Source organism: Oncorhynchus mykiss, chromosome 19 (assembly GCF_057628025.1).
Source record: "Oncorhynchus mykiss isolate SJ-2025 chromosome 19, ASM5762802v1, whole genome shotgun sequence".
Taxonomy (NCBI): Eukaryota; Metazoa; Chordata; class Actinopteri; order Salmoniformes; family Salmonidae; genus Oncorhynchus; species Oncorhynchus mykiss.
The window spans coordinates 19,266,550-19,334,002 of record NC_143040.1 but is presented as its reverse complement, the minus strand read 5'-3'; the positions used below and the strand labels follow the sequence as shown (position 1 = coordinate 19,334,002).

Here is a 67,453-nt window from a genome sequence, read left to right as displayed (position 1 = left end):
TCTTATGATCCTGGTACACCTGTTTTCATCTTAAACCTGTCCGTCCACACCTTAGTGACCACTGATATAAAATTACTGAAATTAGACGCGATAGGTGGGAACCAATAAGGGGTGGAACCAATGGTTAGTGACTGTGGGCATTTAATATCATACACATAATGTTGTGGGCGCGTGGCCAGCCACTTTGATTTCACTTAGTTGTTTGAGATCAGAGGTCATGAGGACAGCGTGCCATTGGCCCATTTAAAAGCATTGGAACTCAGCCTGTCTCTAGGCTAGACGGCATGAGGAAGAGCATAACTGGAAGGTTGGATTGCAGCACAGCGTTCCATAGACGTCCATGAATTGGCACGGGCATCGGAATGCTCTACGACGAACGATGACAGACATGTGTTTAGATGAGAGTGAGAGAGACCGGGCGGGCGGTGCGAGTGGGGACGTTGCTCCCCCCCCCCCCCCCCCCCACCTGAGGACTTTGGCAGGCCTGGTAGGTTTTTCAGTAACGACAGGCATTCTGGCAGGCAGTGTATCAACCAGCTCGCATTTCAAACGGGCGCCTCTCTTGACGCAGCTTTCCACTAGTCCTTCTAGAAATAATGTTGGGAGTGGTAATATTAAAACGGTCTCTCTACGGGCTGAGGGATTACTATCTCCATCCAGTCACTGCACAGCACAATGCCCTAAAGCCTTCCTCAGTAGCATACTGTAACATTCAGGTGTCACTCACTCATGTCAGTGACCACAACAAGCATATTGCTGTGTATATATCATTGGCTATTGTCATCATGACTCTCTAAATTGCAAAATAACAAGGCAGACTCATGCACACACAGCTATGCACTGACACGTGCACACACATGGTATGCAACAACAGAATGCATCAGTAGTACCCTACTATGTCACTTCTCCAGTATGACTCACACCCCAGCCTGTAAGGACACACACACACACACACACACACACACACACACACACACACACACACACGCCACTCCTCACCCCTCTGATCTGATCACAGGTCCGCTAGTGATTGCCGTTTGTCTCTGAGGACAATGTGCTATTTGTGAACCCGCCGTATGTAAACTGAGATGGCAGACTGTCGGCTGTGTCTAAAAATCACGGTTGGGGCTGGTCGCCTGCCCCCCACCCCCACCCAACTACCCCCCAGAAGAGGCCCCCAAGGCAGGGCACCATGGAGGGTGGTCTGGGCTGCCCCTGTCCCCAGGGTTTGGCGGGTTGGGGGGGGGTAACTTTTGGGGAGAAGCGTCAGCTGCCACGGTCACTTGGTGGATGAATGGAATAGTCAGCATCAGACAGCAGCTCATGGCTGTCAGTCAAGGATCCACCCTGAAGCGATGGGTTTGTGGGCTACAACAGAGAAGGGAAGGTGACACACTGGGCCTCTCCTAACTGTGAGATGTGTATTTTATTAGACATGCCGGTGAATTCTCAGATAGACCTTCACTTTCAGGCATCCATCTCATGACCCATCCACGTTTGGTGTTACGGATGTGATTAGAAGACCACAGAACATTCTTCAAGGCCTTTGGAGAGGACACAACGCGATAGCACACAACGCTCATTCAGAAGCTCCATTAAGGGGAATGGATAATGGATTTAATTTACGGAGGGTTATACACAATATTCTTGTGAGGTGATGTCAGGGGTGACAAGATGTACCGTGCAAGGTTCTCCTCAACCAGTTAATGGATCTTTAATAGAGGAAGTGGAGGAAATGGATGATGTAACTATAGCCTTGTGATGACAGAACACCCTAAAACTAATCATCTCATACTGTACATCCAGCACTATTCTATCTCTGATATAAACACAGAACACAACACTGATATAGTACAGTACTGTTTGCCATACTAAATATGGATCTGCTTTCATAGTAGGGGTCACAATGGGGCAAATATTCACGCTAAATCTGCTAGATTACATAGATGTTGTTTTAATGGAGTGCAGTGATGAGGTCATCTCTCACGAGACACGCACGCACGCACGCACGCACGCACACACACACACACACACACACACACACACACACACACACACACACACGTGTGTACATCTGGGAGTTGAGAGAGAGCATTGTAAGCGATAGCATCATGACGTCACCTCTTTTCCTGGATTGGCCTCCAAACACCAGAACGTACTGTAACAGCAGCAGGCAAAAATAGATCACAGTTCCCAAACAAAGCGGTGATGACTGAATTAAAAAAATGTAAGAATCACACAGTGGTTGGAATTAGATCATTAGGGTAAGTTTGGGGTCGACCGTCAATGAGTACAGAGTAACACAAGGAGAGGGGCAGCTGGGGAAGTCATTAGATATAAGTTACTCATTCAAATGGATCGTGATACAGATTTAGCTCAATGAATGAAAAATGTATTATTGTTACAACACAATGATGGTCTTGGAGTAAGGACACCCTGTCCAGTCGAAAAGAACATCAGGTGATAACTGCACCATCTCAAAGCAGGTCTGGTAAGACAAACAAATAAAAAGGGCTGCTGATTTCCAGAACTTTGAGGCGCAGCACGCAATTAAGAGGCATACAACCGAACGGTTCAATTAACATTATTACGTTTCACCCATCATGAAATGCCTGTTAAAATGTCACTATGTGTGGATATAGCAGGGCTGTTAAAATGTCACTATGTGTGGGTATAGCAGGGCTGTTAAAATGTCACTATGTGTGGGTATAGCAGGGCTGTTAAATGTCACTATGTGTGGGTATAGCAGGGCTGTTAAATGTCACTATGTGTGGGTATAGCAGGGCTGTTAAATGTCACTATGTGTGGGTATAGCAGGGCTGTTAAATGTCACTATGTGTGGGTATAGCAGGGCTGTTAAATGTCACCATGTGTGGGTATAGCAGGGCTGTTAAATGTCACTATGTGTGGGTATAGCAGGGCTGTTAAAATGTCACTATGTGTGGGTATAGCAGGGCTGTTAAATGTCACTATGTGTGGGTATAGCAGGGCTGTTAAATGTCACTATGTGTGGGTATAGCAGGGCTGTTGAATTGAACACTTGTTAAAGAAGCAGAAGCTTGGGGACATCCCTCTCTTGCTTTGTTGACCTTTAGGGGAGAGAGAGAGAGGCGAGCTGCACCCACCTACCCAGACTGAATGATGTCATGCCACCCACCTCCAGACCAGTGGTGGATTGATCTCTGTAGCACCACACCTTAGCCCCCCTGGGCTGCATGTAGCTGTGTCCTCACTGCCCTGCACCCGAGGGAGGCAGGTGGAGGGACTAAGAGGGAGGTGGTCGTGGGGTTAGGGTCAGGGTTAATGTGGTTACAAGCTCAGTTAACTGCTCCAATCCAATCGTTATTGATTAGGGGTTGTTGCATCATTTTACTCCCTCCAGGGCAGACAGACCACCACTCTTTCCTCCCTCGCTACCCCCTCCAATAGTCTAGGTATTCACCCCCTCTCTCATCCTGCAGTATCTCCTCCTCTCTAGTATCTTCCCCCCTTTCTCTCTCTAATATCTTCCCCTCTCTCACTCTTCCTCTATCTTCCCCCTCCCCCTTTCTCTCCTCTAGTATCTTCCCCCTTTTCTCTGTAATATCACCCCCTTCTCTCTCCTCTAGAATCTTTTCCCAATTTCTCTCTCTATCTATCTTCCCTCCTCTATCCCCCCATTTCTCTCCCCCTCTAATATCTTCCCTCCTCTATCCCCCCCTCTCTTCCTCTAATATCTTCCCTCCTCTATCTTCCCCCTCTCTCCCTCTAATATCTTCCCTCCTCTATCTTCCCCCTCTCTCGCTCCCTCTAATATCTTCCCTCCTCTATCTTCCCCCTCTCTCGCTCCCTCTAATATCTTCTCTCCTCTATCTTCCCCCTCTCTCGCTCCCTCTAATATCTTCCCTCCCTCCTCTATCCCCCCCCTCGCTCCCTCTATTTTCCCCTCTCTCTCCTCTAGTATCTTTCCCCTCTCTCCCACCCTCTCTCTCCTCTAGTATCTCCCCCCTCATATCTTCTCCCCATCTCTCTCCTCTAGTATGTCCACCCCCCCCCCCCCCCCCCCTCTCTCTCCTAGCATCCACTCCTCTCTCCCACCTCCTTCAGTGTGCAGCCTAGGCCTAAGGGGGAGACCCGTCCCATCGATCATGGCCAATTACCACAGCAACCCTCTCAGGACAGCACAGTGACAGGCAGACCTGGGTTCAAATACTATTTGAAATCACTTCAAATTCTTTATTTGAGCGTTATTGAGTTTGCCTGGAGTAATGGAACCAGTAGAATAGTCGCACAGCTGTAAACCCATTCCATCTAGAACCACAGGCAGGCCAAATCAACAATTAAGTATTTGAAAGATTTCAAATAATATTTGAACCCAGGTCTGCTGTCTACAGATCTCCAATAACCTCTTGTCTACTGTGTACTTCACTTTGTGAGTCCTCTGAGGAAAATGGAGAGGATGGCTGAGAGATCGGTTGGTTAGTCCCCATAGGACAGTGATATGGGGGGGGTCACCTTCTGGAAAATGACAGTGGCTGCATCTGCTGACTGATGAGCCCTTCCCAACCATGCTGAGAACAAAAGAAATAGAAAATAAATGGATAGAAAAAAAGCCAAACAATTCAGACAGTGTCACCTTGTCATGTACCAAGCTCAGAGTTTCCATTTTCAAAGGGAGGAATCCCCTAACCCTCACTCTGCTGTGACAGTCATCTTCATTAACGTTGAACATAATGAACATCAACGCAAAACTCTATTTCTTAGTGTTAGTGGCTATTTAGCCCCATCTAGTGGTTGGTTGCATGGTTGACTTTTAAACAGTACAATATAGAATTCTAGATTGGATATTCTGTCATTTGCACCTTTAAAAGGAAAGATTCACCCATTTTGATTGTTATATAGTTTTTGTGCATCTGAGTTTGAGTTTATTTTATTTTTACAGGGACAGTGCACATTAATCAACGTTTCAGTAAATGTGCCGGTTTTAGCCAGCCGGCTAATTTTCAACCGCAGTCCCTGGGCAGGTTATTAAAAACAATTACAATATAGACAATCATTGAGCAGTGAGCACACAGAGCAGCATAGGACAAACAAGACATAGCATACAGACAGAGCAACATGGAACAAGCAAGACATAGCATACAGACAGAGCAACATGGAACAAGCAAGACATAGCATACAGACAGAGCAACATGGAACAAGCAAGACGTAGCATACAGACAGAGCAACATGGAACAAGCAAGACGTAGCATACAGACAGAGCAACATAGAACAAAAAGCAGCAAGACAAAATTCATGAAAACAACAAAGTGTTTCCACACCTCACAAGCTACAGACAACAGACAACATGGAAAGAGGTAATGCACAGCTAGGGATTATGTTCATAAATCTGATTGGCCTTTAGCCATGTCTTCATGCATTTTGTGAAAGTGTGATATGTGGTGCAGTTATGTGTGTCTGATGGCAGTGTATTCCAGACATGGGAAGCTCTCACAGAGAAAACAGATTTACTAAAGGTGCTTTTCCTTAAGGGAACTATACAGTCACCTCTCATGGCAGACCTTGTGGATCTGCTGCCATATGTTTGGGTTTTCTGTTTAACAAAAATACTGAGTGGAGGGGGAGCCAGGTGGATTGCACAAGATTTTCCCAACTCAGGAGCTCATGCTTTCTGAAGATGTAACAGTGATGATGGCTATTGGGCTTCCTATCAAGCACTTTGAGAGCCTGTTTGTTGACAGACTGAATGTGTTTTAATGGTGTACAGCAAGCTTGGGCCCAACTAGTCAAGCAGTATGTTAAGTGGGGGAGTATCATAGATTTGAAGTACAGTTTTGCTACCTCTGTAGTCAATTTCGTATAAATCGGAAATTAGCTAGGTTGAATTTGGTTATTTGAATTACCTTTTTCACATGCTTTTTAAAAGAGAGGTTGGAATCAAGTATGATGCCAAGGTACTTAAAATCAGATACCACCTGGAGCTTCTCCCCTGACACATAGACATCTGGCTCAGTAGCATCTGTTGCCCTCTTTGTGAAGAACATGCAAAAAAAAAATTTCACATTGAGATGCAAAACGAGTCACTGAGCCACTTTGTAACTTGGACCATTACCATAGTGAGTTCTTATGCAGCTTGTTGTTTGCTCTTTGCATGCACGTACAGTGGGGCAAAAAAGTATTTAGTCAGCCACCAATTGTGCAAGGCCCCCCACTTACAAAGGTGAGAGAGGCCTGTAATTTTCATCATAGGTACACTTCAACTATGACAGACAAAATGAGGGAAAAAAATCCAGAAAATCACATTGTAGGACTTTTAATGAATTTATTTACAAATTATGGTGGAAAATAAGTATTTGGTCACCTACAAACAAGCAAGATTTCTGGCTCTCACAAACCTGTAACTTCTTCTTTAAGAGGCTCCTCTGTCCTCCACTCATTACCTGTATTAATGGCACCTGTTTGAACTTGTTATCAGTATAAAATACACCTGTCCACAATCTCAAACAGTCACACTCCAAACTCCACTATGGCCAAGACCAAAGAGCTGTCAAAGGACACCAGAAACAAAATTGTAGACCTGCACCAGGCTGGGAAGACTGTATCTGCAATAGGTAAGCAGCGTGGTTTGAAGAAATCAACTGTGGGAGCAATTATTAGGAAATGGAAGACATACAAGACCACTGATAATCTCCCTCGATCTGGGGCTCCACGCAAGATCTCACCCCGTGGGGTCAAAATGATCACAAGAACGGTGAGCAAAAATCCCAGAACCACACGGGGGGACCTAGTGAATGACCTGCAGAGAGCTGGGACCAAAGTAACAAAGCCTACCATCAGTAACACACTACGCCGCCAGGGACTCAAATCCTGCAGTGCCAGACGTGTCCCCCTGCTTAAGCCAGTACATGTCCAGGCTCATCTGAAGTTTGCTAGGAGAGCATTTGGATGATCCAGAAGAAGATTGGGAGAATGTCATATGGTCAGATGAAACCAAAATATAACTTTTTGGTAAAAACTCAACTCATCGTGTTTGGAGGACAAAGAATGCTGAGTTGCATCCAAAGAACACCATACCTACTGTGAAGCATGGGGGTGGAAATATCATGCTTTGGGGCTATTTTTCTGCAAAGGGACCAGGACGACTGATCCGTGTAAAGGAAAGAATGAATGGGGCCATGTATCGTGAGATTTTTAGTGAAAACCTCCTTCCATCAGCAAGGGCATTGAAGATGAAACGTGGCTGGGTCTTTCAGCATGACAATGATCCCAAACACACTGCCCGGGCAACGAAGGAGTGGCTTCGTAAGAAGCATTTCAAGGTCCTGGAGTGGCCTAGCCAGTCTCCAGATTTCAACCCCATAGAAAATCTTTGGAGGGAGTTGAAAGTCCGTGTTGCCCAGCAACAGCCCCAAAACATCACTGCTCTAGAGGTGATCTGCATGGAGGAATGGGCCAAAATACCAGCAACAGTGTATGAAAACCTTGTGAAGACTTACAGAAAACGTTTGACCTCTGTCATTGCCAACAAAGGGTATAGAACAAAGTATTGAGATAAACTTTTGTTATTGATCAAATACTTATTTTCCACCATAATTTGCAAATAAATTCATAAAAAATCCTACAATGTGATTTTCTGGATTTTTTTTCTCATTTTATCTGTCATAGTTGAAGTGTACCTATGATGAAAATTACAGGCCTCTCTCGTCTTTTTAAGTGGGAGAACTTGCACAATTGGTGGCTGACTAAATACTTTTTTGCCCCACTGTATATCACTGTATCATCTGCATACATTTGAACTTCAGACCCAGAACAGACAGAAGGCAGATCATTATTGTACAGGCTGAACAGGAGGGGCCCCAGTATTAAGCCTTGGGGCACGCCCACATCATAGCTAAGAGTGGGTGACAGCTCATTGCTCACTCTGACACACTGAGTTCTGCCTCCAAGATATGATTTCATCCATCTCAAGGCATCTTTAGAAAAGTTGAACTTGGACAATTTTGTGATGAGAATCTCATGGTTAACAGTATCAAAAGCTTTCCTTAGGGCCAGAAACACAGCCCTATCAACGCCCCCTCTGTCCATCTTGGACTTCACATTTTCCAGAAGAAAGCAGTTGGCCGTTTCTGTGGAGTGTTTCGCTCTGAAGCCAAACTGCATGGAGTGTAATGTGAAGGGGATGTTGTTGGGGTGGGCAATCAGTTGTTCTGCTACACACTTTTCAACAACCTTTGACACCACAGGTATACTGATGGGCCTGTAGTTACTCACGTCAGCAGGGTCGCCTGATTTAACGATGGCCGTTATTATGGCCGACTTCCATACCCTTGGAAACACCCCGAGACCAATAGATGTGTTGGTGACCTTAGTAATGGGGCCAATGAGTGACTCTGTAGTTTTTAAGAAAGGTAGAGTCCAGCCCAAACACATCTTTGGCTTTAGAGTTCTTTATTGAGCTAATCACCTTGTTCACCTTTGACTCAGAAACCTCCCTTATGATGAAGACTAGTACTGAGCCCAAGAAACCAGTGGAGGGGTTCTGTATCAGTACCCTGACAGAGTCAATAAAGTAGGAATGGAAGGCTATTGCTATTTCGACTGCATCCTGTGTTATATTGTTATTCACCATGATTTCTAGTCTTTTTGCAGTGTTACTATGGTCTTTCCCTGTTAACTTTTTTAGATTCTCCCAGATCAGTTTAGAATTTCCCTTTGCTTCATCAATTATGTTAATAAAAAAGTTTGCCTTGGCCTGTCTGATTTCTTTCATCACCTTATTTCTCAACATGGTAAACCTACGTCTGTCATGCTCTAATTTGGATCTTAGGGCTATTTTTAGAGCATAATCTCGTTCTTTCATCAGTTTCCAGATTTCTCCATTTAGCCAAGGAATAGTGCTCTTTTGGCCAGGTTTGGATTTGATTTTCTTTAGGAAGCCATTTATTGTAGTCTGGATTGTGGATAGAAAAACCTGACTATCAGCTTCCACGTCTGTATAGGACAAGGGATCATTCCAGTTAATTCCCTTATTTGCGTTTTCAAAATAGTTTAATTCACTCTTAGGTATCCGATTATGATCAGATAGCCAAGTAACCATATTGAATGATTTAGTCACTCTCTCTGGTTTATTACTGAACACCAAATCAATCTGTGTTTTAGAGCAACAAGTCACCCTGGTTGGCCTTTTAACTAGCTGTGTGAGGTCAAAGGTATTAGTGATCCGTTTGAGGGTTTTCCTACATGACTTGTCTTCATAATTAATGTTAAAATCTCCCATTAAGATGACCTCTTTCCCAAAATCCCGTTCCCTAAGCATGTTATTAAGCTGATCAAAAAACACACTTTTGGTGGAAGGTGGCCTATACATTCCAATCAGGGTAAAAGACATTTGGGGAGACAGTGTAACGTTCAGGCCAATACATTCTAGTTCATTATCACATGACCACTCAATTTGTTTACATCGGATATGTTCTTTAATGTAAATCATCAGACCCCCTCCTCTTCCTTCAATCCTGTCTCTCCTGAAAACATTGTAGCCAGGCACAATCAAAGCAGCATATGGAGAGTTTTTATGGAGCCATGTCTCTGAGAGGCAGAGGAAGTCAAGGTTGGAGTCTGTGAGTAGATGTTGAATTTGATCACTTTTTGGAATGACACTTCGAATGTTCAAGTGCCCCCCTAGTTGTCCCTTGGGCTTAGCTCGTGGTTCCCAGATGACTCGAGAGTGATTGACACATTGAAAAAAGTTAAATGTTCGGGGTGTTTTCTGACGGCTGGGTTTAGGCCGTTATGTTTCGTTTAGATTAGATTAGGGGCAGTTCTGTAGCGCAATTAACAATCCCTCCCGCCTGCACTGGATGCAGGGAACAGAATAAAACAGTTTGCGTACCGGAAGCAGAGTCAGGAATCGCATATAGCGACTTGGGTATGTTTGAAGAGTCAAAATCTATCCTGGAGCCGGGTGAGTCGAGAGAAACCATGGGACCATAGCACTCGCCCACTTCCACAGCCGCGACGATCAGTGGGCGAGCCCATCCACTGCTTTCCACTCCGGTAAGTATCGCTGGCTCGGTGATGTCAGGCCCAGGATTGAGTTGCACTTTCCCGGAGAGCAGGAGGGTATTATTACTTGGCCATTATTCAGAAGATTAATTAAAAACCATCTCTGAGCGATGTTCTATTCTATGCTGGAAGTTAATAGGAATACAACGTTTTGATCATGAAAACCTATATCATACATGTCCAGGGTTGGGTAGGTTACTTTCTAAATGTAATCTGTTAGTTACTAGTTATCTGTAAAAGAAAATTGTAATCAGTAACGTAATGTTGGATTACCCAAATTTAGTAACAATCTGATTACATTCTGTTACTTTTAGTTTACTTTCCCCTTAAGAGGCATTAGAAGAAGACAAAACTGTATGCTACTAATTGATTTATCCTTCAATAGATGTCGTTCAACGTTAAAGTTTACATAGCTGGCCATATATGGATGTATAAAATGTTACTTTAAGGGGTTGGTTGTGTAGGCTTCTTCTAACCCATCACTTGCTACTACATATAATATGATTAAATTATATCTTTACATTAAAAACCAAAGTCTATCAGAATTTCAGTCGGAAATATGGAAGTATAGATTAGGTAAATTGTTTTAACTGAACTACGGACTTATTAGCCAACCCTAGTCTGTTTATGATTTTGTTGTCAAGGAGGACTGATTTGGCTCATTGATTAGAGTTGAGCTCATGGAATGGCATGCTTTGAGCACTACTGAAAAGTTCCATTTACATGTGAAAAATGAATGCCATATGCTGCATTTGCTATAGGCCTATTGTTGACCTTTTTTGTTGGTGACACTTTGATAATATGCAGCTGTTTTAAAGGGCAAATACACAGAAGAAACAAAATTGACACCCTGCCTCTGTTTTGGTAAAAGGCTGAGGGATGGGCCTGGAGAAATGTAACCACTCTCAGATTAATAGACAGAGCTTTGGATGCAAGTGTAACAGATGTCAATGGTACTCTCCTTGAGTTGTGTTTTCTCCAAATAAATCACATCAGCCAGTGGTCCCATTTGAACATCATTTATTTCTGTTGCTGTTGTTAAATGGGAAACAGCACGTTAGTTGTGCAGGGCTTAACAATATTGATGGCTGTCGATGGCAAAATCTGTAGCATGAAGACAACTGTGTTAGCAGTGGGCTTATGTGACCATGACATCGGTGTATTTATGGCAATCATATGCCAAAGCACATCCCAGAAAGCCCCTCAATCCCTAACAGGTACCATATACCCACACATGTATAAATCAGTAACGTACAGCAAACTTGGACACATTGTAAAATAGAAAACAGTATTCAGAACGTGACCTACCCCTTGCATCACATTTTCATACTGGGAAGACCTGATGTTCGCGATCTCCCCCTATCTGCAACCGGGGCCAATCACAACACACCTTATTGTCATCAGAGTTGAACCAACCAATAAGAAGGCTTGAACATTAAATATACATTTCTTTAGAGGCAAGTGGAAACATAACCAACCCTGTTACATTCTCCCCTGCTGAATTACACTTGCATACTATAAAGAAACAAAATGAGGTGTGCAATATCTTGCAATACATATGTCACCAAACATTCCAGTGCAAAGACTATTCTCTAAAGATAATTAGGTGAATTCAAAGACCACGTAGGAAAACATGTATTTATTTTATTTCACCTTTATTTAACCAGGTAGGCAAGTTGAGAACAAGTTCTCATTTACAATTGCGACCTGGCCAAGATAAAGCAAAGCAGTTTGACACGTACAACAACACAGAGTTGCACATGGAGTAAAACAAACATACAGTCAATAATACAGTAGTAAATAAGTCTATATACAATGTGAGCAAATGAGGTGAGATAAGGGAGGTTAAGGCAAAAAAAAGGCCATGGTGGCGAAGCAAATACAATATAGCAAGTAAAACACTGGAATGGTAGATTTGCAGTGGAAGAATGTGCAAAGTAGAGATAGAAATAATGGGGTGCAAAGGAGCTAAATAAATAAATAAATACATAAATAAATAGATGGGCTATGTACAGGTGCAGTAATCTGTGAGCTGCTCTGACAGCTGGTGCTTAAAGCTAGTGAGGGAGATAAGTGTTTCCAGTTTCAGAGATTTTTGTAGTTCGTTCCAGTCATTGGCAGCAGAGAACTGGAAGGAGAGGCGGCCAAAGGAGGAATTGGCTTTGGGGGATTTACCTAGCAGGTTTTTGTAGATTACCTGGAGCCAGTAGGTTTGGCGACGAGTATGAAGCGAGGGCCAGCCAACGAGAGCGTACAGGTCGCAGTGGTGGGTAGTATATGGGGCTTTGGTGACAAAACGGATGGCACTGTGATAGACTGCATCCAATTTATTGAGTAGGGTATTGGAGGCTATTTTGTAAATGACATCACATATGTCAAGGATCAGTAGGATGGTCAGTTTTACGAGGGTATGTTTGGCACATGAGTGAAGGATACTTTGTTTGCGAAATAGGAAGCCAATTCTGGATTTAACTGTGAGTCTGGAAGGAGAGTTTACAGTCTAACCAGACACCTAGGTATTTGTAGTTGTCCACATATTCTAAGTCAGAACCATCTAGAGTAGTGATGCTGGATGGGTGGGCAGGTAGCGATCGGTTGAAGAGCATGCATTTAGATTTACTTGTATTTAAGAGCAGTTGGAGGCCACGGAAGGAGAGTTGTATGGAATTGAAGCTCATCTGGAGGGTTGCTAACACAGTGTCCAAAGAAGGGCCAGTAGTATACAGAATGGTGTCGTCTGCGTAGAGGTGGATCAAAGACTCACCAGCAGCAAGAGCGACATCATTGATGTATACAGAGAAGAGAGTCTGCCCAAGAATTGAACCCTGTGGCACCCCCATCGAGACTGCCAGAGGCCCGGACAACAGGCCCTCCGATTTGACACACTGAACTCTTTCAGAGAAGTAGTTGGTGAACCAGGCGAGGCAATCATTTGAGAAACCAAGGCTATTGAGTCTGCCGATGAGGATGTGATGATTGACAGAATCGAAAGCCTTGGTCAATGAACACGGCTGCACAGTATTGTTTCTTATTGATGCTGGTTAAGATATCATTTAGGACCTTGAGCGTGGCTGAGGTGCACCCATAACCAGCTCTGAAACCAGTTTGCAATGGTGGAGAAGGTGCGGTGGGATTGGAAATGGTCGGTAATCTGTTTGTTGACTTGTCTTTCGAAGACCTTAGAAAGGCAGGGTAGGATAGATAGGTCTGTAGCAGTTTGGGTCAAGAGTATCCCCCCATTTGAAGAGGGGGATGACCGCAGCTGCTTTCCAATCTTTGCGAATCTCAGACGACACGAAAGAGAGGTTGAACAAGCTAGTAATAGGGGTTGCAACAATTTCTGCAGATCATTTTAGAAAGAAAGGGTCCAGATTGTCTAGCCCGGATGATTTGTAGGGGTCCAGATTTTGCATCTCTTTCAGAACATCAGCTGACTGGATTTGGGAGGAGAAATGGGGAAGGCTTGGGTGAGTTACTGTGGGGGGTGCAGTGCTGTTGACCGGGTTTAGAGGTAGCCAGGTGGAGAGCATGGCCAGCCGTAGAAAAATGCTTATTGAAATTCTCAGTTATAGTAGCTTTATCGGTGGTGACAGAGTTTCCTATCCTCAGTGCAGTGGGCAGCTGGGAGGAGGGGTTCTTATTCTCCATGGACTTTACAGTGTCCCAGAACTTTTTTGAGTTTGTGTTGCAGGAAGCAAATTTCTGCTTTGGCTTTTTTAGCCTTGGCTTTTCTAACTGCCTGTGTATATTGGTTTCTAACTTCCCTGAAAAGTTGCATATCACGGGGGCTGTTCGATGCTAATGCAGAACACCACAGGATATTTTTGTGTTGGTTAAGGGCAGTCAGGTCAGGAGAGAACCAAGGGCTATACCTGTTCCTGGTTCTAAATTTCTTGAATGGGGCATGCTTATTTAAGATGGTGAGGAAGGCATTTAAAAAATAAATAACCAGGCATCCTAGACTGACGGGATGAGGTCAATATCCTTCCAGGATACCCGGGCCAGGTCGATTAGAAAGGCCTGCTCGCTGAAGTGTTTCAGGGAGCGTTTGACAGTGATGAGTGGAGGTCGTTTGACCGCAGACCCATTGTGGATGCAGGCAATGAGGCAGTGATCGCTGAGATCTTAGTTGAAAACAGCAGAGGTGTATTTAGAGGGCAAGTTGGTTAGGATCTATGAGGGTGCCCGTGTTTACAGCTTTGGGGTGGTATCTGGTAGGTTCATTGATAATTTGTGTGAGATTGAGGGCATCAAGCGTTGATTGTAGGATGGCTGGGGTGTTAAACATGTTCCAGTTTAGGTCACCTAGCAGCAAGAGCTCTGAAGATAGATGGGGGGCAATCAGTTCACATATGGTGTCCAGAGCACAGCTGGGGTCAGAGGGTGGTCTATAGCAGGCGGCAACGGTGAGAGACTTGTTTTTAGAGAGGTGGATTTTTAAAAGTAGAAGTTCAAATTGTTTGGGTACAGACCTGGATAGTAGGACAGAACTCTGCAGTAGATTGGGATTAGGATGGAGATTTCAGAGTTTTTGGTGGTCTTCCTAAGCAAGGATTCAAACACGGCAGACTATCCGGGTTGGCAGAGTGTGCTAAAGCATTGAATAAAACAAACTTAGGGAGGCGGCTTCTAATGTTAACATGCATGAAACCAAGGCTATTACGGTTACAGAAGTCATCAAAAGAGAGAGAGAAAACATCCCTGTTACACGTTCAGTACACTCAGTGACAATAAGAACCTCAGACAGAAAAACCTTAGCCTACTTGACCTCTGACTCATTACCTCCTTGAAATTAAAAAAATAAACAAGGGACAAGAGACTTGGATTCTAATCCTACACCCACACAGGTATTCTAATGAATTCTGTATGAAAAACCCTCTGTGTCTGCATAGTCTCTGAGTCTCACTGGGCGTTTCCTAACCCGACCAGCAACTGACCTGGCAGAGTTATCACTACTTTTAACCTGTTCAACTACAACCACCATTGGTGGGTCACTGTCCACAGTCGGTGGGTAGTCAAGGTCAAGGGTTCTGTGACTGTTGCTGGAACTTGTGCCACCAGCGGCATCTTCAGAATGCCTTTGTTCCTCAGAGGGTTCGGACATTTCTTCTCCAAAGGTTAGCTCTGACATGCTTGTGCCACCAGTGAGTTCTGAGGGTCCCTCGCCAGTGGCCCAACTTCCAGCACGTGGGGTCTCTTTTTCAGAGGGCTCCGAGGTCTGTTCTGGTACCCACACACTAGTCCTCTCACCGATGTCCATTTCTGGTATATCGTTCATGGATGAGTCCTCCCGTATTAGATGTCTCCAAGGCTGTGTCAGGGAGAGGCAAGAAGTTTACAGGCATTATCAGAGTACGGTGGACCGTTTTCTCCTGGCCAGTCGACATGTTCTGTATCTTGAAGATGTGGATGTCACTATTCTTCTCCGTAACAATTTAGAGGTTGTTCTCCCAACGATCCGCCAGCTTCCTCTTTCCACGTTCACCCTTATTCGCCAGCAGCACCCAATCACCGACCTCCACTGGAGCTCCTCTGATCTTCCTGTTGTAGAGGCCCGCATGTCTCTTCAGCTGTTTGGTTGCTGACACCTGTACCGTCTCCATGGCCTCCCTCAGGTCTCTCGTCAGGGACTTGATGTACTCGTCATAGTCTACAACCCCTGAGTCTTGCAGCACAGTACCAAACATCATGTCGACAGGCAGACGTGGGGTTCTCCCAAACATCAACTGGAAAGGGGCGTGGCCCGTGGTTTCATGGACTGTACAGTTGTAGGCAAAGATCAATGACTTCCGCTTCTGGGGCCACCTGTGCTTCGCTCTTGTAGGTAAAGCACTGATCATGTTTCTCAGCGTTCTATTGAACCTTTCGACTCCCCCGTTCCCCATCGGATGGTAGGGAGTTGTGTGCGACTTTTGGACTCCTGAAGCACTCAACAACTCAGCAATCAATTTACTTTCAAAGTTGGCCCCTTGGTCAGAGTGGATACGACGAGGAAAACCATAGACACAGAAGATGTTGTTCCACAGCTGAAGGCTCAGTCGTGATGATTTTCTCCAATGGAGCTCTGGCCCTTGGCTCGGGGGCCTTACTGAACACACACCTTTTGCAGGTCTTGACATACTCTCTCACATCCGACTCCAGACCATGCCAGAAGAACCTCTGTCTCGTCAAGTACAACGTCCACTGTTGCCCCTGATGACCGGCTTCATCTTGGACACCCTTCAAAACTGTCGCCCTCATTGAGGTGGGTACTACATACTGGTACGTCTTCTTTGACAGCGAACATTTGGTAACGCGATATAGTACACCCATTTTCAGAGTGAGCTTCTCCCAGGTCTTCAGAATCCACAGAGCCTCGAGTGGTTCATGGCCACATTCCCTCCTAGAAGGTCTACGGCCCCTGTCCACATAGAAGACAACTCTGGCGAGTGCATCAACAATGTCCGCCAGGAAATCCACAGACACATCCTCCTTCCTAAGACTAGGTGCAACTGGCTCGAATGCACTGAGTTGAGGTAGCTCTAAATCATGTGGAAAGCGCAACACTTGCCTGTGTAATTGGCCTGGCCAGAGGTGTGGAAGTAACTGGAGAAATAGCTGCCCCCCCTACCCACTGGCAGTGAAGGGTTAAACATGAGAACTCCCCTACCTCTGCCAAAACGTTCCATTAAAAAAAAATATATATATACATGTTATTTATTTAAATATTAAGTCAAAAAAAATATCACAATGAATATGAACACTTCTATAAAATCAGCTTCAACATAATGCATTGAAAATAACAGTTCAGTAATAGTCTAATAAGACCAAGTATCAACATTGAAAAGTAACAAGAAACGCTTTCATAAAGTTGTCGCCACCGTGTGGTAGAAAATGGCATCGCCCTCACGACTGACCATCCATGATATGAATGGTTTTAACCATGTTATGAGGCTATATAATGTTTGTTTACATTTACAACGTTCATAAACATTGGAATAAAACAAGCTAATATGTTGGGTTCTAAGCTCATGAGGCCTTTACAAATTATATTCTTCAAAAATCAATGGATATATAATTCTAATTTATAAATCCCAAAATGGATGTAGCCACTACAGATTGCCCCTTTAAGTCTATCAACGGTGTACAAGTTCAAGCATGTGTCCATTAGGACAATGGATATTTTAAATTATCAGCATGAATTACGTTGAGCAATAAAAGCCCCTTTTATTCCATAGGCTTGGATCAGCACTATGCAGTTGTTGCAAGAGCACATGTTTCATTGGCTGTCCACTGGTTTTAAAAGCAATGATTGATAGGCAGCTTAAATTTATTGAAATCAACCATTATTGGGTTAAAATATTTAGATTATTCAACCGTCATCCACAACCCCTAAGGCGCAAATCACTAAATGAGAGCAGCAGTGTGATTCACATTAATGTGCTATGTAGCTATCAATAATAAGTGATCTACGGCGATACGGATACTACACCACTGCTGTCATCCTTGCCTCCAAGCGTTTATTCAAATTGGTTGCCGACAGCAGTCGCACAATTGGAAGACAGGCTTTTCTAGGCTACAGTCCAAGCTATTCCTACTCTTTTCCCACGATCCATCAAACACATTTGGTGTGTCAAGAAACCGAGAAATGTGTAATTTAACAGAGGGTCTCTATTTGTCTGCCTCTTTAGTCCAGGGTGTCGTTGCGAATGTCACACTGCGAGCCCCTGGTGAGATTAAGACTCCTACATTGATAGTTGGTTTAGGCGATTTTACAGCTAGCTAGCTACTTCACATGCTAATATTAACTTTGGTATTATTGTATGTAGCTACGTTTACTAGTTTGCTACCTAACTCGCCAGTCAGCCCATAGAGCGTTGCATGTTTTGTAGTTGACTTGAGCTGCAACAGATTTCCACATGTTGCTACCAACCTTGTAATGACAAAATAAATACTTGTTCACAAAAAAAAAACATTCCAACAGTGCTATTTAACACTGCAAATAAAAGGAATTGTGGTCTTGGGTGGATTTTTCCTTTAAAGCTGTATGGCAACGTAAGAATTGCTCTGTAAATGCTATAAACTTGATTCTTAGTCTGGAGGACAAATTGAATTGTGGAATAACAATTGTCATTAACTATAACACATTGACAAGAACTGTATAGAGACACTTTTAATTGTTGAACCGCAGAATATGAAGGTACATTGCCTTTAATTCCAGTAAATAGATTATGTATTACTTCAGATGTCCATTTTTTGATGGAGAACCAACGAACTGCAGTAGTCTGCTGCTCTCTTGTGGACAACCCACAATTTCACTTTTAAAAAACTCCACCATACTCAGGAAATGGTGTTTATTCATAAGATACTATTTTAAAATTACATGAATTGAATGACTCTTTGATAAAACACTCCTTTGGCTCCCAAAGGTAGGTGTGTGTGGGCGAGTTTGTTTTGCATAGCCCTGTGCACACGGGTGGTTGAAGATTTCACTATAGGACCAATGGTCTAATATGTAAACCCCAGTGCACCAGGCAATGCAAAACAAACTCACCCTGTGTGTGCACGCGTACGAATGACTCTGGTGGTCCACCCAGGTTGGGTCTCTAAGCCATCAGCCCAAGGGGGGGCAGTAGGGTAGGGCTACGTTCCAAATACCTACACTAACATCACTTAGAACGGAGCAATGTAGCATGGAATGCTAGTGTGGGTATTGGAGCAGCTATACAGGTGTCAGGGCTTGAGGAGGATGGGCATGGAGGTCTCTCTGATGGCGGGAGGGTTTGGTCCTTTAGTCGTCCAGGAAGAAGTAGTTCCCACTCTTCTTCTGTTCACAATCCTAGATAAACAACAGATTAGAGAGCAAATGAAATAAAATGGAGTGATGCTGAATGAAATTACTGAAAGTCAATACGTTTACTAAAGGCACAAAAGGGATGTAAATAAAAATTTAGGTTTTAAACACAGAATTTCCCTGTACCTTTATGGAATTCATCTTGTTGATCCTTGGTCGGAAGTTGTTGGGGTCTCTCCTGAACGTTATCTCCAGCTGTGATAGGAACTTGTTCATCCCTGCGAGTAAGGTCTGTGGCCTGAGAGGTCAAAAGATGACGGGCCCGTGTTAGTTGTTTAAGAGCTAAACATGGGTTCCTAACAACCCATATCTTAGCATGATTTCAGTCTGTCTTGTCATGAAAATACCACTTCGTCAGACTGGAACATCAATTTCAGTCAGGATTTGACAGTTTGCTTAAAAATCACCCAATAAGCAGTTTGAAGGAGCTAAGAGTTCCATCAAGTTAGAGGAAGAAAACAATAGCCACCACAGATAAGAACATCAGATATTAATAGCCACCACAGATAAGAACATCAGATATTAATAGCCACCACAGATAAGAACAGCCGACGTCATGCTGCTGGGTAAATCAGTGGATGAGACTCATGCCAAATGGATGGGGAGGGTTAACGTACGTGTTGGCAGCGGTGCTTCGCGAGGGAATACCGTCAAACACAATGACGCGGTCAGCCAGGTAGGTGGCCATGATGAAGTCGTGCTCCACCACAAACGCAGTCTTCTTGGCGTGGAGGATGAATCTACAAACAATGAATGTTTCAAAATCAATGGCGTCCATTAAGGTTTGGGAGGTTGTAGGGTTTCTGTATTTCCTGTCAAACAACATATTCAGGGTTTGTGAATGGTACTGCTGTGAGCAATGTACAGCACAAGGTGGATCGCTTTGCTGGAGGTAGAAGTTCACCCCACCCTAACCACAGATCTAGGATCAGAGTGTGTGTGGTTACCTTTTGATGACCTTGGCACACACGAGACGCTGCTCAGAGTCCAGGTAGGCGGAGGGCTCGTCTATCAGGTAGACATCAGCTGGTTTCCCCAGACACAGGGCCATGGCCACCCTCTGCAACTCTCCTCCAGACAGGTTCTGGACCTACAGATACAAGCAGGGGGGGTGCTCATTAGACACCAAATGGAGGAAAACAGACTGAAACAGGGAGTACCTGGACATGTCCAATAAGAAATGCTTGCTTTCATTCTCTGGTCCAGTCTGTATGGTCCATTGGGGCACCGTGTAGCAAAGTGATTTGCATCAGACATGTTTTATTCTGTTCTTAAATGGACAAGTTCAAGTAGTAGTAACGCCCCATTTCGCAACGTTGCAAAAACATTCAATGAGAACTGAACACAACCCAGAAAGCACAACTTACGTCCTGGTCGATGATGCTCTCAATCTGCATAGGCTTCATGACGTCAGTCACAAACTGGGGGTGAGTGTAGGCGTCTCGGATCTTCTCATGAAGCAGAGCCCGCACACTACCCTACAGACAGAGGACATGAGGAAGTTAGTCAGGGGCTGAGAGGCACACTACCCTACAGAGGACACGAGGAAGTTAGTCAGGGGCTGAGGGGCACACTACCCTACAGACAGAGGACATGAGGAAGTTAGTCAAGGGCTGAGAGGCACACTACCCTACAAACAGAGGACATGAGGAAGTTATTCAGGGGCTGAGAGGCACACTACCCTACAGACAGAGGACATGAGGATGTCCTCATGAGATGAGGGGCAGGTGCCTGTTAGAGGTGTGTAGTTGTCAAGGCAGTGACTGGTTGGTACCTACTTTGAATTTGGGGCTGATCTTTTGGGGTTTGTAGCTGACGTTCAGGATAGGCACTTCCCCTTTGGAAGTAATAGAAAATGTTTAGAAAAAAATGGACAGAGTGTACAAAACAATACCTAAAATTGTGTTGCACCACCCCCTTTAGCCTTCAAAACAGTCCCACTTAAATATTTTGTCTTGCCCATTCACCCTCTGCAAGGCACACATACACAATCCATGTCTCAAGGCTTAAAAATCCTTAATTAACCTGTCTCCTCCCCTTCATTTACACTGATTGAAGTGGATTTAACAAGTGACATCAATAAGGGATCATAGCTTTCACCTGGTCAGTCTATGTCATGGAAAGAGCAGGTGTTCCTAATGTTTTGTACACTCAGTGTATATTAGAGTACATGGTTCTAGCAATTAGACGATGTGAAGAGGAACTAAAATTTGTCAAATGTTATTTACCCCCTTCATCTGGTTTCAGACGGCCAGCCAGCATTCTGATGAACGTGGTTTTGCCCGTCCCTGAAAGAGAGGATTTAGAAATAACACATTATATGGAACTTGGTTGAGAAAGACACGCACACACTCCTCCCCCACCTACTCACCATTCTCTCCCAGCATGACCATGATCTCAGAGTCAGTGAACTCTCCTTCCAGGATCTCCAGGGCAAAGTCCCCCATGTTCTTCTTCATGTGGGGGTACTGGTAGTGGCACATCCTCTTGATCTCCTCCTCGTTGGCCGTCTCCGCCACCTAGTGTTGTATTACTACATTATTATGAACTGGACGGATCGAGCCCTGAATGCTGATTGGCTGAAAGACCACATTCCACAAGTAAGACAACAAATATATACTTTCTACTACTCTAACTACGTTGGTAACCAGTTTATAATACCAATAAGGCACCTCTGGGGTTCGTGGCACTGCGTTGCGTCGTGCATAAGAACAGCCCTTTGCCGTGGTATATTGGCCATATGCCACATATCCTCAGGCTTAATTGTATCACATTACCTTGAACACCAGCGATATCTCCCTGAAGCGCAGATTCTCCGTGGGCACATAGCCGTCCAGGAAGATGTTGATGCCTGGAGAAAGGAGCGGAGGCGGCCTGGGGTTAGAGGTGAAGTAGTCAAGTGAACAGGACAGGTGTGCATTGGGAAGATATCCATTGGTTGTGGTGATATGCTCCACTGACAGATTGTGAAAAGCTGTGTTACCATTTGGAGGGTAAGTGACAGAGGGGTGGTCTATGGGGTGCTGCGCTAGGCTACGGCCTTAAGGCTTTGAAATGTCTGTACCAGTTGGCTCTGCAGCAGACCCATTAGAGTTAGTCCCTAGTGGGGTCAGAGTGGGGGTTTACTGTAGCAGAGATCAAGTTGAGACAGATCTTCATTTGTCTTCACAGACTAGACTGTAGCCTGCCATGTACCGAGGATATACTTTATCCATTGATATGAATGCAAATAATAATAATAATAATAATAATAATAATAATAATAATAAAGTACACATACCAATAGCCAGGGTGTCATTGTGAATGAAGTAAGAGGGTGGTAGAGGTAGTCTTGCCTTCCCTGACTCCAAAGGCCACAGTGACCGCTCCATAAGCACTGGACACTCCTTACAGACCGCGTGGTGTTTATGGTGTAGTATGAAGTGTTTAGGGTCCTACCTTCTCTAACTCCAAAGGGCATAGTGACCACTCCATAGGCGCTGGGCACTCCGTACAGACAGCAGATGAAGTCAGACAGGTAGTCCAGCACACTCAGGTCGTGTTCCACCACTATGATGTATCTGGGAGAGTGGACAAAATAAGAGTCAAGAGTCTACAAGACAAGAAAAAGCTGATGGAAGAACAGTGGATAATGTTCAAGTAGGCATAAAACCAAAAGTAAACCAAGTGAAATAGGGCGGAACAACCAGGTTGGTGTTTACTAGGAATATAGCAGTACTGCCTGAATTTGTCCAATGAGAAACTATGTTTTTTCTTTTTCCGTTGCAAAACGCTTTGCTACTGTATGCCCTTTTGAACAGGACCCAGGTCTCTAGTGAGAGCATCATGTAATGTAACAGACCTGTCTGGGGAGATGAGGGAGCGGATGGTGACGGCAGCTCTTAGACGTTGCTTAACATCCAGGTAACTGGACGGCTCGTCAAACATGAAGCTGGAAGGAACCACATAAAGAGAGCCGTGTTAAGAACCACAACATATTCAGTCTTGGACGGCTTCCACTGAAGCTGGTGCTGTTGACTTACATGTCTGCTCTCTGGATGCAGACCACAGCGATGGCAAAGCGCTGCAGCTCTCCTCCTGATAGGTCCTCCACATTCCTCTCCCTGAGATGAGTCAGATCTGGGACAGGAGACATTAAATAAACAGCTGGCCAAATTGTATATTTTACTGACAACTTGACTGTAGAAGTGGGTCAAGTAGAGGTCGACCGATTAATCGGAATGGGTGATTAATTAGGGCCGATTTCAAGTTTTCATAACAATCGGTAATCGGCATTTTTGGACACCGATTATGGCCAATTACATTGCACTCCACGAGGAGACTGCGTGGCAGGCCGACTACCTGTTACGCGAGTGCAGCAAGGAGCCACGGTAAGTTGCTAGCTAGCATTAAAGTTATCTTATTAAAAAGAACAATCAATCTTAATATAGTCACTAGTTAACTACACATGGTTGATGACATTACTAGTGTATCTAGCTTGTCCTGCGTTGCATATAATCGATATGGTGCCTGTTGATTAAATGATAAATTACAGCCTATTTCCCCAATGGGTGATTTAACAAGCGCATTCGCGAAAAAAGCACTGTCGTTGCACCAATGTGTACCTAAACATAAACGCCTTTCTTAAAATCTGTATATTTTTTTTAACCTGCATATTTAGTTAACATTTCCTGCTAACATGAATTTATTTTTAACTAGGGAAATTGTGTCACTTCTCTTGCGTTCTGTGCAAGCAGAGTCAGGGTATATGCAGCAGTTTGGGCTGCCTGGCTCGTTGCGAACTGTGTGAAGACAATTTCTTCCTAACAAATACCGTAATTAATTTGCCAGAATTGTACATGAATATGACATAACATTGAAGGTTGTGTAATGTAACAGCAATATTTAGACTTAGGGATGCCACCCGTTAGATAAAATGCTTAACGGTTCCGTATTTCACTGAAAGAATAAACATTTTGTTTTTGAAATTATAGTTTACGGATTTGACCACATTAATGACCTAAAGCTCGTATTTCTGTGTGTTATTACATTATAATGAAGTCAATGATTTGATAGAGCAGTCTGACTGAGCGGTGGTAGGCAGCAGAAGGCTCGTAAGCATTCATTCAAACAGCACATTCCTGCATTTGCCAGCAGCTCTTCGCTGTGCTTCAAGCATTGCGCTGTTTATGACTTCAAGCCTATCAACTCCCGAGATTAGGCTGGCAATACTAAACATCCAATAGTCAAAGGTATATGAAATACAAATGGTATAGAGCGAAAGAGTCCTATAATAAGTACTTCTTACCTGGGAATACTAAAGACTTGTGTTAAAAGAAACTTAAACGTTAGCTTTTTTACATGGCACATATTGCACTTTTACTTCTCCAACACATTTTTGCATTATTTAAACCAAATTGAACAGGGTTCATTATTTATTTGAGACTAAATTGATTTTATTGATGTATTTATATTATGTTAAAATAGTGTTCATTCAGTAATGCTGTAATGTAATAATAAAATAATAAAAATATATATATATATATATATATAATTTTTAAAAACGGACGATTAATCGGGATCGGCTTTTTTTGGTCCTCCAATAATCGGTATTGGCGTTGAAAAATCATAATCGGTCGACCTCTAGTCAAAAGGATTTTTAAAAAAAACATAAATGGAAAGAGTTGGGATTACATATACACAAATTATAGACAAGAAGAGAAAAGACAAGGTGAGAAACCAATCTAAACTTACCAAGCTGCTCACAGACGATGGTCTCAGTCTTGGAGTCGTCTTTCCTGCTCAGAATGGAGCCCACAGTCCCCTAGTGGCAGAACACAGCACTACTGTTAGCCCGTCAGACAACAGATCTGTGTATCTGGAACGCACCAATTCTATCCCCGCATTAATTTCTACAGGTCTGAACCCACACCCACAGGCTTGACTGACCTTGACAGTCTTGGGGATCTGGTCAACGTACTGGGGCTTGACGATGGCTTTCAGGTCATCCTCTAGGATCTTGGTAAAGTAGTTCTGGAGCTCAGAGCCACGGAAGTAGGTCAGGATCTCCTGCCAGTCTGGTGGAGCCTGGTGGAGGAACGGGAGAGAATTGAGCTTTTGAAACTAGGGGTAAGAGCGATGGTAACACAGCACAGTCTTTTAGTAACTAGTTGCATTTCAGTCATTTAGCTGACATTGTAAGGTCATTCTGCTGACATAATTATGCAGAGGGACTTAAGTGACCCTTTAAACATTGTAAAGCTAGATAATAATGTATTAGACATCTGGCTACATTCTCTACAAGGCTGTGTCATAAAACTAATAGTTACACACTTACATCGAACTTCCCCAAGTTAGGCTTCTGTTTTCCAGCCAGAATTTTCAGCGCCGTAGATTTCCCGATTCCGTTGGTGCCCACAAGTCCCAGAACCTCTCCAGGTCTGGGAATGGGTAATCTGGAATGGAATATGGCACAAGTACAGTCCATGGATTCAAGAGAAACAAACACTCATTGAGATTAGGCCTACAGGTCTATGAGACAAACACAGCTCTCTTTACCTTGAAAAGTAACCCACCTATGCAACTTGAAGGAGTTGGCACAGTATCTGTGAGTTGTCTCTTTCTCGAGGTTGCTTGGCAAGTTGACAATAGACAAGGCCCCAAATGGACATTTCTGGAATAAAAATAAATAAGTCAGTGCTAAGTAATCAGGACTGAAGGAAAATGCATAAAGAAAAAACTACTCGTCCACATCTCCTATCAATAGCGTGTCAGTCATTTTGTTACGATTTTACCTTGACACAGATGCCACAACCGATACAGAGCGATTCGGAAATCCACACAATTTTGCTCTGAGCTGTGACTTCTATGCACAGTTTGCCTGCAAGACAAAACGATTACAAAGACGAATGACAATTGAGTCTTGAAAAAAGTCAACATGGACCATTTCAACTGTACATAACTTGAGGTATTATCATTTAGGCTACTGCCTCAAGACCGGAGGAATTAGTTATAGTGTATGTGTCAGTGATATTATAATAGGCCTAGATTCTCAAGTACAAGGTTCAGCACAGTAGGAAAGGATGCAACACAAGTCTTACCCATCCGAACCACAGGGCAGCTCTTCTTGCACTCTTGCCTGCATTTCTTTGGCTTGCATTTGTCATGATTCACAATGGCGATTCTGGTGTTTTTCTCCGACATTCTGCCTGCCTCTTGTCAATTCTTGGCGGCGCAGAATCCCTCCCCAGAGTACTGCGATACAGAGATATGAGAGTTTAGATCAGACAAGGGTTAGGCCTGTAGCGTCTGCAGAGACAGTGAGTCAGATTAATAACAGTTTGGATGAATGAATACAGAAATGGCCTGTAAATTACTATTTGTATTTATTATGGATTTCCATTAGCTGCTGCCAAGGCAGTAACTACTCATCCTGGGGTCCAGCAAAATTAAGGCAGTTATACAATTTTAAAAACATTACAATACATTCACAACAGATTTCACAACACATTAAGTGTGTGCCCCAAATCTGGGTGAGGCAAGAGAGAAGAATGTATCTAGTTATTTCTCTCTCGTATCCATCTCCCACTTCGAGACAAGCAAGCAAGATGGATAACGTTATAACTTAGTAGGTACAATTAGATAACGAGTAACAATGAAACAATGATAGCGATTAGCAAAGAGACAGAGACTAGCTGAGCAGTGCGTATGCCACTGACAGTTTAGCTAGCTACATTAGCAAGTTTGTCAACTAACACTTAGTTTACCCTAGCTAGCTACGTTACCCTAACGGTCACTTCATCCAAATCAGCTGGCAGGCGACACTGTTGGCTATACAAACTAGCTAGCCAGCGTACTAGTATCAGTGATCTATAATTAAACACGTGGTAATTTAAGTGTCAGTTATAAACTATCAAATGAACGAACAGCTGTCATGTGAAAACAGATGCGGCTATGATACACTAGCTAGCAAGCTAACGTTAGCTAGCTAATTGGCTAACGAACAGTGCTGACGTTTAAGCTAGCTCTGTTAGCTAGCCAGCTGGAAAAGCAGCCCATTAAAATATTATTTGACAAGTTTGTCATTAATATAATTTATATATCAATCCAACTCACCCAGAAACACCCGAAGAGTGTTCTCGGCCTCCAGGTATGATATTTTTGGTTTTAAAGTGTCGTTTTACTACGGTGTTTTATTAAACAACGTGTTCTCAACAGGGACAGAACGCCGGGAGAAAAATGGCGCTCCCATGCGTAAAGTTTAGCGACGTCCAGCAATGCGTCGCTGTGACGTAGGTATCTACGAGAATAAAAAGTGGGAATAGGTTATTTGAGGTGATGGCAACGCAGAACTATTAGACATTCATAAAAATAAATTGAAGTGTATGATCAGAAATGTTTAATTGAATTTGTGAGGCCTTCAATGTAAACTCAAATTGATGTATAATTTTACCTCTGTAAAATACAATGGCTTAATTTAATAAATGAAAGTGTGCCAATGGGTTCACCATGCCATCAAATGAATAAAAGGGAAATATGTTACTTATCGAAAACAAGTTATTTTAACTACATAGGCCCATTGATGCTAAGATGTTTAGAAATATGAATCATAATTTAAGGCATCTCTGGCTGCAGTGCAACTGGTGTCTTCAATGTCGTGGCACATACTGTATCAGAATGCAGAATGAGACAAAGTGAGTATCCTTAAACCACCATAGGCCTACTCAAATCAGACCAAATTTAATTTAATTGGTCACATACATATATTTAGCAGATGTTATTGCGAGTCTAGCGAAACGTTTGTGTTCTTAGCTCCAACAGTGCAGAATATCTAAAAACATACACAACAATACACACATCTAAAACTAAATGAATGGAATTAAGAAATATTGAAATATTAGGATGAGCAATGTCAGAATCCTGAGTATATGACCAAAAGTATGTGGACACCTGCTAGTCAAACATCTCATTCCAAAATCATGGAATGAGATGGTCCCCTCTTTGCTGCTATAACAGCCTTCACTCTTCTGGGAAGGAAAGTGGATACCAAGTCAGTTGTACAACTGAATTCTTTCAACTGAAATGTGTCTTCCGCATTTAACCAGACCTCTCTGAATCAGAGAGGTGCGGGGGGCTGCCTTAATAGACATCCATGTCTTCAGCACCCGGGGAACAGGGGCAGAACAACATACAGTGCCTTGCGAAAGTATTCGGCCCCCTTGAACTTTGCGACCTTTTGCCACATTTCAGGCTTCAAACATAAAGATATAAAACTGTATTTTTTTGTGAAGAATCAACAACAAGTGGGACACAATCATGAAGTGGAACGACATTTATTGGATATTTCAAACTTCTTTAACAAAAATTGGGCGTGCAAAATTATTCAGCCCCCTTAAGTTAATACTTTGTAGCGCCACCTTTTGCTGCGATTACAGCTGTAAGTGTCGCTTGGGGTATGTCTCTATCAGTTTTGCACATCGAGAGACTGACATTTTTTCCCATTACTCCTTGCAAAACAGCTCGAGCTCAGTGAGGTTGGATGGAGAGCATTTGTGAACAGCAGTTTTCAGTTCTTTCCACAGATTCTCGATTGGATTCAGGTCTGGACTTTGACTTGGCCATTCTAACACCTGGATATGTTTATTTTTGAACCATTCCATTGTAGATTTTGCTTTATGTTTTGGATCATTGTCTTGTTGGAAGACAAATCTCAGTCCCAGTCTCAGGTCTTTTGCAGACTCCATCAGGTTTTCTTCCAGAATGGTCCTGTATTTGGCTCCATCCATCTTCCCATCAATTTTAACTATCTTCCCTGTCCCTGCTGAAGAAAAGCAGGCCCAAACCATGATGCTGCCACCACCATGTTTGACAGTGGGGATGGTGTGTTCAGCTGTGTTGCTTTTACGCCAAACATAACGTTTTGCATTGTTGCCAAAAAGTTCAATTTTGGTTTCATCTGACCAGAGCACCTTCTTCCACATGTTTGGTGTGTCTCCCAGGTGGCTTGTGGCAAACTTTAAACGACACTTTTTATGGATATCTTTAAGAAATGGCTTTCTTCTTGCCACTCTTCCATAAAGGCCAGATTTGTGCAATATACGACTGATTGTTGTCCTATGGACAGAGTCTCCCACCTCAGCTGTAGATCTCTGCAGTTCATCCAGAGTGATCATGGGCCTCTTGGCTGCATCTCTGATCAGTCTTCTCCTTGTATGAGCTGAAAGTATAGAGGGACGGCCAGGTCTTGGTAGATTTGCAGTGGTCTGATACTCCTTCCATTTCAATATTATCGCTTGCACAGTGCTCCTTGGGATGTTTAAAGCTTGGGAAATCTTTTTGTATCCAAATCCGGCTTTAAACTTCTTCACAACAGTATCTCGGACCTGCCTAGTGTGTTCCTTGTTCTTCATGATGCTCTCTGCGCTTTTAACGGACCTCTGAGACTATCACAGTGCAGGTGCATTTATACGGAGACTTGATTACACACAGGTGGATTGTATTTATCATCATTAGTTATTTAGGTCAACATTGGATCATTCAGAGATCCTCACTGAACTTCTGGAGAGAGTTTGCTGCACTGAAAGTAAAGGGGCTGAATAATTTTGCACGCCCAATTTTTCAGTTTTTGATTTGTTAAAAAAGTTTGAAATATCCAATAAATGTCGTTCCACTTCATGATTGTGTCCCACTTGTTGTTGATTCTTCACAAATTCTTCACAGTTCGGGGATTCAATTCAGCAATCTTTCGGTTACTGGCCCAATGCTCTAACCACTAGGCTACCTGCTGCTAGATGTTGGAACATTTCTGCGGGGGACTTGCCTCCATTCAACCACAAGAGCATTAGTGAGGTCGGCACTGATGTTGAGCAATTAGGCCTAGCTCGCAATAGGCATTCCAATTCATCCCAAAGTTGTTCGATGGGGTTTAGGTCAGGGCTCTGTGCAGGCCAGTCAAGTTATTCCATGCAAATCTTGACAAACGATTTCTGTATGAACCTTGCTTCGTGCACAGGGGCATTGTCATGCTGAAACAGGAAAGGGCCTTATCCAAACTGTTACCACAAAGTTGGAAGCACAGCATGGTCTATAATGCCATTGTATGATGTAGCATTAAGATTTCCATTCACTGGATCTAAGGGGCCTAGCCCAAAACATGAAAAAGAGCCCCAGACCATTATTCCTTCTCCACCAAACTTTACAGTTGGCACTATGCATTGGGGCAGGTAGCGACAGATTTGTCCGTCGGACTGCCAGATGTTGAAGCGTATATTTGTATAACTCTAGAGAATGTGTTTCCACTTCTCCAGAGTCCAATGGTGGCGAACGTTAAACCACTCCAGCCAACGCTTGGCATTGGGCATGGTGATCTTAGGCTTGTGTGCGGCTGCTCGGCCATGGAAATCCATTTCATGAAACTCCAGATGAACAGTTATTGTGCTGACGTTGCTTCCAGGGGAAGTTTGAAACTCTGTAGTGAGTGTTGCAATTGAGGACAGATGATTTTGACGCGCTACGCTCTTCAGCACTCGGCGGTCCCGTTCTGTGAGCTTGTGTGGGCTACCACTTTGCGGCTGAGCCATTGTTGCTCATAGACGTTTCCACTTCACAATAACAGCACTTAGAGTTGAACAGGGCAGCTAAAGCAAGGCAGACATTTGACTGACTTGTTGGAAAGGTGGCATCCTATGATGGTGAAAGTCACTGAGCTCTTCAGTAAGGCCATTTTACTGCCAACTTGTGTCTATGGAGATTGCATGGCTGTGCGCTTGATTTTATACACCTGTCAGCAACGGGTTTGGCTGAAATAATATACATTTTGGACAGTATGTGGATAGAATATTTAGTAAATCTGAGAATACTGTCACGTTCTGACCTCTATTTCCTTTGTTTTGTATGTAGTTAGTATGGTCAGGGTGTGAGTTGGGTGGGCAGTCTATGTTTGTTTTTCTATGATTTGGGTATTTCTATGTTTCGGCCTAGTATGGTTCTCAATCAGAGGCAGGTGTCATTAGTTGTCTCTGATTGAGAATCATACTTAGGTAGCCTGGGTGTCACTGTGTGTTTGTGGGTGATTGTTCCTGTCACTGTGTTTGTTGTCACAGGATAGGACTGTTTTGCGGTTTCACATTTCTTGTTTTTGTTAGTTTGTTCATGTGAAGTTATTTATTAAAAACATGAATCAAAACAACCACGCTGCGCTTTGGTCCGCCTCTCGTACAGACGAACGTCATTACAGAATCACACCCCAACAGGACCAAGCGGCGTGGTAACGGGCAACGGCAAGAGGAGCAGCAGGAGAAGCAACAGAGGCAGCAGCAACAGGAGCAGCAGCAGCAGCAGTGGGAGAGGCTGCACTATTTGGAGAAATGGACATGGGAGGAAGATTTGGATGGTAAAGGACCCTGGGCTCAGCCAGGAGAATATCGCCGCCCCAAGGAAGAACGGGAGGCGGCGAAAGCGGAGAGGCGCCGGTATGAGGAGGCAGCGCGGCGTCGTGGATGGAAGCCTGAGAGTCAGCCCCAAAAATGTCTTGGGGGGGGGGGCTAACAGGGAGTATGGCTACGCCAGGTAGGAGACCTGAGCCAACTTCCTGTGGTTACCGGGGGGCTAGAGAGACCGGGCAGGCACCGTGTTATGCTGTGGAGCGCACGGTGTCCCCAGTGCGGGTGCACAGCCCGGTGCGGTACATTCCAGCTCCGCGTATCGGCCGGGCTAGAGTGGGCATCGAGCCAAGTGCCATGAAGCCGGCTCTACGCATCTGGTCTCCAGTGCGTCTCCTTGGGCCGGCTTACATGGCACCAGCCTTGCGCACGGTGTCCCCGGTTTGCCTGCATAGCCCAGTGCGGGCTATTCCACCTCGCTGCACTGGCAGGGCGACCGGGACCATTCAACCGGGTAAGGTTGGGCAGGCTCGGTGCTCAAGAGCTCCAGTGCGCCTGCACGGCCCGGTCTATCCGTCACCACCTCCACACACCAGCCCTCCGGTGGCAGCCCCCCGTACTAGGCTGTCTCTCCGGCCCATCCTTACAGGGGCTCCCTCCTCTCCAGCGCTGCCGGAGTCTCCCGCCTCTCCGGCGCTACCAGAGCCTTCCTCCTGTCCAGCGCTGCCGGAGTCTCCCGCCTGTTCGGTGCTACAAGAGCTACTCAGTCCGGCGCTTCCAGAGCCTTCCTCCTCTCCAGCGCCGCCAGTGCCGCCCGTCTGCCCAGCGCCGCCAGTGCCGCCCGTCTGCCCAGCGCCGCCAGTGCCGCCCGTCTGCCCAGCGCCGCCAGTGCCGCCCGTCTGCCAGGAGCCGCCAGTGCCGCCCGTCTGCCAGGAGCCGCCAGTGCCGCCCGTCTGCCAGGAGCCGCCAGTGCCGCCCGTCTGCCAGGAGCCGCCAGTGCCGCCCGTCTGCCAGGAGCCGCCAGTGCCGCCCGTCTGCCAGGAGCCGCCAGTGCCGCCCGTCTGCCAGGGGCCGCCAGTGCCGCCCGTCAGCCAGGGGCCGCCAGTGCCGCCCGTCAGCCAGGGGCCGCCAGTGCCGCCCGTCAGCCAGGGGCCGCCAGTGCCGCCAGTCAGCCAGGGGCCGCCAGTCAGCCAGGGGCCGCCAGTGCCGCCAGTCAGCCAGGGGCCGCCAGTGCCGCCAGTCAGCCAGGGGCCGCCAGTAAGCCAGGGGCCGCCAGTCAGCCAGGGGCCGCCAGTAAGCCAGGGGCCGCCAGTGCCGCCAGTCAGCCAGGGGCCGCCCGAGCAGCTGCCCCTCTGTCCCGAGCAGCTGCCGCCCCTCTGTCCCGAGCTGCTTCCGCCCCTCTGTCCCGAGCTGCTGCCGCCCCTCTGTCCCGAGCAGCTGCCGCCCCTCTGTCCCGAGCAGCTGCCGCCCCTCTGTCCCGAGCAGCTGCCGCCCCTCTGTCCCGAGCAGCTGCCGCCCCTCTGTCCCGAGCAGCTGCCGCCCCTCTGTCCCGAGCAGCTGCCGTCCCTCTGTCCCGAGCTGCTATCGCCCCTCTGTCCCAAGCTGCTGCCGCCCCTCTGTCCCGAGCAGTTGTCCCTCTGTCCCGAGCAGCTGCTTCACCTCTGTCCCGAGCTGCCCCTCTGTCCCAAGCAGCCCCTCTGTCCAGTTGGGTCATTGAGAAGGGTGGCCATGGTGAGAAAGCCACGGAGGCGGACAATAAGGCGGACTAAGACAATGGTGAAGTGGGGTCCGCGTCCCGCGCCAGAGCCGCCACCGCGGACAGACGCCCACCCAGACCCTCCCCTATAGGTCAAGGTTTTTCTATGATTTGGGTATTTCTATGTTTCGGCCTAGTATGGTTCTCAATCAGAGGCAGGTGTTATTAGTTGTCTCTGATTGAGAATCATACTTAGGTAGCCTGGGTGTCACTGTGTGTTTGTGGGTGATTGTTCCTGTCACTGTGTTTGTTGTCACAGGATAGGACTGTTTTGCGGTTTCACATTTCTTGTTTTTGTTAGTTTGTTCATGTGAAGTTATTTATTAAAAACATGAATCAAAACAACTACGCTGCGCTTTGGTCCGCCTCTCGTACAGACGAACGTCATTACAAATACTATATGTAAAGCAATAGTTAAATAGGATGGCCTTGACTAGAATACAGTATATACCTATGAAATGGGTATATAAATACCCAGTACCCATATAAGTGACCAGTGTGACCATGTCTATGTACATAGGGCAGCAGCCTCTAAGGTGCAGGACTGAGTTACCGGGTGGTAGCCGGCTAGTGACAGTGACTAAGTTCAGGGAAGGGTACTGTGGGGAGGCCGGATAGTGATGGCTGTTAAATAACAGTCTAATGGCCTTGAGATAAAATATGTTTTTCAGTCTCTTCGTCCCAGTTTTGATGCACCTTTACTAACCTCACCTTCTGGATGATAGCGGGGTTAACAGTCAGTGGCTCGGGTGGCTGAGGTCATTGATGATCTTCTTGGCCTTCCTGACACCGGGTCCTGGAGGGCAGACAGTGTGCCTCCAGTGATGCATTGGGAAGACCGCACCAGCCTTATTCAACTAATAAAAGACTGGACGATCTGACCAGAGAGGTCCAGGACCTGAAGAACAGCTTGCAGTTCTCCCAGGGTCAGCTCGATGAGTTGAAACAGGAGAACGGCAAGATGACAGCAATCTGTAAGTCATTGAGAGAGGACATCAGTTCTGTATGTGAATCCTTGAATCCATGAAAACATTGACGGATAAATCTCAAGGGACAATCAATGCGGAATAACATGGTTGTGGACGCAATTGCAGAATCTCCACATGAGACCTGGACGGAGTCTGAGGACAAAGTGAGGGAAATGATCTCTGAGAAATTGAAGATGGACCACAGGAAGATTGAAGTGGAGTGCGCCCACAGGACTGGAAAACCCACTACCAGCGTAAGTGACAGGCCCAGGCCAATAGTGGTCAAGTTCCTGAGGTTCAAGGAGAAGGTAGCTGTTCTGGAAAGTGCCAAGAATTTGGGAGGAACATATACTGTATCTTCCTCAACGAGGACTATCCTGAAGCTGTGCACCAGAAGAGGAAATAACTTTTCCCAGTCATGAAAGATGCCAGAGCGCGTGGGGACATTGCTTACATCTGCTATGACAGGCTCATTGTCCACCCTCCCTCCCAGAAGTCTGGAAGGGATGAGAGAGCCAAGCCTATGGGTTCGTAGTTTCAACCCCACAGCACACACACAGCACACACACACCAATTGATTAATGGACCGTTGAATGTATATTCTTTCCTCTTGCTTTGTTTGCTCTTTTCCATATTATGTCTATCTCTAATAAGCTACACAGGAAAGGGCTGAAAATAGCCCATATTAATATATGTGGCCTTAGAAATAAGGTTAAGGAAATCAATAACTTGCTAACATCAGATAACATTATTAAATTAGCCGTTTCTGAGACTCAGATAATTCATTTGATGATACAGCAGTTGCAATACAAGGATATAACATCTATAGAAGAGACAGGAATGCTCATGGGGGAGGTGTTGCTGTATATATTCAGAGCCATATCCCTGTAATGCTTAGAGAAGATCTTATGTCAAGTGTTATTGAACTGTTGTGGTTGCAGGTTCACATGGCACATCTAAAGCCTTTTCTTTTGGGGTTTTGCTTTAGGCCACCAAGTGCTAACAGTCAGTAACTAAATAATATGTGTGAAATGCTTGATAGTGTATGTGATGTAAACAGAAAGATATACCTTTTTGGGGACCTGAATATTGACAGGTTTTCATCAAGCTGTCCACTCAAGAGGAAGCTTCTCACTGTAACCAGTGCCTGTAATCTGGTTCAGGTTATTAATCAACCTACCAGGGTGTTTACAAACACTACAGGAACAACATCATGTATCACATGTGTACCGTCACGGCTGTTGGAAGGACTAGACCAAGGTGCAGCATGGTAAGCATACATTTTCTCTTTATTCAAAAATGATGCCAACAAAACGAAGAACAAAAACCAAACCGTGAAGCTTTGGGCTATGTGCACAAATACTTATTTTCCACCATAATTTGCAAATAAATTCATAAAAAATCCTACAATGTGATTTATTTTTCTCACTTTGTCTGTCATAGTTGAAGTGTACCTATGATGAAAATGACAGGCCTCTCTCATCTTTTTAAGTGGGAGAACTTGCACAATTGGTGGCTGACTAAATACTTTTTTGCCCCACTGTAAGTATGGTTCTCAATCAGAGACAACGATAAGACAGCTGTCCCTGATTGAGAACCATACCAGGCCAAGACATAGAAATATAACATAGAAAAAAGAACATAGACTACCCACCCCAACTCACGCCCTGACCAACCTAACACAAAGACATAAAAATAAACTAAGGTCAGAACGTGACAATACCCTCCCCCCAAAGGTGCAGACTCCGGCCGCAAAACCTGAACCTATAGGGGACGGTCTGGGTGGGCGTCTGTCCGCGGTGGCGGCTCTGGAGCGGGACGTGGACCCCACTCCACCATTATCTTGGCCCACTTAAGTGGCGCCCTTGGTGCGGCGACCCTCGCCACCAACCTCGGACTGGGGACCCCTAAAGCAGGCCCCGAATGGACGGGAGATTCCGGCAGCACCGGACAGGCGGGAGACTCCGGCAGCGCCGGAGTAAAGGGCGATTCCGGCAGCGCCGGAGTGAAGGGCGGCTCCAGCAGCTCCGGAGTGAAGGGCGGCTCCTGACTGATGGGCGGCTCTGGCAGCTCCTGACTGACGGGCGGCTCTGGCCGCTCAGGACAGACGGGCGGCTCTGGCAGCTCAGGACAGACGGGCGGCTCTGGCCTGCCGAGGCGCACTGTAGGCCTGGTGTGTGGTGCCGGCACTGGTGGCACAGGGCTGGGGACACGCACCTCAGGGCGAGTGCGGGGAGGAGGCACAGGATACACTGGGCCGTGGAGGCGCACTGTCGGTCTCGAGCGCAGAGCTGGCCCCACCCGTTCTGGCTGGATGCCAGCTTCCCCCCGGCAAATTGGGGACGCTGGCACCGAGCATACCGGCCTGTGAATACTCAGCCTCGGTACCGTGCACATCACCCCATAGCACGGGCCTGACTAGTCCCATGCTCGCCACGGTAAGCACGGGGAGTTGGCTCAGGTCTGCTTCCTGACTCTGCCAAACATTTTTTGGGGATGTCTCTCGGGCTTCCTTGCCAGCCGTGTTCCCACATACCGCTGGTTCCTTTCTCCGGCTGCCTCTGCTCTCCTAGCTGCCTCCACCTGTTCCCATGGAAGGTGATCCCTTCCCGCCAGGATCTCCTCTTGTAGACTCTCTTGCCATCCAGAACTTCCTCCCATGTCCAGGAGTCCACCTTACCATGCTGCTTGGTCCGTTGGTGGTGGGAAGTTCTGTCACGGCTGTTGGAAGGACTGGACCAAGGTGCAGCATGGTAAACATTTTCTCTTTATTCAAAAATGACAGCCGACAAAACGAAGAACAAAAACCAAACCATGAAGCTTTGGGCTATGTGCCATGAACAAAGACAAAGTTAACTTCCCACAAAACAGTTGGGGGAAAAGAGTACCTAAGTATGGTTCTCAATCAGAGACAACGATAGACAGCTGTGCCTGATTGAGAACCATACCAGGCCAAGACATAGACATATAACATAGAAAAAAGAACATAGACTACCCACCCCAACACACTCCCTGACCAACCTAACACAAATACATAAAAAGAAACTAACATGACATGTACTAATACTGTAAAACTTTGTTCTAAAGCTGTATCCGTACCCATTGGATGCAGTGATCACAATATAGTGACTATATCCAGGAAAGCCAAAGTTCCAAAAGCTGGGCCTAAAATAGTGTAAAGAGATCATACAAAAGATTTTGCTGTGACTCTTATGTGGATGCTGTTAAAAATATTTGTTGGTCTGATGTGATTAATGACCAAAGGCTCGTATTTCTGTGTGTTATTGTGTTATAATGAAGTCTGATTTGATAGAGAAGTCTGACTGAGCAGCAGCAGTCCCGTAAACATTCATTCAAACAGCACTTTTGTGCGTTTTGCCAGCAGCTCTTCGCAAGCACAGCGCTGTTTATGACTTCAAGCCTATCAGCCTAATGGCTGGTGTAACCAATGTGAAATGGCTAGCTAGTTAGCTGGGTGTGCGCTAATACCGTTTCAAACGTCACTCACTTTTAGATTTGGAGTAGTTATTCCCCTTGCGCTGCAAGGGCCACAGCTTTTGTGGAGCGATGGGTAACGCTGCTTCGAGTGTGGCTGTTGTCGATGTGTTCCTGGTTCGATCCCAGGTAGGGGCGAGGAGAGGGACGGAAACTATACTGTTACACTGGCAGTACTATAGTGTCTATAAGAACATCCAATAGTCAAAAGTATATGAAATACAAATGGTATAGAGAGAAATAGTCCTATAATAAGTACTTCTTACCTGGGAATATTGAAGACTCGTGTTAAAACAAACTTAAACGTTAGCTTTTTTACATGGCACATATTGCACTTTTACTTCTCCAACACTTTTTGCATTATTATTTATGCTCTGTGGCGTTGGGAATGTTGACCTGTTTAAAGGTCTTGCTCACATTGGCTACTGAGAGCGTTATCACACAGTCGTCCAGAACAACTGGTGCTCTCGTGCATGCCTCGGTGTTGCTTGCCTCGAAGCGAGCATAAAAGGCATTTAGCTCGTCTGGTAGGCTTGCGTCACTGGGCAGCTCACATCTGGGTTTCCCTTTGTAGTCCGTAATAGTTTCCAAGCCCTGACAGATCCGACGAGCATCAGAGCCGGTGCAGTAGGATTCAATCTTAATCCTGTATTGACGCTTTGCTTGTTTGATGGTTCATCTGAGAGCATAGCGGGATATCTTAGAAGGAGTCCAGATCAGTGTACAGCACGTACTGCACTGACACAAATGACTGTTGATTGGTTGAAAGAAATTGATAATAAGAATATTATGGGAGCTGTACTGTTACATTTCAGTGCAGCCTTTGATATTATTGACCATAACGAATGTGTAATGGCTTTTTCCATGTAGTGGATTCAGAGCTATCTATCGACTAGAACTCAGAGGGTTTTCTTTAATGGAAGCTTCTCTAACGTCAAACATGTAAAGTGTGGTGAAATAGCATTTCTATTTTTACCAATGACCTTCCACTGGCATTTAACAAAGCATGGGTGTCCATGTATGCTAATGATTCAACCATATACGCATCAGCAAACACAGCTAATGAAGTCACTGAAACCCTTAACAAAGAGTTACAGTCTGTTTTGGAATGGGTGGCCAGTAATAAACTGGTCCTGAACATCTCCAAAACTAAGAGCAATGTATTTGGTACAAATCATTCCCTAAGTTCTACACCTCAGCTGAATCTGATAATGAATGGTGTGGCTGTTGAACAAGTTGAGGAGACTAAATTACTTGGTGTTACCATAGATTGTAAACTGTCATGGTCGAAACATATAGATTCAATGGTTGTAAAGATGGGGAGAGATCTGTCCGTAGTAAAGAGATGCTCTGCTTTTTTGACACCACACTCCAAAAAGCAAGTTCTGCAGGCTCTAGTTTTGTGTTATCTTGATTATTGTAGTGTGGCCGAGTGCTGCAAGGAAAGACCTAGTTAAGCTGCAGCTGGCCCAGAACAGAGCCTCACATCTTGCTCTTCATTGTAATCAGAGGGGCTGGTATAAATACTATGCATGCCAGTCTCTCTTGGCTAAGAGTTGAGGAGAGACTGACTGCATCACTTCTTCTTTTTATAAGAAACATTGTGTCGAAAATCCCAACTTGTTTGCATAGTCAACTTACACACAGCTTTGACACACACACTTACCCCGTCAGACATTCCACCAGGGGTCTTTTCACAGTCCCCAAATTAAAGACAGCGAACAGTATTATATAGAGCCAAATAAATAGCAAACCTGGTGTCAAAAAACAGATAATGCAACACCTCACAGGACAGTGCCTCTCCCCTATTTGACATAGATAGTTTGTGTGTATGTGATGATATGTAGGCTACGTGTGCCTTTATAATAATGTTTTATGTAGTTCTGTCCTTGAGCTGTTCTTGTCTATTAATGTTCTGTATTATGTCATGTTTCATGTTTTGTGAGGACCCCAGGAAGAATATCTGCTGCTTTGCAACAGCTAATGGGGATCCTAATAAAATACCAAATAATGGAGAGCCCTGAGGTTGCGGATGGTGCAGTTGCCGTACCAGGCTGTCCAGAGGTTGAAGAGGCTCTGTTGCACCTTCTTCACCACACTGTCTGTGTGGGTTGACCATTTCAGATTGTCAGTGATGTGTACGCCGAGGAACTTGAAGCTTTTCACCTCCTCTTGTCCAGATGGGATATGGCAGTGTGCAGTACGATGGCGATTGTATCATCCGTGGATCTATCTATGGATCTATACTGAGCATAGAGAACTGTGTAGCCTACAGTATTGAGCTAATATGATTTAGCCCTCAGTCATCCAGGCGTGGCACGTTGACATTGAGAGTGACAGCCACTCCATTGTATCCCTGGTGTTTAGAGCAAAGTGCTACACAATAAACACACCAGCACACAGTACTGGGAGCTAGGCAACGGGTCCCCTGAACCAAATGCTCTCAAGTCTATGTGTGACATCATGACACTGTCAGCAGTAGAGCTACAAGCTAAACAATAGTAGAGCTGTACTTGATTACTTTTTGGACTAACCTTGTAATGATGATATTAGATGAAACTAGGAATGTTATTAGAGGCTGAGCGTTGACAGTTTACTTCCTGTAGGACCCCAACTCTAAACTGCCAATGTTTGCGCAAGTCACGGACAGTGCAGTACTACTTTCCTCTCTCTAGGTGTCAGCGTTCACTAAGGAAACCAGCCAGCTTGGTACTGGATAGGATGAATAGTCTTTCCTATAAGTTTAACAAAAATGAATTATACATTACAGGTACGCTCTTTATGGTGGTGAAGTTCAATTATTATTCATTCAATTATTATTATTATTATTATTCAATTATTATTCAATTATTATTAAGTACTGCAAATTGTTGTTGAATATCCCATGTCCCTTGTGTGTTCTAGTTGAGACATTGCAAACTAAGGGTCTCTATATTGTCCATTGAAATGACTCAGTTGCTATATTGTATCTAAAAGTATATATCAGACTGAGGGGAAATTCCAAACCCAGAGAGTCAAGGTCTGTTTAGCAGATTTCTATGTAAAAACAACAGGCAGAAAAACAGTTGAAATGGAAATAAACCATATGTGTTTTTTTTAAAAATTGTAGTGGTGTTTGGGAGGTCTTTGTGGAGTGAGGTTTGTGCTTATTGTGTAAGCTCTCTTTTTAGCTTCATTTTGACAAATATAAATGAAGAACACTCAAGACTGAAATAAGATTAATACTTCTAGTTAAAGAATAATGCAGACATTTCTTTTCTAATTTCACAATAATTAGAAATTCTATACTGGAGAAACCCTTTTCTCTCTAGGCCTCTACTACAGTAGGAATGGATATTCTATTCTCATGGGACAGAGAATGTGTGTGTGTGTGTGTGTGCGCGCACATATGCGTGCATTAATGTGTGCGCGCATGCGTGCCTGTGCACACGTGTCTGTGCGTGTGTGTATGTCCCTGCGTGTGTGTGTCAGAAGCATAGGGGTGAAGGTTAATTTATGACTGTTTATTTCCCCATGCCAGAGGTAAGCAGCAGCCCGGATTAGTGTTAACTGCCACCCAGTCTCCAGCCTGGTTCAGAGAGCCACCGGCGGCCCTCCAGCAGCAGACTATTGGGGCCCGGCCTGCACGGGGGCCGACTGGGGACTGCTAATCTAGGCCTGAATAGAGACCCCACCATGGCCAGGTCCCCGGGCCACTTATCGTCACATCACAAGCCCAGGCTGTGTGGCTGGGGATCTGGAGCTCTGTAGCTGGTGGGGCTGGCCTGGGCCGAGTGGATGAGCTAATCGCTCTCCTCGGAGGTGTTGGGGAGGGGAGCATAGGAGGAGGGGAGGAGGAGGGGAGGAGGAGGGATGGGGAGAGAGCCGGCCGGACCACCCACCCGGAGGATTCAGAGGCACACAGATTCACAGCCCATTCTGTGACCCGCCGCACCGCCCCGCTCTAAGGCAGGGCCCTCCCCAATTGTTCCCCCTGCTAACACGCAGAGGGGCAGAGGGAGGGGGTAGGAGGGAGAGGAGGGGGGACTAGCAGTAAACAGCGGGCCAGGCTGCCCTCCTTAAGCGGCACAATGGGGCTGAATTCCGTCAGGGGCTGGAGCACTTCTTAGAGTGGCCTGCCTGGCTGCCATCAGGCTGAATGAAACATCTGTGGAGGCTATGCTGGAGGGGGGAAATGCTATTTTGTTGTGAGCCACACTGACAACCTGTTGTTCCCTTTTCTCTTCCCCCCCCCCTCTCTTCTTTCGTTCCGTTTCTTGCTTGGCATACGCGAGCGAGCATACAATATGAATAGTTTTACGGGGCAGAGAAAGGGAGGGACATGATTTAAAATGTTTTGTTGAGGGACGCAGGACTAGTTGGCGGGTGGATACATATTTTTTCCACATGCGTATAAATTCACACATATTAGAAACTCATGTACGGTTTTACTGGCTTTACAGGAAAGTTTTCATGTATATTTTGGGTGGACATTCCTTTGAGAGAGAAATTCTGGAGACCACACTGAATGCAGCATTCAATGTTTTAAATGCTTGAAATGCAAATGCCTTACAATAAAACAACCAAGAATACATTGTGTACAGTTTTCCCCCATCATATGTACTGTGTATGCACTGACACTACTCTATATATTCACTCTAGCACCATTCCTGTAAGTTGGAGCCTGCTAGTGTCCTTTCAACATGTCTCTCTACAGATGTAGGATCTTAATTTGATCACTCTCTTGTTGCTGAGAGTTTTCCTGTATAACAGGAAATGCAAACTGGCGGTGCATTCGAGGTTTAAAAAGGCATTTAAAGTGTGTAATTTCCACTTTAAAATGTTAAATATATTCATTATAATCCACACAATAATTCACATTTCCTGTTGCTGCAGGATTATTTTCTTACTGGCTCAAATCAAGATCCTAAATCTGTAGTGTACAGTAGCATAAACTCACATGATCACAATCTGCCTCTCAGGAGAGCTTGTAGTCCAGCAATCAATCATCATCACATCACCTCTCCAAACCTGACCACCTTCCAAGAAATCACACACCATTCGCCAACCTCCACTCCACACCACCTCACCTCATCTCACCCACCCAAACCCAGTACCTCTACCTCAGCCATACTCCCTGTTCCATACTCCCTGTCCTGCTGGGATATGATGACAGAGTTTCACCCCCACGGATCAGGGCTGAGAAGGAAAGAGAAAGAGGAGAGAGAAGTAGAGAGAGAGAGAGAGAGAGAGAGAGAGAGAGAGTAATTAGAGAGAGACAGAGACCACCAAGACATTTGATTTAATTGAAGAGAAAACAAAGACCCCTGTCTACTTCCTGGTCACCCATTTTCTTTAATCAATTTACTCTCTTTTGGTCCTTATATCATCTGTAATTACTTTCACCTCACCCACTCCCCTGTCACCTCAGTTCCTCCAGGGGTATAAGCCTCCACACACTGTGGACCCTGCTGTGCCCACCAATACCTTCAGCATCAATACTGGCTGGCCCACCGACCCTTCGGCTCCTCAGCCTTCTAAACAATGGAGAAAGAAAGCCCTACTGGCTCCAGAACCCCACAGGGTAACCCCTGCCCACCTACTCCGCACAAGGAGCAGGACTCCCCCAAACACACACACACATAAGTCACACATAATACGACACAGACACCCGGGATGGGGAGAATGGAGGGGCTGCTGCGAGACCACTTTAAATACCAGCTCAGCTTGTCATCACTGGGGTTTGACCTTACAACACTTCTAATGCTAAGAGGTCAAGAAGCTAGAGCATTCATACCTCCCACCCTCACCCCCCGCCTGGCTGCCCTCCGTAACTCGGTTCTTTCAGGACCTCTCTACTTTCTCTGCTGTTTTCTTGACATGATGGTATTCCCAACACTAAACAATAATTTACCCTGCAAAAAATCCTCTACTTCCCTTTTCTATGAAAGCAAAATAGACATTCTGAGAAACAGAAATTCTGAGAAAGATTCATTAAATTGTTAATAGGAATTAAGAAGATTTATGCAGCCTGCAAGAGTTTAGATACAGACGAAAATACTCACATCGCCCAGCAAATGCACTTTCCTTTTTTGGACTTCATGTTCTCCAAATATGACCACCCAGAGAAAAGATATGAGCCCTATACCACCCACATACTAGTGAATGGACACACACACACACACACACACATAGTCCTGTTGGTGTAGTTGATAAGAGAAACCTGCTGCTTTCAATATTGGCATCGTTGCCTCGTTCAGACAGGGAAGTGAAACATCACATACACCCACCTAAAAATAATAAACTATTGGAAGAGAGGAAAGGTGATGTCAACAAGTATTTTAATCGGAGTGGCAGAAAGACAAAGTTGAGCATAATTTTTTTTTATGATAATAGAATAGAATATGAAACAATAGAATAAAAAAATATATAAAATAGGAAACAATAAAATAGAAAACAATAGCATATGAAACAATAGAATATGAAACAATAGAATATGAAACAATAGAATATGAAACAATAGAATATGAAACAATAGCATATGAAACAATAAAATAGAAAACAATAGAATATGAAACAATAGAATATGAAACAATATAATATGAAACAATAGAACATGAAACAATAGCATATGAAACAATAAAATAGAAAACAATAGAATATGAAACAATAGAATATGAAACAATAGAATATGAAACAATGGAATATGAAACAATATAATATGAAACAATAGAATATGAAACAATAAAATAGAAAACAATAGAATATGAAACAATAGAATATGAAACAATAGAATATGAAACAATAGCATATGAAACAATAAAATAGAAAACAATAGAATATGAAACAATAGAATATGAAACAATAGAATATGAAACAATATAATATGAAACAATAGAATGTGAAACAATATAATAGAAAATAATAGAATAGAAAACAATATAATGTGAAACAATAGAATATGAAACAATAGAATATGAAACAATAGCATATGAAACAATAAAATAGAAAACAATAGAATATGAAACAATAGAATATGAAACAATAGAATATGAAACAATATAATATGAAACAATAGAATGTGAAACAATATAATAGAAAATAATAGAATAGAAAACAATATAATGTGAAACAATAGAATATGAAACAATAAAATAGAAAACAATAGAATATGAAACAATAGAATATGAAACAATAGAATATGAAACAATAGAATATGAAACAATAGAATATGAAACAATAGCATATGAAACAATAAAATAGAAAACAATAGAATATGAAACAATAGAATATGAAACAATAGAATATGAAACAATATAATATGAAACAATAGAATGTGAAACAATATAATAGAAAATAATAGAATAGAAAACAATATAATGTGAAACAATAGAATAGAAAATAATATCATATGAATCAATATAATATGAAACAATAGAATATGAAACAATAGAATAGAAAATACTATAATAGGAAACAACAGAATAGAAAATAATAGAATAAGAAACAATAGAATATAAAACAATAGAATATGAAACAATATAATATAAAACAATATAACATACAACAATATACTATAAAACAATATAACATACAACAATATACTATAAAACAATATAACATACAACAATATACTATAAAACAATATAACATACAACAATATACTATAAAACAATATAACATACAACAATATACTATAAAACAATATAACATACAACAATATACTATAAAACAATATAACATACAACAATATACTATAAAACAATATAACATACAACAATATACTATAAAACAATATAACATACAACAATATACTATAAAACAATATAACATACAACAATATACTATAAAACAATATAACATACAACAATATACTATAAAACAATATAACATACAACAATATACTATAAAACAATATAACATACAACAATATACTATAAAACAATATAACATACAACAATATACTATAAAACAATATAACATACAACAATATACTATAAAACAATATAACATACAACAATATACTATAAAACAATATAACATACAACAATATACTATAAAACAATGGAATATAAAACAATATACTATAAAACAGTAGAATAGGAAAATGTTATTTTCCACTCCATTTGGCAATAATATTATGATACAAATGGCAGTGATATGTTGAGATCATTATAGCTACATACAGTGCCTCGCGAAAGTATCCGGCCCCCTTGAACTTTGCGACCTTTTGCCACATTTCAGGCTTCAAACATAAAGATATAAAACTGTATTTTTGTGTGAAGAATCAACAACAAGTGGGACACAATCATGAAGTGGAACGACATTTATTGGATATTTCAAACTTTTTTAACAAATCAAAAACTGAAAAATTGGGCGTGCAAAATTATTCAGCCCCCTTAAGTTAATACTTTGTAGCGCCACCTTTTGCTGCGATTACAGCTGTAAGTCGCTTGGGGTATGTCTCTATCAGTTTTGCACATCGAGAGACTGACATTTTTTTCCCATTCCTCCTTGCAAAACAGCTCGAGCTCAGTGAGGTTGGATGGAGAGCATTTGTGAACAGCAGTTTTCAGTTCTTTCCACAGATTCTCGATTGGATTCAGGTCTGGACTTTGACTTGGCCATTCTAACACCTGGATATGTTTATTTTTGAACCATTCCATTGTAGATTTTGCTTTATGTTTTGGATCATTGTCTTGTTGGAAGACAAATCTCCGTCCCAGTCTCAGGTCTTTTGCAGACTCCATCAGGTTTTCTTCCAGAATGGTCCTGTATTTGGCTCCATCCATCTTCCCATCAATTTTAACCATCTTCCCTGTCCCTGCTGAAGAAAAGCAGGCCCAAACCATGATGCTGCCACCACCATGTTTGAAAGTGGGGATGGTGTGTTCAGGGTGATGGGCTGTGTTGCTTTTACGCCAAACATAACGTCTTGCATTGTTGCCAAAAAGTTCAATTTTGGTTTCATCTGACCAGAGCACCTTCTTCCACATGTTTGGTGTGTCTCCCAGGTGGCTTGTGGCAAACTTTAAACAACACTTTTTATGGATATCTTTAAGAAATGGATTTCTTCTTGCCACTCTTCCACAAAGGCCAGATTTGTGCAATATACGACTGATTGTTGTCCTATGGACAGAGTCTCCCACCTCAGCTGTAGATCTCTGCAGTTCATCCAGAGTGATCATGGGCCTCTTGGCTGCATCTCTGATCAGTCTTCTCCTTGTATGAGCTGAAAGTTTAGAGGGACGGCCAGGTCTTGGTAGATTTGCAGTGGTCTGATACTCCTTCCATTTCAATATTATCGCTTGCACAGTGCTCCTTGGGATGTTTAAAGCTTGGGAAATCTTTTTCTATCCAAATCCGGCTTTAAACTTCTTCACAACAGTATCTCGGACCTGCCTGGTGTGTTCCTTGTTCTTCATGATGCTCTCTGCGCTTTTAACGGACCTCTGAGACTATCACAGTGCAGGTGCATTTATACGGAGACTTGATTAAACACAGGTGGATTGTATTTATCATCATTAGTCATTTAGGTCAACATTGGATCATTCAGAGATCCTCACTGAACTTCTGGAGAGAGTTTGCTGCACTGAAAGTAAAGGGGGCTGAATAATTTTGCACGCCCAATTTTTCAGTTTTTGATTTGTTAAAAAAGTTTGAAATATCCAATAAATGTCGTTCCACTTCATGATTGTGTCCCACTTGTTGTTGATTCTTCACACAAAAATACAGTTTTATATCTTTATGTTTGAAGCCTGAAATGTGGCAAAAGGTCGCAAAGTTCAAGGGGGCCGGATACTTTCGCAAGGCACTGTAGATCCACTGAGAGCGAGTTCCCTTGGAGAAAACTGTGCTGCCTGGTGATAGTCTCTGTCTCTGTCCCTGGCCTTGGGGACCAGCCACTGTCTGTGTATCCATGTAGATAATGGACAGCTGTGTTTAAATTCACATACACTGACGTGATCCACCATCACACACACACACACACACACACACACACACAGCCGTCACCATGGGCCATCCCATTCTACCCAGCAGATAACACCTAGCAATATCTCCACATGGTCGGACAGCCTCGCTTCAGGGACCACCATGACATTCATTAGTGATTACTGCTGCGAGGGAAAGTAGATAGAGGAAGGTGCGAGAGAGAGAGAGAGAGCGACACGAAAGCAAGAGAGAGAGAGCTAGAGAGCGAAAGAGAGAGAAAAAGAGAAAGAAATGGGAAGGAGAGAGACGGGAAAGAGGAAGGAGAGAGAAAGATCTATATATATTTAGATAGATAGATAGAGAACGAGAGAAAGTAGAGAGAGAGAGCGAGATGGATTGTATGTACATATGGGCATGAGAATGAACAGCTCAGTTCAGCTGCTCTGAGCTTTTGACAAAGGATTGACAAACAGTGTGCTGGGTGGCAGCGCACATAAACACACACAGACAGACATACAGTACCAGTCAAAATGTATGTTTTTTCTTTATTTGTACTATTTTCTACATTGTAGACTAATAGTGAAGACATCAAAGCTATGAAATAACACATATGTAATCATGTAGTAACCAAAAAAGTGTTAAACAAATAAATAAAATATTTGTCATCCTTTTTTATCCTTCAAAGTAGCCACCCTTTGCCTTGATGACAGCTTTGCACACTCTTGGCATTCTCTCAACCAGCTTCACCTGGAATGCTTTTCCAACAGTCTTGAAGGATTTCCCACATATGATTCATGCAGTCTCCTCTGAACAGTTGATGTTGAGATGTGTCTGTTACTTTATTTGGGCTGCAATTTATGAGGCTGGCAACTCTAATGAACTTATTCTCTGCAGCAGAGGTAACTCTGGGTCTTTCTTTCCTGTGGCGGTCCTTGTGAGAGCCAGTTTCATCATAGCGCTTGATGGTTTTTGCGAGTGCACTTGAGAAAACTTTCAAAGTTCTTGAAATTTTCCGGATTGACTGTCCTTCATGTCTGAAAGTAATGATGGACTGTCGTTTCTCTTTGCTTATTTGAGCTGTTCTTGCCAAAATATGAACTTGGTCTTTTGCCAAATAGGGCTATCTTCTGTATACCACCCCTACCTTGTAACAACACAACTGATTGGCTATAATGCAATTGTTTAACACTTTTTTGGTTACTACATGATTCCATATGTGTTATTTCATAGTTTTGATGTCTTCACTATTATTCTACAATGTAGAAAATTGTCCAAATAAAGAAAAACCCTGGAATGAGTAGGTGTGTCCAAACTTTTGACTGGTACTGTTTAAACACACACATACACATGCACGCAGCACACATCTGCTGCGGTACCATAACTCAACCACTAAGCTTTCTCTGACTAAATCTGAAGAACTTTGGCATTTCAACCAGTGATATAGTTCATACACATGCTTCAGCTTTTCACACCCGTTTCCTAGGAGACACAGAGAAAGAGAAAGCATATCCAACTGGTGTTGTAGTGTCAATGACATACTCTAGAGATGCAAGGAGCGACACTGTCCGTTCTAATCTCCTGGACATATCTTTGGTTGGAGGAGGCAACTTGCACAGCTTCTTTCCTAGGTCAAATAAAACATTCACTTCCTTCATTGTACTAGTAGACTAGTCTCTATACATCACTGTTACAGACAGAGAGTACACATGATGCATTAGGGTGTGATCTCTGCTGCTCTTCTCATACAAAATGGCCATTGGTCCAAATAGACTTCAAAGTAGTTCCTCTTCTATGGGTCCCCACTGGCTGCACACTGAGATGTCTGTGATGCAGCCGCCTATGTAACGTTCCCATGTGTGTTTATGAACAATACAGCCTTGGGTGTTCATCACATTATTCTGGGGTCCTGTAGGCCTGGAGGCAGCATGACTCTATAGGACTACAACTCCACGTGGCCTTTTCCTGTAAGCCCAGAGAAAATACAGACTACCTCCGAGAGACGTGTGTGTGTTTGTCTGTGTGTGTGACTTGTGTGTGCATATGCGTGTGTGACGTGTGTGTGTGTGTGTTCGTGCCTGCGTGCGTGTGTGTGTCTGGAGGGCTGGAGAGGAGCGTCTGTGTGTGTGGGCCACATAGAGTACTACAGGGGGAATGACTTCATTGCTGTTTACTGTAACACATGACATGACCCATCCAGGTCATTAGGCCCAGCAGTCATCAGCAGCACTTTAGCTGGTTTGAAGTGGCGCTGAGGGTCTGGTTTACTGCACGTATGACTGTGAGCGACACAGTGGGTGAATATACAGTGCCTTGCGAAAGTATTCGGCCCCCTTGAACTTTGCGACCTTTTGCCACATTTCAGGCTTCAAACATAAAGATATAAAACTGTATTTTTTTGTGAAGAATCAACAACAAGTGGGACACAATCATGAAGTGGAACGACATTTATTGGATATTTCAAACTTTTTTAACAAATCAAAAACTGAAAAATTGGGCGTGCAAAATTATTCAGCCCCCTTAAGTTAATACTTTGTAGCGCCACCTTTTGCTGCGATTACAGCTGTAAGTCGCTTGGGGTATGTCTCTATCAGTTTTGCACATCGAGAGACTGACATTTTTTTCCCATTCCTCCTTGCAAAACAGCTCGAGCTCAGTGAGGTTGGATGGAGAGCATTTGTGAACAGCAGTTTTCAGTTCTTTCCACAGATTCTCGATTGGATTCAGGTCTGGACTTTGACTTGGCCATTCTAACACCTGGATATGTTTATTTTTGAACCATTCCATTGTAGATTTTGCTTTATGTTTTGGATCATTGTCTTGTTGGAAGACAAATCTCCGTCCCAGTCTCAGGTCTTTTGCAGACTCCATCAGGTTTTCTTCCAGAATGGTCCTGTATTTGGCTCCATCCATCTTCCCATCAATTTTAACCATCTTCCCTGTCCCTGCTGAAGAAAAGCAGGCCCAAACCATGATGCTGCCACCACCATGTTTGACAGTGGGGATGGTGTGTTCAGCTGTGTTGCTTTTACGCCAAACATAACGTTTTGCATTGTTGCCAAAAAGTTCCATTTTGGTTTCATCTGACCAGAGCACCTTCTTCCACATGTTTGGTGTGTCTCCCAGGTGGCTTGTGGCAAACTTTAAACGACACTTTTTATGGATATCTTTAAGAAATGGCTTTCTTCTTGCCACTCTTCCATAAAGGCCAGATTTGTGCAATATACGACTGATTGTTGTCCTATGGACAGAGTCTCCCACCTCAGCTGTAGATCTCTGCAGTTCATCCAGAGTGATCATGGGCCTCTTGGCTGCATCTCTGATCAGTCTTCTCCTTGTATGAGGTGAAAGTTTAGAGGGACGGCCAGGTCTTGGTAGATTTGCAGTGGTCTGATACTCCTTCCATTTCAATATTATCGCTTGCACAGTGCTCCTTGGGATGTTTAAAGCTTGGGAAATCTTTTTGTATCCAAATCCGGCTTTAAACTTCTTCACAACAGTATCTCGGACCTGCCTGGTGTGTTCCTTGTTCTTCATGATGCTCTCTGCGCTTTTAACGGACCTCTGAGACTATCACAGTGCAGGTGCATTTATACGGAGACTTGATTACACACAGGTGGATTGTATTTATCATCACTAGTCATTTAGGTCAACATTGGATCATTCAGAGATCCTCACTGAACTTCTGGAGAGAGTTTGCTGCACTGAAAGTAAAGGGGCTGAATAATTTTGCACGCCCAATTTTTCAGTTTTTGATTTGTTAAAAAAGTTAGAAATATCCAATAAATGTCGTTCCACTTCATGATTGTGTCCCACTTGTTGTTGATTCTTCACAAAAAAATACAGTTTTATATCTTTATGTTTGAAGCCTGAAATGTGGCAAAAGGTCGCAAAGTTCAAGGGGGCCGAATACTTTCGCAAGGCACTGTATTTGTATTGGTATTTATTATGGATCCCAAGGCAGCAGCTACTCTTCCAGGGGTCCAGCAAAATTAAAGCAGTTTATACAGTTTTAAAAACATTATAATACCTTCAGACTGTGTGCCCTCAGGCCCCTACTCCCCCAATACCACATACAGTGCCTTGCAAAAGTATTCACCCCCCTTGGCGTTTTTCCTATTTTGTTGCATTACAACCTGTTATTTAAATAGATTTTTATTTTGATTTCATGTAATGGACATACACAAAATAGTGTGAAATGAAATGAATCAATGAAGTGAAATGAAAAAAAAACCTTGTTAAAAAAAGAAAAGAAAAGTGGTGCCTGCATATGTATTCACCACCTTTACTATGAACCCCCTAAATAAGATCTGGTGCAGCCAATTACCTCCAGAAGTCACATAAGTAGCAAAGTCCACCCGTGTGCAATCTAAGTGTCACATGATCTGTCCCATGATCTCAGTATATATACACCTGTTCTGAAAGTTCCCAGAGTCTGCAACACCACTAAGCAAGGGGCACCATGAAGCAAGTGTCCATAGGACCACATTAAGCCATACACTCCACTGAGCTGGGATTTACGGAAGAGTGACCAGAAAAAAGCCATTGCTTAAAGAAAGAAATAAGCAAACACATTTGGTGTTTGCCAAAAGGCATGTGGGAGACTCCACAAACATATGGAAGAAGGTACTCTGGTCAGATGAGACTAAAATTTAGCTTTTTGGTTATCAAGGAAAATGATATGTCTGGCACAAACCAACACCTCTCATCACCCCAAGAATACCATCACCCCAGTGGCAGCATCATGCTGTGGGGATATTTTTAATCGATAGGGACTGAGAAACTGGTCAGAATCGAAGGAATAATGGGTGGCGCTAAATACCAGGAAATTCTTCAGGGAAATCTGTTTCAGTCTTCCAGAGATTTGAGACTGGGACGGAGGTTCACCTTCCAGCAGGACAATGACCCTAAGCATACTGCTAAAGCAACACTTGAGTGGTTTAAGAGAAAACATTGAAATGTCTTGGAATGGCCTAGTCAAAGCCCAGACCTCAATCCAATTGAGAAGCTGTGGTATGACTTCCAGATTGCTATACACCAGCAGGAACCCATCTAACTTGAAGGAGCTGGAGCAGTTTTGCCTTGAAGAATGGGCAAAAATCCCAGTGGCTAGATGTGCCAAGCTTATAGAGACATATCCCAAGAGACTTGCAGCTGTGATTTCTGCAAAAGGCGGCTCTACAAAGTATTGACTTTGGGGGGGATGAATAGCTATGCACGCTCAAGTTTTCAGTTTTTTTTTTCATTTATTTCACAAAAAATATATATTTTGCATCTTCAAAGTGGAAGGCATGTTGTGTAAATCAAATGATACAAACCCCCCAAAAATCTATTTTAATTCCAGGTTATAAGGCAACAAAATAGGAAAAATGCCAAGGGGGTAAATTCTTTGGCAAAGCACTGTATATACAGTACAAAATCCATGTGTACGTGTGTGTATAGTGCGTATGCAATTGTGTGTGTGTGTATGCACCTATGTTCGTGTTTCTTCACAGTCCCCGCTGTTCCATAAGGTGTTTTTTAATCTGTTTTTTTAAATCAAATTTTACTGCTTGCATGAGTTACTTGATGTGGAATAGAGTTCCATGTAGTCATGGCTCTATTTAGTACTGTGCGCCTTCCATAGTCTGTTCTGGACTCGGGGACTGTGAAGAGACCTCTCGTGGCATGTCTTGGCATGGGTGTCCGAGCTGCGCACCAGTAGTTCAAACAGACAGCTCGGTGCATTCAACATGTCAATACCTCATAAATACAAGCAGTGATGAAGTCAATCTCTCCTCCACTTATGAGCCAAGAGAGATTGACATGCATATTGTTAATATTACCTCTCTGTGTACATTCAAGGGCCAGCCATGCTGCCCTGTTCTGAACCAATTGCAATTTTCCTAAGTCCCTTTTTGTGGCACCTGACCACACGACTGAACAGTAGTCCTGGTGCGACAAAACTAGAGCCTGTAGGACCTGCCTTGTTGACAGTGCTGTCAAGAAGGTACTTAATACTTCTCCCCATCTTAGCTACTGTTGTATCAACATGTTCTGACCATGACAGTTTACAATCCAGGGTAACTCCAAGCAGTTTAGTCACCTCAACTTGCGTAATTTCCACATTATTTATTACAAGATTTAGTTGAGTTTTAGGGTTTAGTGAATGATTTGTCCCAAATGCAATGCTTTTAATTTTCAAAATATTTAGGACTAATTTATTCCTTGCAACCCACTCTAAATCTAACTGCAACTCTTTGGTAAGTGTTGCAGTCATTTCAGTCGCTGTAGTAGCTGACATGTATAGTGTTGAGTCATCCGCATACATAGGCTTTCCTCAAAGCCAGTGGTAATTCATTAGTAAAGATTGAAATAAGTAAATGGGCCTAGACAGCTGCCTTGGGGAATTCCGATTCTACCTGGATTATGTTGGAGAGGCTTCCATTAAAGAACACCCTCTGTGTTCTGTTAGACAGGTAACTCTTTATCCACAATTTAGCAGCAGCAGACAATGATCGAGAATGTCAAAGGCCGCACTGAAGTCTAACAAAACAGCCCCACAATCTTTTTATCATCAATTTCTCTCAGCCAATCATCATCAGTCATTTGTGTAAGTGCTGTGCTTGTTGAATATCCTTGTGTAACGATCTTCTTCATCTGATGAGGAGTATGAAAGATTGGACCAAAACGCAGGGTGGTGTGTCCATTTTAAATTTATTACAAAAACATAGAAAAAAGAACATAGAACGCCCATCCTAGTCACACCCCGGCCTAACCAAAATAGAGAATACAAAGCCACTATGGCCAGGGCGTGACAGTACCCCCCTCCCCAAAGGTGCGGACTCCAGCCGCAAAACCTGACTCCGGCCGCAAAACCTGACTCCGGCCGCAAAACCTGACTCTAAAGGGGATGGTCCGGGTGGGCCTTCTTACGGCAGCAGCTCGGGTGCGGGACGTGGACCCCGCTCCACCTCAGTCTTGGCCCACTTAGGCGGAGCCTCTGGACTGAGAGGCGCCTCTGGACTGAGGGGCTGTGATTCTGGCGGCTCCGGAGTGAAGGGCGACTCTGACGGCGCCAGAGGCAGCGAAAGCTGAGCGGCGGCGATATGAGGTAAGGCAGTGCAACAGGCACGAGACGCAGCCCCCCCAAAAAATTTTTTATCTGGCAGCTCCTGACTGACGGGCGGCTCTGGCCGCTCCTGACTGACGGGCGGCTCTGGCCGCTCCTGACTGACGGGCGGCTCTGGCCGCTCCTGACTGACGGGCGGCTCTGGTCCTTCCTGACTGACCTGCGTCTCGTGCCTGTTGCACTGCCTTACCTCATATCGCCGCCGCTCAGCTTTCGCTGCCTCCAGTTCTTCTTTGGGGCGGCGATATTCCCCAGCCTGACTCCAGGGTCCCTTACCGTCTAGTATCTCCTCCCAAGTCCAGGAGTCCAGAACCCTCTGCTCCTTGTTACCACGCTGCTTGGTCCGTTGGTGGTGGGTGGTTCTATAACGGTTTTCCTCCTCTTCATCTGATGAGGAGTATGAAAGATCGGACCAAAACGCAGCGTGGTAAGTGTTCATTTTAAATTTATTACAACTGGTCACAAAATAACAAACTTGAAACAACGGAAATCGAAACAGTTCTGTATGGTGAAAACACAGACACAGAAAACAACTACCCACAAACCATAATGGGAAAACAGGCTGCCTAAGTATGGTTCTCAATCAGAGACAACGACAGATAGCTGTCCCTGATTGGGACAGCCAAAAACATAGAAATTCAAAAACATAGAAAAAAGAACATAGAACGCCCACCCTAGTCACACCCTGGCCTAACCAAAATAGAGAATAAAAAGCCTCTCTATGGCCAGGGCGTGACACCTTGTTGTCAATTTGTTTACTGTAAAATAGCATTGTATCTGGTCAAACACCATTTCTTCCAAAAGTTGAATAAGGGTTGGTAACAGGCTGATTGGTTGACTATTTGAGCCAGTAAAGGGGGCTTTACTATTCTTAGGCAGCGGAATTATTTTTGCTTCCCTCCAATCCTGAGGCCACAAACTTTCTAGTAGGCTTCAATTTAAGATATGGTAAATAGGAGTGGCAATATTGTCTGCTTTTATCCTCAGTAATTTTCCATCCAAGTTGTCAGACCCCGGTGGCTTGTCATTGTTGATAGACAACAATCATTTACTCACCTCTTCCACAATAACTTTATGGAATTTAAAATGACAATGCTTGTCTTTCATAATTTGGTCAGATATACTTGGATGTGTTGTGTCAGCATCTTTTTCTGGCATGTTATGCCTAAGCTTTCTAATCTTGCCAATTAAAAAATCATTAAAGTGGTTCAGTTGGTTTTGTGATGAATGAGCCATCTGTTTCAATGAATGATGGAGCTGAGTTTGACTTTTTTTCCCCAGAATTTCATTTAAGGCACTCCAAAGCTTTTTACTAATATTCTTTATTTCATTTATCTTGGTTTCATAGTGTAGTTTATTCTTCTTTTTATTCAGTTTAATCACTTGATTAGTCAATTTGCAATAAGTTTGCCAATCGGTTGTGCAGCCAGACTTATTTGCCATTCCATTTGCCTCATCCCTCTCAACCATACAATTTTTCAATTCCTTATCAATCCACAGGGATTGAACAGTTTTACAGCCATTTTCTTAATGGGTGCATGCTTATTAGCAACTAGAATAAGCAATTTCATGTCTCTTTGCTCCTCGTTATACACCACGGACCAACAGATATTCTTTACATCAATCAAATAGGAATCACTTCAAAACTTCTTGCATGACCTCTTATACACTATATTAGGCCCAGCCTTTGGAACTTTGGTTTTCCTAGATATGGCTACTATATCGTGATCACTACATCCGATGGATCTGGATAATGCTTTCAAGCAAATTTCTGCAGCATTAGTAAAGATGTGATCAATACATGTTGATGATTTCATTCCTGTGCTGTTTGTAACAAGGTTGAACAAAGTTGCAGGCACTGGTTACAGTTTGAAGCTTTTTCTTGAGTGGGCAGCTTGATGAAAGCCAGTCAATATTTAAATCACCCAGAAATATATACCTCTCTGTTGATATCACATACATTATCAAGCATTTCACACATGTTATCCAGATACTGATTGTGGCCTGAAGTGGTCTTGAGTTCATTCATTATGAACAGGACAATAGTGTTCTGTTCTGCTGGGGGTGGTATGTGTCACAGGGTGCCACACTAGTGCATGGACACATATACCCACACACGAGGGGGAATCAATGATGTGAGGTGGGCTGGGGGGTGGTCCGGAGGGGGGCTAGGCCCCTCTACCATAGATTGGAGAATTTAGAATTTTTCTCAAACACCTGAAACTGTTTTTTCCCCTGCAATCTAGAGCCATAATCATTCTGCTTAAAATGGAACTGACATCATTTTAGTAACATTAAATCTGATTATAATCTGTTAATATACACCCCCAGGAATAATATAATTTTAGATCATTAGAACACATTTATCAAAAGCCACAAAATACACTTGAATGGTTTTCTGCAAATAAGTCCTCTTACATTTGGGCACTTCACAGTCCTACAACCATGAAAAGGTAGGCTCTCTCTCTCCCTCAGTTGCCTATGCACACCAACTAGCTAATGCTAGCCAGAGCGAGACGAGCTAAAATCTAACGAGGTAACATTAGATAAACCCTCTCAAACTTTTTCACCTAGTTGGCCATCAAAATTGCACTGATAAACAATGGGGAATCGTAGCCTGCTCGTCCTTCTGCAGCTTGCCTGAGAATGCATGCTTGTACCCACCCATGTTTTGACAACTGAATGGGAACTTGCCTGCCTACCAGCCAATTTGCCAAATACATTGGGTTGACAACTAAGAGATATGCTAACTGTGAATAACAGTCATTCAAGTTCAGCATCGCTAGCTAGCAAAGCGATTCACATTTCTTGCTAGCTAACCAAATGACACCTGCATATCTACCTGTAGCCACTGAAAAATTATATGAGGGGGAAAAGTTGGTAACTCACTCACTTCCTCCAATGACATGACATTTTTTTTAGCTTGCTAAATAAATAGGTAGGTATATATATAGATACGCTAGCCCAAGGGTGTCAAACTCAATCAATCGCACGAGCCATACTGAAAAAACACAACGAATTCAAGGGCCAGACGTAGCCAATGTTTAGTTTTTTTAATGTGCAAGTAGCCATTGTTTTATTTAAAAAAATATTCCCTTTCTAATGTCCACTTAGGATGCTGTATATAGCATTTTAACATATTAAAACAAAAGAAGAGATAACTAATATTTGATATGCTTGCAGATGTACAAACATTTAGCACTGCATGTATCACCGGTGCGATTGAATGCAGCATTGCTGCATGGTGCACTCACAATGTATTGTTGTTGAGTAGTCAGCCGAGGCTACAGCTCAAATGTTTCTGTAATAGGCCTTCATGTTTGTCCTTTGCATGGTGTTTTGTTGCAGGTTATGTTTTTTGGTTATTGTCAAGCCAACTTTAAATACCGAATCCAGAAGCCAGACTGCAACATTTTAGTAGCCTAGCTAGGACTGTGGCATGTGTCAGCAGCAATTTAAGTCAAACTCACTGATGCCGCATCAGGCTGTAACTTCATAAAGTAGATGACTCAACTGTTGACTCATTTATACATGCTTGTGTGTCCTATTCGGCCCATAGGCCTTGTGTTGGATACATGTGAGCTAGCCTATTAGCCACGTTATGGCTGACTTGTGTTCATTGCCATTGCTAGTTTGATTGTATTGACATTCCCAGCCTTAGTTACAGTCGTCCGTTTTTGTCCTAAACATTGAGTCATTGAAACTGAAACAGTGCTTCCCGAATGGGTGGAAGCAGCAAACAACGTACCAGGCCAGCTGTGTTACAACCTGATAGCAATATTTTTGGGACTACCAAGAAATGTATTGGTGAATTATATAAATCATGCATTGAACTGCATCTATCTATTCTGCCAACAACGCCTTACTGTACGTCATGGAATTTTTAGTCAAATAGAACCAATTCTTAAAACCTCTTATGAAGTCGGTTTTGAAGCATAAACTGGGAATTATATTTTTTTGACTGATATGATTGTCTGTTTGTTTCATATTTGCAAAGTAGTTAAAACACTGTCAATTCCACTTTAATTATATGTAAAAAAAATAAATAAAAAAAAAACATGTCTATTTTTCTGTACATCTAAGCATACCTCGAGCTCCTAACTGGTGGTTCTTTTTTTAAAGAAACTAAATATTCTTCTCTGCATCTCTGCTAAAATCTGGGTGAAAGATTGAAGTTAATGTGAGTCTTATTCAGTACATTTAGTAATTGCTTGCTTTTATAAAGTCTGCCAACCTTGCCAGCAGGCATGCCAGCTAAGACAGTTAGCTACTCTAACAGGCTTGATAGCCTGAAATGGCTTCTTGGTAGCCGCTTTTAGCAACGCTAGTATTAGCTTGCAAAAAAACTGAATAGTCCACCGGTTATAAAATAGCATTTCAACTAACTCTGTCGATTGTCTGTAGGCTTGGAAAATTAACATCTAATGGAACATATAATTAAACAGAAATTCTAAACGTAGGTCTGTTGTAGACCCATGCAATTCCTCAGCGAGGTCAGTTCCTCTCTGCTGACCTCATGTAAAAAATTTAAAAAAGTCCCCTACAAGTTCTTGCTTTTTTTTCTCCATCAGGTATGGCGCACATGCAGGACTTTTATTTTGACATGAGGTAAGCATAGAGGAAGTGGGTCTACAACAGACCCACATTTGGAAAGTCTGTTTTATTTCTGTTCTGTTAGATGATTTTTCTTAATTTCCCCACCCCCCTCATAAAGACCAGCACTACAGACAATCAGCAGAGTAAGTTGAAATTGAATTGAATTTAAGTTCTGGCTTCTGCGGACTATTCAAAAAAGATTTCAAGCTCATTTCTAGCACCGCTAGTGTGTAAATACTATTTTGCTAAAAGCAGCTAGCTTCTTAGACTAACTAAAGCCAACTTCATAAAATTGCTAGCTGGCTAGTATTATTAGCCTGCAGAGAAACAACAACAACAGGACAAATCTGAGGGGGGCACGTAACCTTGTGCCCCCTATGGGCATGATGCCTCTGCACACACATACACACACACACATAGACAGAGAGAGACACACAACAACAACAGCAACAACACAGGACATAAATGAGGGGGACAGACAGACAGACAGACAGACAGACAGACAGACAGACAGACAGACAGACAGACAGACAGACAGACAGACAGACAGACAGACAGACAGACAGACAGACAGACAGACAGACAGACACACACACACACACACACACACACACACACACACACACACACACACACACACACACACACAAACAGAGACTGAGTGGCCCACCACAGAAGGTGCACAGATGTGCCTTAGGCTACAACAGAGGTAGGTCTTGGATTGAAAACGCGATAGTTCTCCTGCTGCATATGGCAGTAATACTGTGACTCTGACATCATTTCCATCCTGAAATATGTGTGGCCGGGGCGGACGGACGGAGAAGGGAGACAGCTTGCAGTGGCGTTCTGTCAGAAAGGACAGCGAGGAATATTCATGATTCGTGTTCTGTTTTTTGCTTTAAGAGTTCAAGGCTCTGTGTGTGAGTTGTGATAAGAGAGGCGTGTAATCCAATGTGTTCCACATTCAGGGTGGTTTGCCTCTCATGTGACACTGAGTGATTGATATTGTTTGCATTGGGGGAAAGGAGAAAAAAAATCCATATACTGTTTTGATGCTTGGTCTCGGCCTGTATCTTCTTAAGGCAGTGCCACAGCCAGACAAAAACCGCCTGCTTGACCAGACTGACCAATCTAAATATGTCTTCGTGTTCTGTAATGTATTGCTTTTTCTGTGTTAGTATGTAGCTACTATATGAACAAGCGATATGTCTCTGTGTGTATGCATTTGTCATTCAGTGTTCAATCAAAATATTTTGGAATTATTTAAACCAAATATCTTGAAAGCGAGTCAAATTAAAAAATGGACCCCACCCGCTAATCAAAAAATGTCCCGGTCCATTCCCAATGGTGGGCCCTGCTCCAATTACCATGAGGCCCAGGAGTCTAGTATAGTCCAGCCAGCGGATTGAGCTTGCTTGTTCCAACAGACCAACATACCACCCAAAGTGATCTCATCCATCCATCATGCATCGTATGTCATGCTATCACATGATATTGCCACCAGCTTTTGGGCTCGGTCCATGAGAGTACTATGGCATCATGTCTCTGCCCTGCTGCCCACCAGGCCAGCAAGCTGTTCTCCCTCTCCATCTCCTCTCCTCTCCACACCTCTCTTCACCTCCTTTCTCCATCTCCTCTCCTCTCTACACCTCTCTTCACCTCCTCTCCACCCCTCTCTCCTCTCCTCTCCACCCCTCTCTCCTCTCCTCTCCTTTCCTCTCCTCTCCTCTCCTCTCCTCTCCTCCATGGCTATAGTCCTATGAGTCCACCACACCACAGCCCTAACAAAACCTTGTAAAACGTGTTTATCTCATGTTATAAGTTTCCTTCCATTAAAATCATGTTTTATAGGATGAGGTCTTCCAGCCTGGTTGAAATTATTTGCTTGTTTATTCCCGACAATCATGAGCCCGAAAACGAGGACAACGTGGGAGGGTGTTGTGTCTTACGGTAAGTCAGTTAGGGACCCAGACTTCCCAGTAATGTGACATGGCGTTCCCAGTAATGACCATAGGTAGGGGGGTAGTGAGAGGGGGCGTCACCGCTCCCCCAACAGTTCCCTTTAATCTTCAGATAAGTGCCATACCTAATCAGGTTAAAGCGGTGCATGCCCCAGCACGGTGGACGGACATTCAAGCCAAATGGTAACGTACTGTTCCGCTCTCATGGGTCGCATTCCACCGGCTAATTAAGAGTACATATCTGACCCTGGAGAGAACGTCTGTATTAGTCCAGTCACTGTGGTCCATCTGCATGCTCTCTCCCTCTCCCTCTCCCTCTCCCTCTCTCTCCCTCTCTCTCTCTCTCTCTCTCTCTCTCCCTCTCTCTCTCTCTCTCTCTCTCTCTCTCTCTCTCTCTCTCCCTCTCTCTCTCTCTCTCTCTCTCTCCCTCTCACTCTCCCTCTCCCTCCCTCTCTCTCTCTCTCCCTCTCTCTCTCTCTCTCTCTCTCTCTCTCTCACTTTCTCTTTTTTCCTCCTGCTTAATTAACAGATGTCACAAAACATAAGGAAGCTCTCTGTGGGGTTCTCTTTCTTTCTTTCCTCCCTCTCTCTTTTCTCTCTTCCAACATTAGCCCCTCATCATTACTGACAGGCTATCAGTTGTTCTCAGTTCAGATTATGTACTGCCAATGACCTCCAGGTCACGACATGCCCCTCCCCACCACTTTCTCTACCGCCACTTTGTCTTTGCTTCCACCGAGCCACTTCAATGGCTTTTAAGGCTTTGCTGACTCGGAATCAAAGACACCATCGGTTGCAGGCAGCCGTCCACCCATTCTTTTCTCATTTTGTGTCGCCATTGCAGTTTGGATGTTATAGGAATTCCAACTAGCTAAATCTGCTACTTTGGCGGAAATCTCTTAAGCTAGTAATTTAAAAAAGAAAACGATATATACCATAGATCTAGCAACTGGAACAGCTTGTCCTTCATTAAGGGAACATGAACATTGTTTTTCATGAGCTCCACATGGCCTTGATGGTAATTTCCAATAAGTCCCCGTACCACCGCACAATGTCCTCAGATTCCTAATGCATCATTAGACAATGTAAAACGATAACTTGGTTTCCACCCAGAGGTCCCTTCAGGGGGGAAGTTGAGTTGATGTCAAATTAATCATAATTATAGCATTATAGTATCCAGTTGTGTGACGTTAGTGTCGCGGCATCAGATATCACACATAATCCTTCATTGTGACTGAAGGTTTTACTGGTGCAGACAAAGGTACACATTCCAGGTAATTTCCTATTGATCATGTTATCTCTCTGTGTGTGTGTGTGTGTGTGTGTGTGTGTGTGTGTGTGTGTGTGTGTGTGTGTGTGTGTGTGTGTGTGTGTGTGTGTGTGTCTGCATGCACATGTGGTTGTGTGTGAGAGAGCAGCCTCTGTTGCTGCCTGGGGATGCTTGAGGCACCAGAGCATGCCAAACTTCACCATTATCATCAGTATAGCATGTTTTCAGATCTGCAATTTATGTCTAAACGTTCAAGAAAGAGATTAGACTACTGCCACTGAATATGCTTTTCTAAACGCCCAGCTAAACGTCCCCAATATTGTTTTCAACTAGACTTTTCCATTTCACAATCTACCATTTTGAGTGAAACGCCTCCTTGTTTAGTTAGCAACTTCCATCCCTTGTCTGTGTTATTTACAGCGGAGCCAGACAGATTCACTTTATGCCTCATCATCTGACGCAGACAGACTGTCCCACACACAGAGTCTCAGGAAACTACCAAGAGAAATACACTTGCAGTGGTTTACATTGCAACAGGGAGAGGGGGAGAGAGATGAGAGAGATAAAGAGAGAGAGATAAAGGGGGCATAGAGAGGGAGAAAAAGAGTGAGAGAGAGAGAGAGAGAGAGAGAGAGAGAGAGAGGGAGAGAGAGAGAGAGAGAGAAAGAAAGAAAGAAAGAAAGAAAGAAAGAAAGAAAGAAAGAAAGAAAGAAAGAAAGAAAGAAAGAAAGAAAGAAAGAGGGGTTGGCAGAGATAGAAAGAGAGAGAAAGAGGGGCAGAGAGAGAGAGGGCGAGAGAGCGAGAGAGAGGCCACCACTCATCTTGGACTCACATCCTGATCCTGACCTGTGTGCAAGTGGATGTCAAGCCGCCACATTTTCCAACTGGACTGTGGTCAAGAGCAACACAATTTGGGGTTTGGCAGGCGACTCACAGAGCGCGATTGAGCCCTGGTGGCCAGTGGCTGACGGAGAGAGGGAGAGAAGGAAAAGGGAGAGGTAGATGAGAGGATGGGAGGAGGATTGAACTGAAGCGCCAGCTACATTATGGAGTTGGGGCTATGTAGCCTCCTACCACAGAACATAATACTACTACCCAGTTTTTATTACGGGGCATTTACAATATATGAAGCATTATGCAAAGTACAGCCATGCTCTGTGACTGCTAACGTGCTGTGAAATCATCAGTGACACAAAGATCACGAGGAGAGACCAAAGTTGCCTAAACCAAATGGTAGATCAACACCGTGTCTGCCAGCTGTAAGCTAAAGCTTGTGTGTAAATGCTTCATAAATCCTACTTCACTTGGTCATGCCGTTGTTCTGCATGTTTAACTAATGCTTTGTTGAGTTGACATTCCACGTGCTTACAGTCAGTGGCTAAGGAGCACTAAAGACCAACGAGGATGAGAGGGGAGGAGGAGGGTCGATACAGTACATGATACTAGCGTGGGTACGGCAGCATTTCACGACGCGGAAAGACAACATGCCTATTGTAAGATCTTCTGCGGTCGACACTCTTTCTGTCTTTTTGAAGCGTTAGTTAAAGAAAGAACAACTACTTCTAAACGCTTCCAGATACCACGCCGAGGACTTCTTTCAGCCTAGGCTATTATTAAACGTAGATTTTTAAGGTCTGCTGCTCTCATTTTGGAGGATTGGAAAGGACGAGGCTGTAAATGGAACAACGTACAGTGGGATATGTAAAGGCTGGATGGAGAGATGCTGTTACTGTGTGAGACCTTGTGTGGTTCCTCTCCGCTCCCTGTTCTATTCTTTATTAGAACTAACTTTTAGCGTGTTTTTGAGGCCATTATTTTAAACATTACTCACTGGGCAACGACCTCAGACGTTCTAATTCAGATTTAGACCCCTGAAAGGGAATATAGACAAACCAATGTGTTGCCACCCCTAAAATGATTAGTCATTTGTAATGTTGCATCATATACTGTATAGCCTTGTTCTGCCGTTGTAATGCAATGTCTATCTAACTACAGTTTAACCATTAGCATCCATCCAGGACAAACAATGCCGACTGACAACATCCCTGAAACTCTACTCTAGGCTATAATGTGTGCCTGTTTGTGTGTGTGTGTGTGTGTGTGTATGTGTGTGTGTGTGTGTGTGTGGCTGAACCCCTGGAGGCTGAATCGGCAGCAGTAGTGCGATGAGACAGGCATGTAAAGAATGAGTCTCCCTCCCCAGGGGCCAGGCAGTGATCTGTGACTGCAGACACTAGAGAACCACCACACTGCAGGGTCAACCGCCCTGTCAGCCCCATCACACCTCAGACGTCCTGGGCCCAGTCGGCCCTCTACGCTGCTGGGGCCTGAGGACCTGTCCTGTCCACACTAGATATGGGTCAGCCGAGTCACGAGATAGCACTCTCAACAGAGGGGGAGGTATCCTCTTGAGTGATATGACTGGTGTGTATGTGTGTGTGTGTCTCAGTGTGTGTCTACTGTCCACAACAAGAAGCCAGGTGGTCCTGAGAGAGAAAGAGGAGGACATTTGAATGTGCTGGTCACCAGACCCCAATGCCCTGGCCCTGATACTCCTGTACTACTATGTGAAGCCTGCATGGCCATAGGACTGACTCCTGGTCCCATACTCAGAAAGTGTCTCAGAGGAGGAGTGCTGATCTAAGATCAGGTCTTCCCTTTTTATGTAATCTTATTCATTGTGATCTAATAGACTTTGTGAATACGGGACCTAATCGCCGTGTTCAGGGGGGAAACCTAACCCCTCTTCACTCCCCGTGGCTGCAGCTGCCTCCTCCTCTCCTCCTGTCCTCCTCTCCTCCTCCTCCTCCTCTCCCACAGGACCGACCCCAGGCTTCTTTTACACACCCCACTGCTTTGTTCCGGGGCCCTACTGAACATTATCGCTACAACAACCTTTTGGACAGAAACCTGAGTCCATGAAATCTTACAGCGTGGGACAGGGTGGGACAGGGTGGGCTCGTACGCATAAGGCCCACTACACAGGATTCTGATGAGTAAAAACAAGAAGTGCCAAACTGCATCGCAGTCCTCATGATGTATTCTTAACCTCCACTGTGGCCCCCCACAGGCTTTATATAGACCACCAGCTCACCAGAACTATTTTAATCGGAGTTACTTATTTGATACAGACCTGCTACAGTCAAAAGCATCTCCTCTCCTGTCAGTGGCGACTGATGACGCAGGGATGGGGGGGGACGAGGGTTGGAGGGTGACCCAGGACAGCGTGTAATAATGGCCTGTCATTTTTCATCCACATTCCGTGGGCTGCATGATCAGGCCCAGAGCCTGAACAGACATGGACCTGACACACAGTGTAGAAATACATCAGTGGGGTTAAAGAGCCACACAAGACCCTGCACCGTGATTACACACAGAGCTGACGGATCACATTCTCTACGAAGTGTGTGTGAGTGTGTGTGAGTGTGTGTGTGTGTGTGTGTGTGTGTGTGAGTGTGTGAGTGTGTGTGAGTGTGTGTGAGTGTGTGTGAGTGTGTGTGTGTGTGAGTGTGTGTGTGTGTGTGTGTGTGTGTGTGTGTGTGTGTGTGTGTGTGTGCGTGCGCGTGTGCGTGTGCGTGCGTGCGTGTGCGCGTGTGCGTGCGTGTGCGTGTGTGTGTATGTGTGCGCGTGTGTGTGTGTGTGTGTGTATGTGTGCGCGCGTGTGTGTGTGTGTGTGTGTGTGTGTGTGTGTGCTGCTCTGGATCAGGCTACCCTTCTGAAGTTATTAGAATGGAGTTTCAGGCTTTTCCCATTCATCTCCATATCCAACAACGACAGGGACTTTGTTCTCCGCGGAGTATGTCTTGTACCATCAGGACACATTTCATGCTGTTTGGGAGAGAAAGTCAAGCACACGAGGCTGCCCCAGAGGGCCTTCGGGAGGCTGGGGACCCCCCCCCCCCCCTCAAATTCGATCACTGGTCTGTCTAATCAGAGACAGCTTAGCTTTGTGGATGGAAACTAGCCGCAAACCTCATCTTCAAATGGCTGCTGCCTTTTCTGGAGGCCCCGCTGTTGAATAAGAGCAGGATAATGTCTTTACTGTACTCCTCATGGCCACACAACCAACAGAGAACGGACCACACAACCAACAGAGAACGGACCACACAACACAACAGAGAACGGACCACACAACCAACAGAGAACGGACCACACAACACAACAGAGAACGGACCACACAACCAACAGAGAACGGACCACACAACCAACAGAGAACGGACCACACAACACAACAGAGAACGGACCACACAACCAACAGAGAACGGACCACACAACACAACAGAGAACGGACCACACAACCAACAGAGAACGGACCACACAACACAACAGAGAACGGACCACACAACCAACAGAGAACGGACCACACAACCAACAGAGAACGGACCACACAACACAACAGAGAACGGACCACACAACCAACAGAGAACGGGCCACACAACCAACAGAGAACGGGCCACACAACACAACAGAGAACGGACCACACAACCAACAGAGAACGGACCACACAACACAACAGAGAACGGACCACACAACCAACAGAGAACGGACCACACAACCAACAGAGAACGGACCACACAACCAACAGAGAACGGACCACACAACCAACAGAGAACGGACCACACAACCAACAGAGAACGGACCACACAACCAACAGAGAACGGACCACACAACCAACAGAGAACGGACCACACAACCAACAGAGAACGGACCACACAACACAACAGAGAACGGACCACACAACCAACAGAGAACGGACCACACAACCAACAGAGAACGGACCACACAACCAACAGAGAACGGACCACACAACACAACAGAGAACGGACCACACAACCAACAGAGAACGGACCACACAACCAACAGAGAACGGACCACACAACCAACAGAGAACGGACCACACAACACAACAGAACGGAATGGAACAGTAAGCGGTTTCTCATACACCAACTGACCGACTGACTGACTGGCCGACTGACTGACCGACCAACTGACCAATTGACTGACGGACTGACTGACTGAACTAAAACCCGCTTCTTTTGAGTGACAGTACACATCTCAGGAGGTGGGCGACCGACATGTCAAAATGTGAGATACCATTGCATGATGAATTAGGGTGTAATACAATATCTCCCACTACCACCACCACCCCTCTCT

The 67,453-nt window shown here is 44.1% G+C and overlaps 1 protein-coding gene across 1 annotated transcript; it reads right to left on the bottom strand.

Moving 5' to 3' along the window:
- Positions 1-18,178: 18,178 nt before the first annotated feature.
- LOC110497365 (ATP-binding cassette sub-family E member 1) lies at positions 18,179-27,153 on the bottom strand. Its single transcript, XM_021573433.3, has 19 exons — positions 26,969-27,153; positions 25,954-26,107; positions 25,648-25,733; positions 25,429-25,526; positions 25,191-25,308; positions 24,803-24,940; positions 24,608-24,677; positions 22,897-22,993; positions 22,716-22,805; positions 22,313-22,434; positions 21,652-21,725; positions 21,246-21,393; positions 21,103-21,162; positions 20,653-20,711; positions 20,242-20,352; positions 19,822-19,964; positions 19,492-19,614; positions 19,001-19,112; positions 18,179-18,859 (listed from the first exon to the last, which is right to left on the bottom strand). The coding sequence occupies exons 2-19, from the start codon at positions 26,054-26,056 to the stop codon at positions 18,812-18,814; spliced, it is 1,800 nt and encodes a 599-aa protein (XP_021429108.1). The 5' UTR covers positions 26,057-26,107; positions 26,969-27,153; the 3' UTR covers positions 18,179-18,811.
- Between the last annotated feature and the right edge of the window lie 40,300 nt (positions 27,154-67,453).

Excerpts from the sequence above, each read along its gene's own strand:
- LOC110497365 (XM_021573433.3), bottom strand. The coding sequence starts at position 26,056 with ATGTCGGAGAAAAACACCAGAATCGCCATTGTGAATCATGACAAATGC. Across the intron at positions 25,527-25,647 it reads GTTGTGGCATCTGTGTCAAG|AAATGTCCATTTGGGGCCTT; the intron begins GTAAAATCGTAA and ends TTTTTATTCCAG. Across the intron at positions 22,994-24,607 it reads CATCGTCTGTGAGCAGCTTG|ATCTGACTCATCTCAGGGAG; the intron begins GTAAGTTTAGAT and ends CTCCTGTCCCAG.